At 44.7% G+C, this 58,117-nt stretch overlaps 5 protein-coding genes across 5 annotated transcripts; all 5 read right to left on the bottom strand.

Moving 5' to 3' along the window:
• Window positions 1-5,062: 5,062 nt before the first annotated feature.
• LOC118779782 (G-protein coupled receptor 22-like) lies at window positions 5,063-20,543 on the bottom strand. Its single transcript, XM_036532036.1, has 2 exons — window positions 20,181-20,543; window positions 5,063-6,667 (listed from the first exon to the last, which is right to left on the bottom strand). The coding sequence occupies exon 2, from the start codon at window positions 6,527-6,529 to the stop codon at window positions 5,066-5,068; it is 1,464 nt and encodes a 487-aa protein (XP_036387929.1). The 5' UTR covers window positions 6,530-6,667; window positions 20,181-20,543; the 3' UTR covers window positions 5,063-5,065.
• Window positions 20,544-24,363: 3,820 nt separating this feature from the next.
• On the bottom strand, window positions 24,364-29,093 carry cidec (cell death inducing DFFA like effector c). The gene is made up of 6 exons (XM_036531968.1): window positions 28,958-29,093; window positions 28,287-28,364; window positions 27,943-28,096; window positions 26,639-26,788; window positions 25,703-25,893; window positions 24,364-25,053 (listed from the first exon to the last, which is right to left on the bottom strand). The coding sequence occupies exons 2-6, from the start codon at window positions 28,337-28,339 to the stop codon at window positions 24,873-24,875; spliced, it is 729 nt and encodes a 242-aa protein (XP_036387861.1). The 5' UTR covers window positions 28,340-28,364; window positions 28,958-29,093; the 3' UTR covers window positions 24,364-24,872.
• Window positions 29,094-33,863: 4,770 nt separating this feature from the next.
• LOC118778744 (urocortin-3-like) lies at window positions 33,864-34,247 on the bottom strand. The gene has a single exon (XM_036530413.1). It carries the CDS (start codon window positions 34,245-34,247, stop codon window positions 33,864-33,866), a length of 384 nt encoding a protein of 127 aa, XP_036386306.1.
• A 3,992-nt stretch (window positions 34,248-38,239) lies between these two features.
• On the bottom strand, window positions 38,240-45,419 carry LOC118779205 (cytochrome b-c1 complex subunit 1, mitochondrial-like). Its single transcript, XM_036531180.1, has 13 exons — window positions 45,317-45,419; window positions 44,314-44,454; window positions 43,916-44,002; window positions 43,480-43,609; window positions 42,926-43,124; window positions 42,382-42,461; window positions 41,888-42,003; window positions 41,618-41,761; window positions 40,940-41,100; window positions 40,336-40,421; window positions 39,838-39,926; window positions 39,197-39,272; window positions 38,240-38,996 (listed from the first exon to the last, which is right to left on the bottom strand). The coding sequence occupies exons 1-13, from the start codon at window positions 45,377-45,379 to the stop codon at window positions 38,932-38,934; spliced, it is 1,437 nt and encodes a 478-aa protein (XP_036387073.1). The 5' UTR covers window positions 45,380-45,419; the 3' UTR covers window positions 38,240-38,931.
• A 743-nt stretch (window positions 45,420-46,162) lies between these two features.
• On the bottom strand, window positions 46,163-53,464 carry LOC118779025 (tubulin monoglycylase TTLL3-like). Its single transcript, XM_036530848.1, has 12 exons — window positions 53,368-53,464; window positions 52,830-52,933; window positions 52,554-52,734; window positions 51,893-51,939; window positions 51,279-51,407; window positions 51,002-51,116; window positions 50,313-50,393; window positions 49,360-49,552; window positions 49,054-49,202; window positions 48,475-48,718; window positions 47,505-47,940; window positions 46,163-46,819 (listed from the first exon to the last, which is right to left on the bottom strand). Exons 1-12 carry the CDS (start codon window positions 53,462-53,464, stop codon window positions 46,163-46,165), a joined length of 2,433 nt encoding a protein of 810 aa, XP_036386741.1.
• Between the last annotated feature and the right edge of the window lie 4,653 nt (window positions 53,465-58,117).

Below are 58,117 nucleotides of genomic sequence, written 5' to 3'. Positions count from 1 at the left end.
ACTCACATATATTTGTAATTGTGCTTCAGCATCTCTTGATTGGATAGGTTATGATTTGATTTGATTTTCGGGGCTGGAATAAAGCGGAGGAAAAGATGAACGGGTGTTTGTGTGTATGTAAAAGAGAGAGCGAGAGAGAATGAGATGTTTATTACTCAGTCAGCAGAAAACAGTGGCAGCGAGGCTGTAAATCTGGGGCAGGTTGCTAAATTTAGGGATTTGACTGAGATTAGACCCCCCCAAGAAGGGGCTGGGCCCTGGGGGTCTGTGCCTGGAGGCTTGGGACGTCAAACCCGTGTTCAACACAACATCCAGATATTAGAACCCAGAAGCAAGTCACATCGGCCAGGGAAATAACCCAGACCCAATCTGAGGTAATAAAGGACTTGTATATTTTAATATCTTGTCCTTTCAATAGGGATGACCACGATGGGGTTAAGTGTTTCTCTTCCCTGGTGTCTGAATAACCAGGCCCAGCCAGTACAGACAGATGAGTGTTTTATTCATAGCAATAACTCTCTGATGGTGTTCCAGCATGATGTATGCAGCAGTCCTATGGCTGCCTCAGTCAGGACTCGCTGCCCTTCCTATGGAGTATCATTAGGTTTTGATTGACAGGAACGGCACGGCAGTGCGAGATTAACTTTGCTTAACTGTCTGAGCATTAATATATGTAAATGTGTGAGTGTGAAACTGAACTGCACATCAGAGACTTTGAATGCGTGTGTGTTAAAAAAAGTCACTCTGCTCTCTTGCCCGCACTCCTGTAGCTACTGCCCACACACCTGACTTCTTCACTTTGTGCTGCTGTTACAGCCTTTTATCCTTGTGGGAGAGAGACCCATCATGCAGTCTACAGCTTTTAAGCTCAAGCTTACTGCAATAATAACCTCATAAAGCAACACAGAAGGCTAGCTTTTGCCAGTTGGAAGTCTGTGTGTGCTGCAAAGGGTAATGCCATCAGACATTTGGTGATGCTGAAGTCAGTGTGAAATATCAAGAATGAGATCACATGTTGATGTGCTTCTGCATCATTGGGTTCTTTGGGAGGAAAAGGGTTAAAAACCAGCACAAAACACTTGGCGAAACTGTCAAATTTAATAATACAGACCATGTCTCCTCTATAAATACAATAAAATTACACAATAGAAATTGTATACAATAACCACATGTCTGTATTATACACATAGACAGATGTGCAATACATATCAACACATATACATCAGATGTGCACAAGTCAATTGGTTAAGTTACTACTGCTCCGAACACCAAACTGTAGTTCTGTTCTGGACTGTTCTGCATATCACTTCCTTTCCTAAGAACCGGAATGCACAACCCCTGTAGTTTCTTTGAGTAATTCAGCTCCTGCACAAAGAGGGGTTCTCTTCCTCTTTAGTGCAATGGCAAGGGATGCTGCTTTTCTACCAAGGAGACCAGTGGAGTCATCTCAGAAGTCTTGCCCAAAAGTGAAATATAGTTGAATATCGTAAAGGGGGGTGTGGAGGGGTTCGGGGTATACGTGGGGGAGAGAGATACAATCTGTAGTGACAGAAGGCCTCAACTGAGCAGGATTTTTTTCAACACTATTCCATTAAGTATAATGTTACTTAAGAGCTATCCTTAAAATACCCTTACAATGTGAGATTATTTGATAAAATACCCTGGATACAGTTGAAAATATATCAACAACAGCCAGTTTAATATATGTGTAAAACCTGAATATAATAATAACATACACTGTAAAATTTATCCTGCAATACATGAATAATATTGCATATATTTAAGTGGCAACAATTAATATATTTGTAATATACGCAGTGCATTTGAAAAGATATCAGGAATCTATTTTTCCTAATTTGGTGGACATATCATATCAATTACTTCATCATGAGGGTAGACATATCAAAGAATTCATTATGTATATACACAGTATATAATATAACAATGATTATCTAAAAACTAAATTGATGATTATTTTCCAGGTTATTAAGTGTATAACAGGTATCCTATTTGATTCTTGATTAGTGTAGAACTACCCATCCTGAACGGTTATATTTCCCTCTATCTCTCTCTCACACAGGCACGCACACGCGCGCACACACACACACACACACACACACACACACACACACACACAGGCAGAGCAATCTGATCTTCGGCAATCACAGCAGCTTCTGTGGAAGATGGATTCGGTAAGAATTTGGGCTTAGTCTGTGCTTCAGTGCCATTCAATTGGAGCGATAGGTGCTGTGGTAATTGTATTTCAGCATGTGAGGTGCTGAATCAGAAGAGCCTGTGATTTCTTCATGTTCATGTTCTGATAGAGGAGAGAGGAGGGGGTAGGCTGACCACGACTTCACAGGTGAGATTTCACCTTTGCTGCACACCCCAGTGGGACATATCAGCAATTTGTTCACAGTAATCAAGTTTACACAACATTTTTGAAGCGAAATAGGCATGGAAAGTTTTGCACATCATCAGCTCACCTAATCATTTAATTTGAGTAATAAACAGACCAACTTTTCACTTACCACCTCTACCACCTCTATTTCTTTAATTAGTCTTTTTTTTCATTTTTAATTTCAGCTTTGTTACCCAAAAAACATGATAATTTTCAGATTTGGCTGATTTCATACCCTTACAAAACAATGGGATAAAATAATACGATTTAATGGTTTTTAAATTTGCAGATATGACCCAGTATATAACATAGCTGATTATATACAGTGATGGGCAACGATGAGTTAGGGAAAAAATGTGAAGCCTACTCTGGTGCTTTGTTACTGCACCATAATTCTGTGTGTGTGTATGTGTGTGTGTGTGAGTGTAAGTGCGTGTTTGTATGTACACCCTACACAGCACAAGGCCAGTAGTTATCATATGCTCTGTATTTCCACTGACCTGCCTTAGCTGTAGGTCAGTTGTGCCTGAGGCAACATGTAGGCGTTTCCAAAGCATACTGACCTAGGCTGACAGAATGGTAGCCAACTCCAGATACAGCAGCAGGTTGGGCCAGAGCCCAGGGGAGTCAGGAGGAAGTAAGCATGCTTATTCAATGTGTACGACACCATAGCGTGGTTTGACACTAACTTATCAGTATTATGTACCACAGTCTTCAATAATTTGTGCTAGAAAATAAGGATTTTATGCTCTGTACATGCATGTCAGAACAGCATGTAGTCGTTTTGTTGTGATCTCTCCAAACCAGCAACAAGATTTAAAACCACAAGCAGCACAACTTCTTGCTCTTTCATAAGCTAATTGGCAGCCACAGAATTATTTTACAAACAAACGCCATGTAGGTGTAGGTGTAAGTGGTACCTGAAAAGCCCAGCTCCACAGATGTTCCAGAGCCAGCAGCGCTTGAGTGCTGGGTGGCACTCGATCAGTCAGGATGCAAACTGTCTCACTGACTGGCATTATGAGGCAGGTCAGTGGAAACCAGGCTAATAAGACACTCCCATAACCACGGCTCTGGTAGGAGACCTCTTTAGGCATTGGTAAAATAAGCAGGAGAGGACCATCAATTACACAGCATGAGGGAAGAGAGGAGGCAGGGAAAGAGAAGGGAGTAAGGGGGAGGAGGGATTCAAAGTTCCAAGTCTTGATGACCTTTAACACCCCTCTAATCACCACATTTGGAGTTACACTAAACTGTCCATCAGAAACCCTGGCCAGGTCAACCACACCTGCATCACTACTTGTCGTGACTGACGCCGTTTGTGTGGTGGTGAATTACTGCTTCGGGGAAACTGACCCAATGATTCTAAGGTTTATAAAAACCACACACAGAGAACAGACAGACCCACACGTACCTGCAAAGACCCACACACCTTCCTACACACAGACACTCAACAAGTACACAGATGCTTAATTGAGTGAATGCATTGTGGTGATACAAACTTGTGGCGCTATGAACCATGCAGCTAGAGATTGGTGGTAACAGTTTAAAGTTGTACACCCTATGACAGCACTTACTCTGGTTGTGACAATGTTTTCCACAATGGAACTACATGTCAAGAACGGCACTGATGATTGAGCATCTGTGCAGGCAACTTCCTAATGCTTATGAATAGACTTTTGTAAGTCGCTCTCTGCAAAAGCATCTGCCAAATGACTGAATGTAATGTAATTCACCAACATTCTGTGACCCCTTCCACAACCCTATGAATGGGCAGATATTGTAGAATCAAACTCCGAACTACAACAGGTCTGCACAGGCATACTGCACTGCACATTTTTGTGTTTTTCTTGGAGTCTCCTTCCAAGGCTTTCAGCGGGTAGGTGCTCAGATGATTGCAATTATAATAATTAACTAACTGGATGGCCACTTTGCCATTATGTCATCAGCTGCGTGGGTGTTTTCAGTGTATTTAATGTTGGCGCTTGTGTACACCGAAAGAGTCTGTAAGATTGATTGTGTGAGTGTACCTGACCATCTGTGATGTCTCTGTATAACCATATGTGTGTGTGTGAGTGTGTGTGTATGTGTGTGTGTGTATGAGAGAGAGAGAGACAGAGAGTAAGAGGCTCATAACAAAGCGTGCAATACCAACCTGTGGGCAAGGTGTCACAATGCAATATGCCCTGGCAGTGATTGCCATGGAGACAGGGGCAGCACCTACACCTGAAGACATACATGGGCTTGCTTAATAAGACCAGGCTTGAATCAAAACACCTGCGCACCCCGATTTGTCTTTGTGAAAGCGTAAATGATGAGGTTAATTTTGCTTCACTAAGGCTCTCTCTGTATCACAAACACACACACGATATTAAATTACACATCACACACACACACACACACACACACACACACATTCGTGAAATAGGCTTGATTACACATTTCATGAGAAGTTGAACAAGATTAGGAAGGAAAAGAAAGGCAAAGAAAAAAATGAAAATAAGTTAATGACCATACACCAGAACTGTCAACACTGTCCATATTATGGACATTTCATCTCTCTGTCTCTTTCTCTCTCTATCTCACACACACACTCCCTCTCACTTCCCCTGCCCCTCTTCCTTCTTACTCCCCCCTTTTTCTCTCTCTCTCTGTCTCTGTGTCTCACTCTCGCACAGCCTCAGTGAGGCAGCGGTCCGTGCCGTCGCTCCCCTCCTGGCGGGGCTTGCGGCCCTTACGCGGCTCCACCCAGGAGTTGTGTATGACGGTGCCGCTGGGTGCGGGGTCCACCTGCAGCAGCGACACCACGCGCTTCTTCACCTTGCTGCGGAGCGCCCGCCGCAGCTTCTGCCGTGTGAAGGCGTAGAGCAGCGGGTGGAAGATGGTGGTCCCGTAGGCCATGGCCAGGAAGCAGAGCCGCAGCCGCACCAGCCAGTCGCTGGGGCCCAGGCCCAGGATCAGCACGTTCACCACGGAGATGGGCGCCCAGCAGCCCAGGAAGGTGGAGATGATGAGGAGGGACATCCTGAAGACGCGCCGCTGCCGCTCCCGCCGGTCCCGGTGCCGCCGCACTGCCCGCCGCAGCGCGATGATGGCCGACACAGACGCCTGCACCCCCACCGCCGACGGGACGGGGGTCGCCCCGCCGTCAGCGCTGATCAGGGGGGCGGAGGACAACGGCGGCGGCGAGGTGGCGGTCGGGGTGGGCGAGGGGCTGAGGGGAGGCTGTGAGAGATGCCTGGTCTGACCGGATGACTCCCCTCCCTCGCCTGCTCCCCCTCCCGGCACGCTCCTCTTGCGCCTCCTCCGGCGCCCCCTGCAGCCCTGGCCCTTGAAGCGCTGGCCCTTCTTCAGGTGCGAGCCGATGCGGATGTTGAGGGCCCGCAGGATTTTGGAGTAGGTGATCAGCATGACCACCGCGGCGGTGAAGAAGGTGGGCACCTGCAGGAGCAGGTGGTAGTATACGGCCAGCCCTGTGTGGTAGCCCTGGCCCCCCACACAGAGCAGCGTCCGGTTGCGCCACAGGGGCGCAGGGGACGGCTCGCCCAGGCCGCTCTCCGGCCCGGAGAAGAACTCCACCTCCAGGAAGGGGATGAAGAAGACGGCCAGCGACACGGCCCAGACAGCGGCAAGCAGCAGAGCGGCCCGCCGGGGGGTCAGCAGGCGGTTTGCCGGGCGCACAGAGATGTCGTAGCGGTCCACGCTGATGACCAGCACGTTGACGGCGGTGGCGATGCTGGTGAAGGTGACGCAGGCCTCGTGGAAGCAGCACAGCAGCGCCAGGTTGCGGTTCAGGGGCAGCAGGATGATGACCATGGTCAGAGGCAGGCACAGCACGCACACAATGATGTCCAGCACGTGCAGGTTGACCGTGACCATGTTGCTGACTGAGTCGACCAGGTTGGACTGGGCGCAATACAGCACCAGCACGGTCAGGTTGCTGCTGAAACCCAGCACCAGCTCCAGCATGAGGAAGCTGGTCAGTGACACCTGGAAGCTGATTGGGTAAGGCATGTACCACCCGGAATCGACGCCAGCCCCACCCGGGCCCTCCAGACCCCCTCCTGCCACAGCACCCCCTGCTCCATCGCTGGTTTCCAGGCGATGGCTGAAGCTGTCTGTCTCCATGGCCCCCTCTGCTCTTCCTCACACATAGCAACTGTTACAGCCACACCCCCCCATAGCCCGCTCACATCCTCCGAATCCTCTCCAGCCAGCAGGCTACAGGACCAGTGGGGTACGGTGACGAACAGCTGTGTGACGGTCCTGTAGATAAATAGGAAGAAAGACAGACAGTGGGAGACAGAGAGGATGGCAAAAAGAGAGAGACAGACAGAGGAAAAGAGATGGAGAAAGGAGAGAGGGAGAAGAAAGGGAAAGAGATTAAAGAGGAAGGAAGAGAGAAGAAGAGAAGGGTACAGAGAGGTAGAGATTGAGAGGGGACAGAGATAAAAGAGGGGTCCAGATGAGGAGAGAGGGAGAGAAAGAGAGAAAGAGGTTAGGTGACTGCTGACTTTCAGATGATTGTGTTTTCAAAAACATTGCCTGCATGTTACCAAGATAAGATTTGTCCTCTGCTCTTTCTGAAAAAATACATCTCAATAATGCTGTCTCCAGAATGCCCACAGAGACAGAGAACGCGATAATCATAGCTGGCCATGGGTAACACATATTTGGAGGGTATGTTTGCACGGTATAACTATATTCTAATTACAGTGATGGCAGGTGGTTGGAATTATAAGGTGTGAGGAAGAAAAGCCCGGGATCCCTGCATTAAGATCTACCTGTAAACATTGGGAAAGAAGTGGGAAAGATATGATGTTAATATATGTTTCTGCATGTGGAGCACATGTGGAGTAGGAGCTGTGAGCTGGTTACAGTGTTCACAGGTGGAGACAATTACTCCTATGGTTTCAGGGGGACAGCAGAGTAGTAGACACATAAACACAGCCTGGCTATCCTGTCATCGTCTTGCTCTCACCTGTAAGTACTGCTGCCCCTCTCCTCCACGCTAATGATGAAATCAAGGCTGACAAAACCTCAAGTCCAGCACCTCCTTCAGATTATTAGGATCTCTGCTTCCACAGTGAGATGTACCGGCTGATTTGTTCTGGATGAGAGCATCTGCTAAGCAAGCAGCTTTCAAGAGCATCAGTTGATGTGTTCTTTCTAGTTTCAGACAGCTTATTGAATCAGGGCACTTGTCTTTCTCCCTACAATATCACATCACTACTCCTTTGTACAAATATTGACTGAAACTGCAACTGTGAATGGATTCAAGTGTATTATCCTCACAAACAGGGTCAATTAATTACTGAATTGCTTCTACTTCAACAACCGTTTGCTTGGTGCTTTTTAGGGTATCAGTTATCATTGAGACCTCGCTGAGATAGTGACGACCAGCAGAGTGTGACAGTAGTATTTAAATTGTTCTCAGAGGATTGTGATAAAAACACAGGCACTCAATAGAAGGGCTTTCAGGTGTATAGATAAACGAGAGCTGGAGCTTTGCAGAACTCCTTATAGTGTTGCCCCCACCCATCGCCCAGTCCTTCTATTGAACAGTTTTCCTGCACTCTTTCTCTTCTGTTGGTTCATCTCTCCCTCTCTCAGGGTTTCTTCCTCTTCTCTCAGTCTCTTCTTTACTTCCCCTCAGAACCGTTCCCTCTTCTCACTCAAACAGAATTTTCTCATTCATCCCTTCCTCATTATCAGTAGCTCTTGATTAGGCTATTTGTAGTGAGGTTTTAATTGTAAGATGGAATTTTTCATCTTTTCCCTTTGATTCTCCATTATGAAAAGCTCATTTAGGAAATGGTGGCAGAAGCTAGGCCAGGAAGAAAACACTACAATATATTCATCTGAAGACTATATTGTATGATATGTCAATGATTGAAATATATCAATAATATCACAAAACAAAAATAAACCCTGGTCCCTCTTTTAGAAATATTTTCAGAATTTGTTGTCAGATAAAATCTGTAACATATAAAACAATCAGCAGCATTTATCTCTCTCCTTATGTATTTTAAATGACTAACACTGACATGTCGTTATCAGTATGTGTCATCCACACCATAACTATCATCACTAAAGCCACAGAAATGCTGAGGTCTGCTCTGGCTCCTTAATGCCAACGTGCTGCTTAACTTTCAGGTTGTGTCAGTCTCCATCGGTTACAATGGAAATATCAATGACATAATTATCAACAATGGAAGTGTTTGAATACGGGATGTTTAACATGTTTAGCATATCAAATTATGGATTTCTGATTGTAAACATATAAAGACTTAAAAGACAAAGTGCACTGTGGATCACTGTCTATTAGCTATTTGGTCCCTCTTTGTGTGGCCAACACATCACAATTGCAGAGCAAAAGTGCAGGTTGAGAACAGAATTGCAGTGAAAAGGGGAAAAAGAAGAACTGTGATATGCGAAGGTGCACAAATTCATCTGGAGCAACAAAACAACAAGATTAAACAAAGCTCCATAACCAGCGTTTGACTGAGACGTGGTAACAAGAGAAACACAATGACTACATCAGGCAAACAAGGTAACAACCGGCAATACTGCACAACAGACTGCTGATTAAAGCAGGTATTGCAGAATCAAAGAAGCACGCAGATACGTGCACAGAATCAGGCACTTAAATATTTAAATGATTTAAACAGGGCACTTTGCTGGTATAAAAAAAACATATCAGCCAAATCTTGCTGAACCTTAGATGCAGTGTGTATAAATCTGGAATGCCTGCCAACTACCCCTTAATCAATGTCAAAAATGGCAATCATAAATTCAAAGCTGACAGCTGCTTCTAGCTTCTACCGCAACACAGAGGTGATGAAGAGACGAGTGTGATGAGAATTCAGCTCATTGGTCCTTTGAGCGACTTTAATGTTCTCCAGATGATTAACTAAATTTAATTATCAGCAGGTCAGTTTGCTCGAGTGTGCAAACGCTGCACGAAAATGATGAGATCATTAACTCCTCACTGCGGCCTGCAGCGCTGTGTCTGGACATGGCTGACATATTTCAACCAGCGCGCAACAACAGATGCGGCCGACACACAACACACTGCACAGCCATAAAAACACAGCCGATACACGAATCACTACGCAGCCATTAAGACAAAACTGACACAGAAGTCACTGTGAGAATACAAAGACAATACAAAGCTGATGCACAAACTACCACACAAACCTGAGAATACAGCAGCTACACACACTGCTACAAAAGAAAAAAGTACCAATTAAAAAGAGATCAGTCTGCCATTCAGTGCGTCAGTCAGTTACATTGTCAGTCTCTCATGGGATTAGCCAGTCAATACTCCTTGATGTGAATTTTCAGTCCAAGTCTTCAGTCTTTCTAAATTGAACAGAAATCACTTCACTCTCTTAAAATATTTTTTCTCCCCTGATTGCCAAGTGCTCTGCCATACTACATCAAGACCCATATTTTAAAAACAGCGCAATTTCAGGCTGAGCCCTACAGAACGGGTTCAAAACTGGCTGGGTCATCTTCCAACAATGACCACGAGCCCACATCAGTGGAACAGGGGTGGTTAGGTCAGTCACGGTCACCTTGTCACTCCACTCTTTGCATTTGCCACTTTGTGCATTGTGGGATTTGTAGGATGGTCTTGTTAGGCAAGTGTGTGTATCCAAGGATTGCATGTCCCTCATCCCGTGTTCTTGAGTGGGTTCAGTGGTTGTTGTTGAGGTGGCAATGAGCTTAAATGTATAATGGGTGACGACTAAAAGTTGGGTTAAAAAGGGGGAACATTAAAAAATACAAATATCAAAAACAACAAAAAAACCATATGAGTGTAATAAATACATTTTTCACTTCTGAGGTTTTGTTTCTACCACTGAGCTGTACTTGTCACGCAAAACATTTTTTGTGAAAGATTGACCCTATTTCTCCAGTTGTTGTTGCCATAGCAACTGGTCTGCAGTTAGATGAATGTCTAGCCTCTTTGACACTATTCTGCTGTTGATAACATTTTCTCAAAAGTTCTACGCTAAAATACAGAATTAAAATAGATGAAATATGTACATTTCCAGTGCGCAATATACCAAGCATTATAGTGTTTTTTGGCTACAGATTCTAGAATATATTATAAAGTGCATTTATTGTAAATAATTGTATATGTTTTACAACATATGCTTACAATTGAAAGTGGTAATAAGTTATATTTTGTGTATGTTTTATATGTATTGCACATTCAAAATATGCATTCATTGTGTTTTATACGTTATTATAAATAAACATGCAGTAATTTTTATAAGTAAAGAGGATAAGAAAGAAAGGAGAGGGAGAGACAGAGTGAGAGGATGGAGGGAATGAGGGTAGGAAGAGACAGAGAAAGAGAGAGAGAGAGAGAGAGAGAGAGAGAGAAAGAGAGAGAGAGAGAGAGAGCAGGGGAAAACAGAGAGAGAGAGAGAGAGAGAGAGAGAGTCTTTGAGAACTGCAGTCTGATGCTCAGCTCATTACAGAGTGATTTGCATCTGGTACAGTTTGTGAGCAGAATACTTGATCAATTCACAACACTTCTCAAACAGGGAAAGACTTCTTTGAGGTCACCTTTACTTTTATTCCCAAAACTTTGTGTGATTATTCAAAGATAATAAAAAACCTAGACACTGATAAAGGAGTGTGAGACAGAGGGAGGTTGGGGGAAGCAGACAGAGGAGAACAGAGAGACTGGATAATTTTAAAAATGAGGTGCAATTGCTCAAAGCTGGTTAAAACTTGGACCTTTCTTCTCTGTATAGTGCTAACAGTGGTCTCTGTAATTGATGTGGTTTGACCGCCTGCTGCTGTCGCAATTGGGTTTGGAATCCATGGTGGAGCAAATGTGTGAGGAGGTTCTGGAGAGTTAGGGAGAGAGAGTGATTTTTGCATTTTCCCACAGGTAAACACACCCCACCCTCACGGACCCACCCACAGGGAACAGGGGATCGCAAAACAGTGTCTCTCTCTCTCTCTCTCCTGTTCATGCGCTCTGCCAGCACCCAGCCTGTGCTTCCCTGCAGACCCCTGTTTGTTTCCTGTTTTCTCTTTTACTTGTGGCCAATGTTTCCTGAGTTATCCAGAAACAGTCATCACAGAAACCCCCCACTTGTCTGAAAGGACCAACAGTGTCTTCAGCAGGGCTGTTTTCATATGGGGTGTTAAGGAGCCAGGGGCACCACAGTACATTTTCGAAAGTTCAGAGGAGATTATATTTTCAAGCTGACCTACCTGGCCTGAACACTTTCTGTGTCTGACTAAGAGCTCTGACATTTCTGAGAAAAAACGCAATTTCTTCTGGGCACAGCAAAAAAAAAAAAAAAAAAAACAGACAAAAATATATATATAACGCAAATACCAGGCTGTATGATCCTCTTTTTGTTTAATGTGCTAAAATGTATTGTGATTGTACCTTCAAATCATGCTTAAAGCCAGCCTATCTTGAAAGACCAAATTCTCCAAAATGTTGGGTGTCTCCTGCGAGTTCACTATTTGCCCCCCCCCCTCCCCCAATTGCACCTGATTTGGTCCCTTAAGCAATACAGCTTTAACAACACAGTTCTTTAGTGAGTATTGTGTAGCCACACACACACACACACACACACACACACACACATAACTGCTATGGTGACATTTGAACATTGAGCTGTTGAGTGCTGCTGACCCAACTTTGTTCAGGATGTGGGTTAAGACCTTGATATAGCTCTGTTTTCATTTGAGGCCAACAGCCCCAAGAGGAAAGACACACCACTACCTGCCTCAATGGGAAACTGAGGTGAATCCAACCTAACATTCAGCACCTAATTAACTGCCAGGTTGTTAGAGACAGGTCACTGTGGACTTCTGTGGCCTCTAGTGATGGATATGAGTCCCCTTTAATCACTTCCACCTACCACAGAGATTAATGAAGACACCCTGTTGTACCATTCATAACACCAATCATAAGCTGTAGCACAGGCACAAAAACACAGATGATCTATTTCCACTGACATGCCTTAGCTGCAAGTCACTTATAGCTAAGGTGACCTGGAGGCGTTTTTACTGACCTGTCTGAGCTGTAGGTCAGCTATACCCGAGGCAAGCACAAGCATTTCAACTGGAAACTGACCTGTACAAACAGTACTTTAGCCAGCCCAATATAACTGCAGGGTTAAGCCGGAGAGCCACATGGAAATAGGTTATCTTGTGTAGGTTATCTTATGTAACACACCATTGCCAAAATCACTGCAGCAGCAGTGTGGTGCAGTAGTACAGAGGGCGCCCATTCGATTCCTAGAAGGGGCTGGACCCCTGAGTAAGGTATCTAACTAGGATTAGGGTATGTAAGTTAATTAACTTTAATGTAATGCCACTGCTTGTCTGTGAGGGAGAGAAGTCCTCTTCAAGTATAATCAATAATTCATGCTAGAAAATAAACTATTTTACCACCAGATGCACATACAATCAGTATAATTCATACCAGTCTTTTGCTGAGGCCTCTCCAAAACAAGAACAGGAAAAGCAAGAAGCATCAGGATCTTTTCCTCGATCAATATCTTGTGAGAAACAGAACCAAGCAAAGAAAACTCAGTTATTTATAAACAAGTGTGATATATGGGCTAAATTTAGCCGTATGGCCTACCTTTATTATGGCACAGGAACAGCTACAGCATGCTGGTGGGGCCAGGTTGCAGTCAACAGTCAACACTCAATGGCACGCACAAACAACTGCCAAGGGGCATGCCTTCAGCAAGATGCATTTTTACCAGAATTTTTTCAGAGTAGACCTTTCCTCAAGGGCCCACTATGAAAATGCAGCACACTTGAAACACCTTGTAATAGGATTCCAGTTCTGTTCCAGGACCTTCGATGGCATGGCTGAGTGATCATTGTCTGAAGGCAACACAATTGGTTTTGACTGTTTGCCTAAATGGACCCATCTAAGCACTCAGAATGACCAAGTCAGTACATACTGAACCTGAACAGAACCTTTGTACACGTGGTACACAAAGAAAGAAACACCTCATGCATCAGTAAAAGAATAATTTTACAAAAAATGTCATTGTTAACCAACCATTTTGATTCAGAATATTCCTTTAAATAAGTACTGCTTCAGATATTGTATTTGTTTTACTTTTGCTATTACAAAGTTCATCTTTATCTGGGCTGTCTGTTAGTTATGCACGTTTTGGCAACCCGAAAGCATGTTGGATTTTATTGGACTAAAATTAAATAGAAACTGAACAATGAGAAAGACAGGATGAGGACAGGGAGGAAGACAGGGAAACAGCGAGATGGGGGGGGGAATCAAAGAGGAGAAAGGAAGAGAGAGGAAGTGAGAGACAGAGAGGGAAAGCAAGAGAGAAAGAGAAAGAAAGTAAGAGGAACAGAGGGACAGTGGGACAGAGGAGAGGTAGAGGCCTGTGAGGTAAGAGAGTCAATTAGGAGAGTGCAGATTCATGACTGTATCGGGTATTGGTGATGCCTGCACTGAGGCAGTCAATCAGAGCCTTAATTTCTCACTGAGTTCATTCAGAGGCATTAATAGCCTAAATGGCAGCAGCAGTAAAGGCAACCAGCCAGAGCTGGAGAGGAAAATAAAGCCACTCGCCTCCCCATCTAACCTTTTCTCTCACCCCCATTCACTTTCTATTTACGCCAAAAAACTGATTATCTTTCTACAATCCCTTATAAGTAAAACTCACTTCCAGAAAGAGCTTTTTTTATCTCTTAAAGCACAAAAAACACATCGCTGATTACAAATTACCTAAACAACTTTAATTCATCTCAAATGCTTATGAATGATGTACAGCAGCACAGAAGTATTTGTGTTTTCTCTTGTCTCACGCTAAACATACCAAGCTGCAGTCATATCACAACCTGCCTGAGCTTGGAGTCCAGCCTGTGAAATCCCTAGATGATACAGCTAGTATTTAAATATGTAGCATATGATATAACCACCTCCAGGTTTGTAGTTCATAATGATATGGAATTACTGTATAACCACTGCAGCAGTGCTTCTCTCTCACTCAGGTTCATATCTCCTCACACACCATGAGAATCACCGGCTACACAAAACACATCCCTCTCTCATGCCCTGTGTCTTTCGCCTACAGCATGTATCCCCCACTAGAAAGCTCTCCTCTGCAATTTTATTAAGAGGGAAACAACACAACTATATGTCGGGTGTCTTAAACCAATGCTTGTTATGTAATTTAAACACAGCAGTTGGACAGCACACGGACAGTATCTGTGACAGACAGTCCATTAACACCATGACTGTAAAAAAATGCATCCTCCATCAAATTAACCTTCAGTGGAGAGTCCATAGTGTCACTGCAGGTCTGATGCATTGGTTCTAAGTCTCTTATTATCACAAACCAAGCATGGTATTCTATATGTATAAAATACAGGCACACTATACAGTATGTTACAGGGTTCTAGATGCTACTACTTTTCACTCTAGGTCAGCTATTTCCCCCAACACATGCACACTTATACCTAACACTTGACCTTTTCCAGTCAAAGGAGCTAAAGATTGATCATTATCAGGGGCAATATCTAGGCTGTGTTTAAGAGACAGTACAGCCCTGGCTGCTGCTGAGATGAAGAGAGAGGAGGAGAGAGGAAAAATGGAGGAGAGAAACAGACCTATCTGCAGCAGATATTGGGCTGTCAGACACTTTCTCCTCCAGTGTGATTTAGGAAGTGGAAACATGGATGAATTTCCTGCTGTCAGGCTCAAAATGTAAGAGAAATTAAGGGAAGATATTTCCCTAAATTACAATCTGTCAGAGTTCATTTCAAATACCTATCTGACCCAGTAAAAAACACCAATCCTATCAGGAGAGAGGGAAAGGTTGATTAATCTCCCTTCCACATTTGTTAACAGTTCTCATAGTTTCAGGCATGGTGGGCAGACCTCTCATAGCAATCACAAGAACAACCTGTTATTACTGCTGTGTTCCAATCATACCATTAGCTGCAAAGGGGGAGAGAGATGCATGTAATTCAATTTGGGTAATTTATTACATTATTCTGCAAGTGCCTTCCTTATCTATTTGCTGTGGTGATGTGTTTTAACATTCAAAGTAAGCCTGTTTGAATCTGAGCTTGACACAGGAGGTGATGGAGATCAGGTTTAGTACAAAGGAATGAAATACATGGTAGCACTTACATTGCACAGAACTTCATCTCAGAGTAATTGTTACTTTGCTTTTTCTGTGTAGTGATTGGTAACTGCAACTTAACATTGAAATGTTACCACATTTTACCAGGTTATTACCCCCCACATGTTGAAGTGCATCCACGGGACTGCAGAGAGGATGAGATGGCAGTACTGTGGAAATATGGAAAATGAGGGAAAACAGGCAAGAAAGGAGAAGCAAGTCTAAACAAGAGACAGATACCGCAAGTTCAAGTTGCTGAGAGAGGAGGGAAAGCAAGAGGTAGCTATGGTAAAGATGGCAGACAGAAAGAAAGGAACAAGAAGAGGAATGGAGAATGGAGAGAGAGCCGGAAAACTGTCGGAGGAGAGATGGATGGTGGGTGTAAACAGGAGGGAGAAACATTCCCCTCCAGCGATTACAGTCTCCTGTACCCTTGTCCCTCCCACTCATCAATCACCATGCTCACTCTCTCTCTTCCACTCCCACTCTCTTTCTCCCTCTCCCACCCTCTCTCTCCATCTCTCCCTCTCTCAGTCTCCACAAATCTCTCTCCCTCTTTCTCTCTCACACTCTCCACAACTCTCTCTCTCTTTCACTCTCAAAACAACATTACAACACATTACAGTATTACATCACACTACAACACATGGCTACAACATAACACAAAATGACAATACAAACGCATCAAAAACATAACACAATATTAAAACAAAGCACAACAGTGCAAGATTCCAGCAGCAACCCATCATGCTGTAACAACCTAATATGACACATCCCAACAATTCACCACCACACTTCCACTAAGTCAACCCGATGATGCAGCAACCTCACCAGGGTAATGTGTTTGCACCACATCAATGATTCACTTGCAATGACAGTATTAGCTCCTCATCCACTCCTAAAAGAAACAAGAATGTGCCCAAGGCACACGCACACATACACATACATGCCTATTGTACGTACATACATACCTACATACATACATATAGACACACATACACATACACATACACACGTTTTCCATTATTTGCATTTCCTCTGAATTTGAATAACTTGCATCTTTCTTGAATCTCATTTCTAACTCCTCCTCCTGCGTGAGGGACCCCTGGAGGATGCAGATCCTCCTACGACTCATCCCTATTTCCAGCCTTCACTGTACTACAAATGTGGTCAAAATGTCACTTTCCTACAGCAGTTAAAACAAACAGACCACGCAGAGGCACGGGTGTGAGGCTAAGCACAGACAAGAGCTGATATTCACGGCAAGCGCAGTGGGAATAGTTTTGAAGAAGGGGGCTCACAGACATTTTCCATTGCACTGTGGATAATACAGTACCCTCCAAGTGCATGATGTAAGTTAGAGGGCTGTTATGAAATCGGAGAGCATGAGAGCAGCATACATTAAGATGTGGAAAAAGAACTCTTTACCTCCTCCAGAAAAAGGTATTATAGGAATCGCTGTCCCACATGCAGCGTCTGCAATGACACTACAACACACTACTAAACTGTAAACTTGTGCAACAATGAGGACAAAACAGCAATGTACCCCTGAGCCAGTCATTTTTTTGGTACGTCTTTGTCAGCCATTACTTGTAGGTTTAGTGTGGAGGTAGACAAATCAGTTGAGTTCTCACAAAATTGCAAACTTAATACAGGACCCGAATATCACGCAAGAGCTTTTATGAAAAATGTATATCAGCCATCCTGTTTTATGCCCCTTTATACACAAACATATAACAATGTGATAATAACATTGCCCCTGTTCCTGAAAGCTGTAGGCTCGCATGTGTGAGACCACTGACACTGTGTTATTTTAGGCTGTCAAAAGAGCCATAGAACAGAATGTGACTGCTGTGTTTGTATTGATTGCTGGAAATTCCATTCTGATCCATACAGTGCCTCTCCTAAGGGCAGGCGCACGTTTCATAGGAAACCGTGTGTGCCATTGATGATGAAGATATGCCAATCCTATGGTGGAAGAATGAGCCAAAATGCTTTTGTACTCTTGAACGTAGTTTATGGCCACACAGCAGCGTTCTGTTCGAGTAAGAAAGGGTGAGCTTTTTTTTTTTTTTTTACAAAAGGGCAGAATCACAGATTTCATTTCATACACAGAGAATTAGGCAACTGACTTTAATCAACTTGCAAGGAATTTGATGCTACTGCAGCTTCTTGATCAACTTTGAGTCATGGTTTTATTTTGATAATATCCTCTGAAGATTATCTTTCATGAAATTTGTGAAATACTTCTTGTATAAGATGAAAATGTGTAAGCTCAAAGGCTCTTGGATGTTTAATTCTTTGTTATTTCCTCGAGTAATTTAAAAAGGCATGGCTTAGAGTCTAGAACAAGAAATGGCTTTGAACTGTGATTACATCTCGTACATCGATGAATGAGGCGCATCTGTAGTTCGCGCTTTGTGTTGTCAAGTTGCAATGTAACTTCAATTATTCAGCAGAGTGTTTTTATAGAAACACCATCCATGCTGGAATAGCCAGTGGGCAAATTCACCACAGAAAAACCGGCCAGGATAAATTGGTAGCTGCTCCACTGAACGCTGAATTTACTTATCTACAGAAGGAGGCAATTAGAACACAATTAATCCCCCTCATGTCGCGCAAGCGGATACTGGCAGCAGAGAAGCGCCGGCGCGGGACGGTACAGTCGCCATTCGTTGGCGCGATGACGAATACCCGACTGTGTTAGTCAAGAGGCTACCTTCCACTTATTATCTGAGCTCTCCACATCAGACTCACTCACAGGATTCACTCTCTGTTTGAGGGCCAACTAAAAAGAGGAGAGCTTTTCATGACAGTCCCATTTTCAACGGTCTCGCTACCTCGCTCCTTGCTTTCTCCGGCACCACACTTCATCCTTCCATCTCGCCCCAAAATTGTTTGTCAGCAGCTTGTTTTTTTGTCTTAATCTAGCATCCTTCCACTCCCTCGTTCTTTTTCTCAGACTTTTTCTCCATTTCTCTGGCTCATTCGCTTTCTCATCCACGCATTCTCTCTCGGGTCTCTTTCTCTTCACAGCTGAAAGTCAACGCAGGAGGAGAGAGTGGGGGTACAAATGAGATCATCCTTTTTCGTTAAGTGGCAAGTGGAGTGGCAACAATGACAGCATTTTATACTAATTGTCCTATGAGTGTACGAAGTAGAACCACACTTCGGCTCAAGCTACCAAAAATCTGCTTTTGTCTTAAGTGAAAAGAAAATCTGTCATTGAATAGACAAGGTTTCGACCAAAATATGGGGTTTGTCGAGAAAATAAGTAACTAGCTTTTTTGCAATCTTAAAATCAGTGTGCATGTACTTCTCCTTATTTGCTCTTTGCAAAACAAAGTGAAAATATCCAGTTAGTCTGTAAATATACTTTTAAAAATATTTCCAATAAAATATTCTCACGTCTTAGCGTTACTCTCGGTGTTGCCAGTGGATTTGGACACGTCTCTTTACTATAGATTCCACTCAATGTCTTATGTGTATTTGCTAATGCAAGTGTTTGCAGTATTCAGTCTTTATAGTGTTAACATCTGTATTCCCATGTATTCCATCTGTATTTCGAAGCTACAACAGTTTCCCCACATACAGTACGTAGTGATGGGTCCTCATGTTTATTTATTCATAAAGCAAAAATAGCACTTGCGCTCCCGCTCTCTCTCTCTTTCTTCCTCTCTCTCTCTCTCTCTCACTCACACACACACACACACACACACCTGCGTCCTCACTGTTGGTCTTTGCGGAAGATGTTTTCGAAGTCTTGTTGTCTCGGGATACACAGCAGGGAGTCTCGGGGGAGAATGACAGACCAAGAGCGCAGCCTCTGAGCCGTTATCTGCAGCTCACAGCGCAAACAGTGTGTATCCGCAGACAACGCTGTACACAGCAATCTCCATAATTAGAATATCTCATCGTCGGCGCCTGTTCACCACAACATAATCATGTTATTGTGTTTCATAGGCTTCCAGAACCGGAGTATACTACCTCTAAATATTTATGTAATTGTCAATGAAAAGTGATTTCTGGAGAAACTTCAAAGAGACTAAATGACCACCACTTATAGCATGACAAAAGTTATTCAAATGTTACTCATAAATGGACAATATAGAAAATAACAGAAAAAAAAACAATTCGTGTTCTCCACCGGTGCTGTACAAACCAGAAGGGGTTCTACACGTTTTTGCAGGTTGTTCAAACAAAACAATGCGGTCAACACAACATTACTACCAATCACCATTTCACAGGATAGGCCTGAAACCGAGTAGCCGACTAGGGACTGAATCGCTCGCATTAACGGATGACCACAATTTTTGGACGACGGACGAATATTGCCTTGAATGGAATGACCAACAATTATGGTTATCCACTTTGTTCACTCTCCCGCGCTAAACGATGGTGTTCATTCTGATATTGTACTTAGAGACTGACCATTTGAAGGCATTGAGCAACAAAACAAATACACAAAGACAGCACAAAGCGACTATTCAACAGAAAAACACAACGTTTTTTCCAAATAAACAATGATAATCACCAGCATGTATGTATATTTCATGCATTTTTTTAAAACGGTGTTTTATAATGCAAAGCTAATTTTGTGACGGATGTGTGGAACTTACCTCCTCGCGCTGCTTGTGGAAGGGAATCCCCGCTACATTCTACTGCAGGTGTCCGCTTGTCCTTCCTCCCGTGCCGGATTTGCGCTATAGTAAATTTCAGGACAGCCGTCTGATAGCGAGAGCCGTGACCAGAATAAACTCGCGCGCTCTCATCAGTTCGTTGGATCGTAAGGAGCGAAGAACTAAACACCTGTGTTCTGAAATTTACTTCATGCACAGGTTACATTTCCTTTGCAATTGTGCAGCGGTCCCGCTGTACCACTTGTCAAACACAGTACGGAGCAGAGTGAGGCAAGCCACACTCATCATTCATATAAGATGATAACACATGCACTGCAGCGGGTACGCTACCCGGCGAAGGGAAAAAAGGCGCTCCTTTCCTCGTCCAATACGGGAACCGTCTGCAGGCAGCGAAGGAGGGGGTGTCGCACGAGGGGGAATTGAGTGCTTGAGTGGGAGGGAGATGAAAGGAAGTGGGGAGCGATGCAAGGACGAGCGAGACACCTCAAGGGTGAACGTGTATCAGCGGGTTTCCCGTAAACTCTTCCTCTTCATTCACTCTGTGCAAGGTCTTTTAGTGAATCGATATCACAGATCTGAGACGAAAACAATGCATGATATAATTGGGGCTTTTTAGAAAAAGAGACATCATTAAAAAGTGACACCCTGTCATCATCTCAAATGATGTAGCCAGAACTATCTAAGTTTCTAGTACCTCTGGATCAGCCTTTGACAGTCCTGGTGTGCGGCGATGCATTCACCTTCATAAATGCATGCCTAAGCGCGCGACCCACAGGGGATGGAGATAGCAGCTCGAGTCGTAACTCACATTTATCACACACGTTCTAACCTCCCCCCAAACCATACGCACACAATTCGCGAGAGACACAGAGGAACAGTCTTCATCTCAGTAAGACACGGGAAACCTTCTATGCATTATTTTAGTGTAATAAACGCAATGTTTCAGCGCGCCATTCTCCTCTTTTCAGACTCCTCCCATCTCCTCATTTCCATTGCTGCAGCAACTGAACATGTTGAATAGGCTCTCTGGGGTGTCACGGGGGTGCAAAGAATGTATGATAATATTCCTGAAAAACCCATTACAGCTGCAAAAGTATGTTTAATTGAGAAATTGAACAGTAACAGAAAGAGAGATGAGATTAAGGAAAGTAAATGTTCAGCTCTCAAAAAAGAATGAGAGACAGGGCTTGTTATCTGAAAACCTGCCAGAATGACCTTGGCACATACACAAGCCTCCATACACACAACCATGCATAGAAATGCATACAAACACACACCATGCATACACAAGCACAAACACACACATACACAAACATACACCATGCACACACAAGAACAGATAGACAGGATCACCAGCTCATATACACACACAGCCCTGAAACTGCATCTTGCCACAGGTGAGGCAAGAGGGACAGCCGGCAGTATGCAGCTATTCCCTGCAGGTTCCCAAGAGCTGGTCCACCCACCAGCACACACGTCAAATTGCTCCACCTGCAACACCTGTGCACCTGGCTGAACATCAAGGCAGTGCGTCTAACGCTGGCGTCACGGTGTGAGAGCTTCCCGCAGCCTTTTGGAGCTTGTTTGCCGCCAGATGGAAAGCTGCCTCGGATGCAGCCACACTTGGGAAGAAAAAAGGCGCAGAGCCCTGGTGGCAGTCACAGCAGAGACCACCCCAGGGCCATGCGAAACACTACACAGCTGTCCTTTGATTGTAATTGCTGAAGGCAGCGGAGTTTCACCAGTTTTGGGGGACCCATACCAAAGCACCATGGGAAGGCAGGGAGCAGCACAAGCTCCTGCAGACATGAGGGAGGACATGACCACGATGTGTGATGGCGTACCAGGAGGCATCATCTGCAGATAGGACAGCACACCTATCACTAAAAGCAGATGACATCACTCAGCAATGGCTTAGCTAACCTTCCTTACCAGGCTTACGTCAAGTCTGACTGCAATATAGATATGTAGTGCCGGCAACAGTGCGCCAGTGAACTGAACTTGTGACTAGGACTTATGCTTGTTTGAACTCCAAGTTGAATGCTGCTATTGCACTCATGAGCAAGGCATGGTACAGAGCTGTAGCTGACACCATTGAGGGGAATAGTCTTATTCAAGCAAGCTACTGGGAAACCTCTAAGATAAATTTCTCTAAATAAAAGTGTCCACACCTGAAGCAAAGACTTGCCTCCTTACAAATTAAAAAGGCTCTGAGAGTATTGTGGGTTGTACATGTGAACCTTTGATGATCTTTTGAGAGAAACAGCCAATAAATCAATGAACAATTTGTTTTTTAAAAAAGCCTATACGGGGGGTGTTTTATGCTACGCTGATACTTATGTCCTTCAGTGCATGCCACTATGTTTGTGTGAGAGAAGGCAGTAGCCTGTGAGGTGGAGGAAGTTAATCCTGGGAGTGCTGTGCACCCTTCAGTGGCTTTCCACATTAAAGCACAGACTCTGTTATCCACCCCTAGTCATCTGTGAAGAATCCTCATCACCTGCCTGCTACCTGCCTTCTCCCCCTCTGGCACACTCAGGTCTGATTATGCTGAGGTAAGGGGGAGGAAGCGTGTACACAATCAGCTTTATATGTAATAGGAACTAACATCTTGTAACCACAGGGTATACTGACTCCAGGAAGTGTTGAGCTTGCTGTGTCAACCACACAACACACACACACACACACACACACACACACACACACACACACACACAAACTTTCAATGGTATGTGTGTGTGTATGTATTTCACTCCCCTATCTGAGCCAGGAGTTCTGAAACTGTGATTTATTGTCAGACATGCACTTGAGTAATCTCAGTGGGGATAAGGCCACGACCGTAACAAGGACAGGCCGGGGTCCAATGCATCCAGGGTTCAATATCTACAGACAGTCATGGACCAGCCCAAACAGAAGCTTGCTGTTAAGATGATGTGCCTGTAATTAAACGTGGCCGTTTTTAAACATTTTATACATTTAAACATTTAAATGCTAAAAACAGGCCTTGTATTCTGCAGTCTAAAGATAGTATTACTTTGGTAGGTTTAAAAAAGGTGGGGGAATAACACCAGAGCACTAGTTACAAACTCCCACTCTACCCTGCTAGATGGGTCTCTTCGCACCCTCTTCACATCATAACCCTGCAGCTGTGTGGGGAGAGGAGTACAGGAAGAAATATTACATCTGAGCCAGTGCTAAACCAGAGGCATTTCCAGCACCAGTGACCCTGTGCCATCACCCCCAGCCAGAAGTGACCCACAAGTGAATCGTTCGAAACACCCACAGCCATTACAGTCTGTGGCTTGTGGGTCTTGACTGAGCCCAAATTCAAAGAAATAACATTCCCTCACTTGGACACAGTTCCCCCTGTGTGCTTTTCTTTCAAAGTAAGCAAATGAAGGTGACATCTGTTTTCTGAAAAGAAAACCTATTTTGACTGAGGGGGAATTTTGACAGAGGGGAGAGTGAAACACTGGGTTATGACTCAACTGTACTCACTTCTATTAGTAAAACTTCTGGCTATGAAGGACAGGGCAATTTTTGTGTGAAGAAATTGCACTTGTTGCATAATGATTGCGTAATCCCGAGGTAAAATTGAGCATGAGGTAAAAGCATGAAGTCAAAATGACAACGGATGCGTTTTGTCCTGGCTCCTGACTGGCTCTCACTTGTATAGTCCCCACCATAACTGACCCAATTTCCCCATCTCTCCTCTCCATGTGAAAGAACAAAGAAGGTGTGGTTGTGGGGAGCTGCCTTGTACCATTATGACATCTCTGCTATAATAACAACTGCACAATGATGTTAAGAAATATGAGGAATATGTATATTCAGCTGCATCTCATTATGTCTATCCCTGCACAACCAAGGAACTAAACTCAATGGTTATTTTTAAGAAAGCACAGGACTTAGACTATATGAGTGAGAGCCAAAAGTGAAGTAGATTAAAGTCACACCTCAATGTTCCTGATGTTGAACAAAAAAAAAAAAAAAAAAAATCATTTTCCCTTGTTGGTACTGGCAGCACCCACAGGAGGGAAACTATCCAATGGCAGCTTTTTAATCCATTTAGACATCCTTACAACTCTTATTATACAACCTCCAATGACAAAATAAAATGATATAAAGCATGCATATTACATCTCATCATTTATTAGTGCTGAAAAACATTGAATGGGACAGCCAGTTGACACACAGAAACAAACAGCAATCTTTTGTGCCTAACAAACTCTGAACCAGTAAAAATGCAGCTAGTGTTGTGAGGTGAGGATGGCATTCAAAGGACAGAGGCAAGAGGAATGTGACATTCATTTAGATTGCAGTCTCTCCATCACCTCTCTGGCAGTGACACTTACATGTATATATACATATGCACACACACAGACATGTAACAGTACAGGGCAAAGTGACAGCAGCATTACCAGCGGAAAGAGAGGGCTGGGCAGACATGGAGTCTTCACTTGCCCCCAAAGAAATCCTACAGGAAAAGGACTGCATCCTACAATGGGCAGATGATACCATGACACCTGCCATGGCACAGAACTATGACATCATAATAGTGACATCATCCTCCTCCTCCCTTTGTCATGGCATTGCCCCTGGTTACACAGCCTTCATCCACCACTTCCAGGCAGCCAATCCCTTCCCATTGTTTCAGTTCTGAACCTGAGGTCACATCCCCGTCTTCCTCCATTGGATGGCCTGCATCTGCTTGGGCATGTCTTCAGGCACCTTGGCCATCATTTCCTCAGCCTTCTCCTCCTCGTCCAATAGCTGCTGTACATAACAAGAGGTGCCCAACAGGACATGGCCAGTGGCTTGCATGGTAAACAAAGTCCAACGCAGTGCCTCCCTGGGAGTACCAAAAGGGACAGAGAGAAATACAGTCATTCAGAGAGAGTGGGGAAAAAAGACTACTGAGAGATATTTCACCCCTGAACTCTTAGCTTCAATCTATCTCTCAAAATCTCTCCATGCCTACATTATACAGCTTGTTATTACCTCTACTGCCTGTGGGTGGGGCAGTTTCTGTGATTACCCATGTATGTTTGGCTGCCTGTCTGCAGACAGAGCAAATGAAAAATCATGAAGGGATTTGGTTGACAAGAGCCTGAATTACTGGCTTTGGGAAAAGGAAAAAACTATTACATTTTAGACCTGCTATAATGTAAAGTACATGAGCCATTTACCCATAGGCAATCTCATCTGACGTGAAAAAGATGGACCCTTTCATGTGAAACAAGCATTTAATCAAGTCATCTAGCAGAATCATTTGCCTTACCAGGGTGGCAGATTATGGGTGGTAGAGTATACTCAGACTGTTATCTACACAAAGCACTACTCTAGCTACAGTTCTGTTACTTCTGCATAGCTTTTAACTGTACAACCAGCAACTTTGAGCATACAAGGGGTCCACAGCAGGCATAGTTATTTAATTCAAAAAAAGCTGATTTTGACCAGTGATCTCTCCACAGCTTCTTAACCCTGCATAGTGCACTTACTTCAGTATCCTCTTGGCTCCATAGCAACGCAGGTTGTAAGAGACAGAGTATACGCCATACAGTGTAGCCTTCACATTCAGACAGCCAATAAATTCCTGGGGGTTGTTCTTGTACAGGTCAAAGGTCAGCCGTGCAACATCCTTCCTCCGCTTGGGCCATTGGTCATTAAGCTGTGCATGGCGAGGGCCGTCCTGAGAGAGGTAGAGAAATAAGGGATTGATAGAAGCAGGTTGAGCAGGTGCTGAGGAAAAAAACCCAACAATTTTTGAGGTGGAGATGACATTGGTAGACTTTAAATTACTTTGTTGGAGCGTAAGAGCAACATGCTCGACTTACAACTTTCTCAGCAACTGGTAAGAAATTTACTTGGCATGTTACATCTCCATGGCAAAAAAAGGATGAAAGGAAAGAGAAAAAGAAACAGAAATGAAAAATGGGGAGATGTAGTGGAGGAGGGATGCAAAACAACAGGAAACAAAAGGTGCATGGGTTACTTTTTAGCCTTGCACTTACAAAACATGACAGATGAAAGCTAGATTAGGGTTGCTCTTCTGAATGAACTCTAGTTATCCAGACTTCATTTAGCATACATCTGAGTGCAAGATAATGCATTTTAAATCATCAGGGATGACGGATGACAGAAAGGAGAAAATGGCATATGTTAATGTGTTGTCCCCAGCATGAGAGAATTTGAATAAACATGCTGTTTAATGGAATTAAGGTGCCGGAAAGTCATTACTGACATAATTGAGTGCATATGCAAATCACTGTCTGCAGACAGACAATATTAAAAGCGCGTGCAAATGTTGTGTCTGTTAAAGGAGTGCAGATATTCATCTTTATAACACAATACAAATTATGGGTAGATTCCATACAATGGATGGCTCTATATATTATACACCCACATACAGTATATGCACATATTATAGTATATACCTGCGAAGGTGTCCACTTCTGCCCCTTCTCTAGGACCATGAAGACAGTGTTGTCCTGCAGCGTTTGGAAGAATTCCTCTGTGTCCACCCCTGTCCCGTCCTCATCCAGAACCAGAGCACTCACGCAAGACACGTGCATTGCGTCCATCACCTGGAGGGACCACATCAATCTCAAATGTATTAACAGTCCATTCTTAGAACTGCCACAGACTGCACAGAAAAGCAATGCACAGCTTCATACAACCTGAACAATATATTTTAGAAAAAAACATTCAGTATCAATCAAAAGTTCGGACACACCTACTCACTTACCAGTAAGGTTTTTCTTTATTTTTAGCATTTTCCACATTTTAGAATAATAATAAACACATAAAATATGAAATAATACAAATGGAATTATGCAGTCATGGTAGACAAATCAAAACTCTCTTCTGTTTTAGATTCTTCAAAGCACCCAAAAATATTTAAAAAAAAAAAAACACACATTTTTTGGGGGGAAAGAATTTCATACACAGGCATCAGCTTCACTATGTACATTAATCTAAGGAGCAAATTCCAAGCATTTAAGCATAAGTCTTGTCTTTGAATGCATGTTTCCCATTATCTTAATTGGGTGTGTCTAAACTTTTGACTGGTACTGTACATAGAGTCAATGGCAAAGACAAATTTAAAAACAAAGATATAAAGCCACAGATGGCACTGTGCTAAATAAGGCACAAAGTAAACAAAGATGGATTATAGTGTTACAGCATATTATTTGTCAGTTGCTCTTGTTGGAAGAGCAGAAAACACACATTGATCTCCAATTCTAAGGTTACAGGATAACACTGTCAGCTAGTGTTATGTAACATGATGAAACTTTAGTGTAGACCGAAAGCACTGATGACAAGAGACAAATCTTAGCTGTTACTTCTCTCTACTCTGTTGAGCAGAAAAGGGGCCATCTCTAGTGGTGGATACCTTTCTGTCAGTGGGTCCAGTTCAACTGGTGCCTCTGTCTGTCAAACTATTAATAAAGCATTGCATTTTGGAGTCTGTTTATATCTGGAGACAATGACCTGTCTTCTTGGAATGGCTGAATGTCACTTCGTTTTATTTGTGTATCATGTTTGCATACATGTGTGAGCTGCACCAGTGTACTCTGTATGACAGTGTCAGTGGGTCAATGTGCAAGTGCAAATAAGTGCAGGACAGAACAGCCTGTGAACCAACTGATTGCTGATCAGTGCTCTGCAACTGAATCTCTCTGGTGATGGTATGTGCAACGTCACTGAGCGCTGATCAGAGATCAGTGCTCTTCCTTACCTTGTTCAGCAGATCCCGCAGCCCATCTGCCATGACGCCCTTCCTGACGCTGCGGTCTGCGTTGACGACCCGGAAGGGCTTGAGGCGTGGGGTCAGGCCTGTGAGAAGCTGCTGGGTCATGGAGGCGCTGGCTGTCACACTGGCCGTCACACACCTAAGGGGGGACAGACACACACCCACAACAGTCCCTCAGTGTGGCAAGAGTTGAAGGTTCATATAAGTATTTATATAAACACTTGTAAATAAGCACTAATGTGAAAGAATCCCAGCACAGGATCAAACTGGATGAATAACAATGAATAATAATCATCATGATCATCTTTGCCATGGAAACAGGCTCTTACTTGGAGAGGGACGTGGGAGACAGCAGACTGAGTGACCTCTTGGCGTATTCCATCTTCTCCGTGTGCAGCCAGCTAGAACTGAAGGGTTTTTAAACAGAGACCAAAGCCGTTTTTAACGGTGCAATTTCCATAATACGCGAGTACAGTATCAGGAAACAACAGCAGGGGGAGCCAATGTCACATTGCTCACAAAACACGTTCGGTTTCCTGTGCATTGTACCACTTTGTTGATCGCTAAGATAACGCTAAAATACGCAAAATTGTAAATAAGAGTTTGAGCGTTCAAGCTTCAAATAATTACCGAACACTCATAATATACCTTAAATCGTTCTAAAAAAACACAAAAACTAGAACGTTGCACCACTACTGTAACCTGATTGCTTCATTGTTGACACACTATAAAAACCTCGCATTGTAACACCGTTTAACGCGCATGTTAAACATAATACCATTTATAGTTTCACACGGGTTTTACATTTTGACATTTGACATTTTGATATTGTTCACTTGCACTTAAATACCATTTAATAGAAAACATTATTATGTATCATGTAAATAAGGTATCTCACACATTTCCCTGACAGAACATTTTGCCAAACAGAAAGCGCGTTCCTCCTCAAACAAACTTATGCAAAGAACTTTACAATATAAGTTAGAGGTCCTTTAATTACCTTGTCTTGGTTTCTCACTCCTGCCTTGTGTGGATATACAATCCCTGTTTCTGGCTGATCTTATTACAAACTTTCCTGAGTTGCCCCTCTCTTTAGTCACTCTCTCATTCACCTTTGTTCTACTCTGTTCTCCATGTGGAGTCAGCTTTATTAAGCAACTCTTTCTCTCTGCCCTCCCTCCGCTCTCTCCACCCTTGTCTTCGCTCTGTCTCGTGCACAAGCCTGTCGTAATCCCCCCCCCGCCATTTTTACAGCACCATTACTGTAACACTCTTGCCCCTTTTTCCAACTTCTAAGAAAAAGACAATTGAGCACTTCAAGAGAATGTACTGTGTTAATCTAGAATGCAATGCTAGATCTGAAAGGTTCATATAGGTCTGATGTTATAGGTGCCTTCAATAAAGTTCTCAGTTATTCCCTGTAAAAGTTTCTTGATTGAACAAAACATCAAAACATACAACATGCAGGACAGCTGATGAATAAATGTGTGGTACAGGGAATCATTCAGGGGATCAAATCAGGAATTTATTTTTTCAGCCCCAAATCCTGAAACACACAACTAATTCAGACCTGTAATTACACGCAACATTTGATGATTTGATGGTAGTAATTGGGAAGGGAAGACACGCCATCTGTAAAAGTTCCAGGCTGGCAAAGCTTACCCCATTCCTATACAACAGAGTTTTGCCCTTTTGGGGGTAATTAATTACAGCATGTGCCATGTCACAGTCACGCCAGAGTGATGTCAGAAATGACAGCACTGTCGGCATCATCACACTGTGTAATCACCAAGGGGCGTGCCTCGCCCTTTGACCGTCCAGCATTAGTCATTCCTACTTAACAGGTCCACGTGCACATACCACAGATGGATACAGGCATACAATTAAGATGCACAATATTACACACACATCACAAAAGGATCTGGAATTACCATACTCAGAGGATTAATCAAAACTGGTCCTTACAATCAGCCAGATGGAAGACAAGGATGAAATCCCATGTATAGTGACTCACAAGGACATCCATATAAAATGATCAACCCATTTAGATTGAGTCAAGCTTTTCTAATAGGACTGGCAACACTTACCAGAGGAAATAGTAGGGAGCCATTATTATTACATGCATTTCCCCTCCGTTATAACTTTTCTTTATGAACAGCGCTCATTGGTAATCGAGTACATATCGTATATAACGTGAGCTGTTTTTGCTGTTGCTCAGATCTGCTGCTTCTTCACTGAGGCTATCATTCACCCCATTCTTTACCCCATTCCCCTGTTCTTTCTTTCTTGCCCCATTTCAGTTCTGGTTATTGTGCCAGCCTGTAACTCACGGGACTCACTACTGCCCTTTGCACAAGAGGACTGTCTCTAGCACTGGGTCAGTTCTGAGTGCACACGCACATACGCGCGCGCACACACACACACACACACACACACGCACACACACGCACACACACGCACACACACGCACACACACACACACATGGCCCCAGGCCAAGTGCCAATCACAGCATAGAGCCTCCTGCAGTCTTCCTGTCTGGTGAAAGTGGCTGTCTATTTCTCAAGATATTGTGACATGCCAAAGAATTCCACATGCTGTCTGTGACCCTGCAGCATATCCACCCACAAGCAACCGATTGATAACTTTCAAACCCCCGAATGCAAATGGTGGTGCATTTGCGACCCTCCATTGATGCACAGACACAGGCAAACAAATAATCCACATTCTCCAAACAGGCAAACACAAAATCATGTGTGTCCACACATACATACATACACACACATACAGAGAGAGAGAGAGAGAGAGAGAGAGAGAGAGAGAGAGAGAGAGAGCTCTGATCCTTTTTGTGGTGACTGACATAGTAATAGTCACAGTAAATAAAGAGATTGCCTACTGAGCTGGGTGCAAATGAGTGTGATAAACTATTAAGTGTATCAACAGCTTCCTACTGCACTATGAATGCTGTCAGTCTGACACATAGACACATACGTACGTACGTACGTACACACACACACACACCATAACACAGCAACCAATACCAATAATGAACATGACAATCACCACAACCAGAAGCTGTCATTTCTAATTTCATTATCAAGTTTTCACATAGCAATTTCAGTGAATGAAAGTATCAAAGTATGAACCAATTTCTATCCAAAAACTATTTATGTGTTTTTTTCTGGTTCTCAGTTGTCTAGTTACCTGTACCAGTAAAGGTCACCACAACATGTTCTTCAAAACAAGTTTTTTCTTGCACTTAAGAGTGACTCAGGCAAAACAAAAACAAATTTTAATTCCGGTTTTTGAGATACTTTTTCGTTCATTCTCTTGATGTGACCCCTTTTCCAACTAAAAACTCACAGGAACCGCCTCTTACAAATGTCAACATACCAACTTGAGTAGGCCTGAACAACCCACAAAGCATAAAGTCATCAATTAAAAAGTCAAACATAATTAGCCACAGACTGATTGCAACATTTCACAAACAGGTTATTTTGCAGCAACTGTAGAATTAACACACATTTTACCTTCATCCAAATACAGACAGACCAAACATTTGCTACATGAATCACTTTTAGCGGGCTATACAATGAATCAGAGGCCAGACGTTGACTTGTCAGCTGAACAACTTCCTGTACGAGAAATGTTTGGCAGCATAGTTTGCGTCATCTTTCATATTGATTAACAAGCGTCCTCTAAACCCTAAACTACCTTTCCGTAAATTACTATTAAAACGCGACTTACTCTCACAACTTAACGATGACCCACTGCAATGTTGCCGTTTCACAACACTACGCTGCCACCATCCGCCATGAATTACAGCCGCCTCACTGGGAGCTTTATCCAAGTCATATGACCTGTGCCTGGATTTAAATCTGCATGTTGCGGTTGACAACAATACGAAATCTAGAGGATCCTGCACTTACAATCCAATCAGGAATGATAGAAGGTGACCAAAACTCCAGTCACGACAAACCCTTTTTTTTCCCCATATTATGTTCACAGAGCACAAAATGCTGCTTGCACTGATGGCAAATCTATTGATCAAAAAGTAAATACATATATATATATGCAAATAAATATAATTATATATTAATTATATATATAATATAATATAATAAATATAATATACTTTAATATGAATTTGTCAAATGTCAAATCTACCGCTGTATAGAAAGTTTTGCAGTAGCCCATACCGACCCCGTGTGGCGCATTTAGGAAACTAAAATTTCTCGTATCGTTGAGCGGACTAAAGAAAAAAAAATGGACCATTTATTGACAACGTTCGACATAAAGTTTTGTCGCTATTGTTGTCTTTATTATCACAAAGGCAGTAAGGCAGAGACTTTTTATAGCTTACATTAAAGGGAGACGACGCAGTCGGGTGCAGTCTACACTTTGGGGCAAAAGGAAGCAGCGTATTACAGTCGCAAGCGCCGCGAGGCTATTGAACTATTGAACTCCATACGCCCGCAAACTTGAGGGCTGAGGGATCAGCAGGAGGCAGAGCGTCGTTCATGGGATACGAAGTAATATGCCTCCTAGTCCCACTAACAAGCTGTCAGTAGCGGTCTGTATGGCCTCACTGAACCTAAAACTGAACCCAAACCGCGATGAGTCATTTTGGTCCTGTTTAACGTATCCGTATCCGAGGTTAATTAGACTCAAAACATATACGTGGGCCTTTATAATGCATGACTCACCGTGCCTTACGTGTCCGCATCTCGAGTAACACACAAACAATAATGCACGTTTGCTGGAGAGATGCGCACGGCTCATCTAGGTTCTGTATTAATAACTTTAACCCAAATAAAACGGAGTACTCGAAAGCAGTGTGGAACGCAATGTGGAGTTTAATTGCTCATGCAATAGATCTACACACATTAAATGCCACCAAATTACTCACACACATACACAAGTTTGCTGAAAATACAGGCATAGTTTCAATGTCACAAATCACATTACACGATTTATTTGCTTTGCAAACGGCCTTTTTGCCGGCAATTTACATTACTTACAACTTAACTGTGCAATCCATTTACACTGCTTGAGCAGAAACATAAGGTATGTACACAGAATATTATCTGCATTTCACAAACAGAGGATGATGTTAATGGAACACTGACCACCACAGTGATATGGTCTATCATTTTCATCTGATAATAACACAAGAAAGTCATTGGGCTAATTGTTCCTATATTATTTATTAAAAAATCAGGGACCTTTCTGTGGAAACTCGATGCTTTTTAACTAGCTGGAGTGCTTTATGAATGGGGGTCATGGTGCCCCTCTGTCAGGGCAATATCCGTTCTGATTTCCGTCATCTTATCAGAGCACATTCACATCTCTGTGAATAACAGGTGGTCCATTTCACTGACTCATTACTGCTTTACCGCTTGATGGTGGCTGTAATTAAGAAGTCCCTTTTACATCACTGCTGTGAAAAGCCTCACAGGCACAAATAGAACTAGCGGAAATCTTTTGATTGTATCATGCCCCCTCTCCTAGGTTAGATGGTGTTTATTGTAAAAGGCATCCATTACATTATAGATCAACCTGCCCCTTATCTCTTATCCAAGGTCTCTCTCTATCTGTCTGCTTGTCTTTCTGTTCCAGTTGTGCTGGAAATTTTCTAACAGATTGGTCTGTCAGCATTGTGTGGCTACAATGTATCTGTAATTTTTAATCGAATTATTATTCAGATTTCTTCAGTGTTAACAGAAGATAACAGCTGTGATACAAAATACAAGGGGCACAGTAAGTAAAGGAAGCTTGTCTTGGATGTACGTTGTTTCAGTCTGCACTACCTACTGGGGATGATCCTTACCCAGTCTTAATCAGACACTTTCCTTACAACCCAAACCACCCCCCCCCCCCACTCCCTTGCCCCTCCCTGCTCTGGTCCTCATTTCCTCTTCCCAATACGAGCCATCAGCTCAGCATTGGCGGCAGCCTTGGTGCGCATTTCGTGGTTCTTGGCCAGGTCTATCAGGGCGCTGAGGATGCTGGTGGGAACATCCAGTGAGAGAGCAAAACGCGACCCCTGGGGGCTTCTTTTTGGGGCCAGGGGAGCAGGGCGCTGGGATCTGCTCCCACGCACAACAGGTTGATATTCGGGGGCCAGCAAGGACCCCAGGATGCCACTCTTGTTCAGAACGTCAATGGGCATCAGGTCCCCATCACCTTCCTCCTCTGGCTGTTCCCGTGGATAGCCCAACCCCCTCCTCTGGCACAGTGCGCTCATCACCAGCAACAAAGCCAAGTACACACACAGCCCCATGCCACGCATCATCACAAAGAGAGTAGCCTGTCCCAGGGGGGCAATGGACAGTATAGATATCACATGGGGGAGGGGGGGGGGGGGGTGAGAGACAGAGAGAGAGGGAGAGAGAGAAAGATCACAAATTCAGGAGATGATAAAGAAAAAAAAACTGACTTTCATTTTTTTGTTTAGCTCAGGCAGTAATATACAACTTCATGCTGCATTATATGGTCATAGATTGTGTGGCTACTAGGAATGCTGCTTGAGAGTTTAGTATAACCAGAGACTCAGAGACAAATACCACCAAGACATCCCCACCACACTGTAGGAATAATTTAGTACATCAGAATTACACACAGAAAGGAACCCCTCCATATCCCACCCCCTGTATTAAACATCGTAATGCAAACTATATCATGGGCAGAATTTCATGAAAGGGAACTCCAAAACAGAAACAAAAGGTTTTCACAGTTCTAATGTGTTACACATGTCTTGGTATCACAATTTAAATGGGGACAAAGAGCATCCAGGATAGGCGTCTCTGCTCAGGTAATAAAAGGAAGAAGGGACTGGGGAGGGATGAATGAGCTTACCTGCTGCCACTGTTCAGTACAGTAAAATAGTCTGAAATCGCACGTCCTCTCTGTGAAGCAGGGTGACGGTGATGATGAGAGTGATGATGCCAAATCTGTCTTGTCTTGTCTATCCCTTTCTGTCTTGCTGTCCTTGTCTGGGGGTGTGTGTCAGCCAATGCAGCCAGCAACAGAGCGCCCACTCAAGTTCACAGGCAGATTGTAGACTGGATTCTTCCTCTTCACTTTGCACTCTTTGTGCCTTTGTGCCCTGTCACTCCTTCCTCTCTCCACTCCCCCTCTCTCCCTGTCCCCCAATTACCTTTCCCATCTCTCCATCCTCATTACTTTCTTCTCCTCCCTTTTGCATCCCTCACTTCCTTTCCTCCCTCCACCCCCCACTAACTCCTTTTCTCCCTCCACGCACACTCTTTCTATCCCTCCTTTACTCTATCAATCTCTCCCCTCCCTCAGCCTTACAATTTTCCCTGACTCCAATACATTATTACATTACATTATTGTCATTTAGCAGACACTCTTATCCAAGGCAACTTACACGTTACAATTTTTACATGATATCCAGTTATACGGCTGGATATTTACTGAGGCAATTGTAGATTTAGTACCTTGCCCAAGGGTACAGCAGCAGTGCCCCAGCAAGGAATCAAACCCACAACCTTTTGGTTAAAAACTCTGCTCCTTTCCACTATGCTACACTGCTGCCCTCAGATGTATAGATTACTCCTAACTCATGGGCTGTGGACCCTGCTTTTCAAGAGTCACCTTGTTTTTCCAACTATAAGTAATTTTCCTTTATTGATTTAGAAAATTTTCAACAGTAAATATTTCAATTTGAGAGCATCATAAGGTACACAGGTGACTGGAATCTGCTAAGGATATCAATTAATGCAGTAATTTAATTTAGTCTTCAAGTCCTGTGACACATCTTCACAGGTAAAGAATATTCCTACCTGCTTATGACAACTGCCATAAATTATGTTGCAGCTAAGAAGGCAGTGTCTGTAACTTATGGAGATAGTTTTTCAGATGACAAAGGGAGAGAAAGAAAGAAATGTGACATGCTGAAGATCTGGAGCCAGGGCGGAGGAGAAAGCTATCCCATGTCCACAAGGACAGGAAAACAGAACAAGCTTCTCTCTGCGTCACCACACGTCCTGGACATCAAGGCATTATCCTCATCTGCGTAATGATAACCACACAGGGCCCAAACCGCTGCACCACACCCTGGGGCCTGCAACAGGCCCCACTGCTGTGACCCCGGGAGTCTGAAAACACAGGAAGCAGGTCACCCCCACGTCACCCATATTGCCAAATCAGTGCACTGTGCAGCAAGTGGGAGATGCATGGGTATGAGCCATTTACCTCACTGTGGTTGGCTGTGCAGGATGCGTGTGTGTGGGATTTAGTATCACGCACTGAGTGACCAGCCCTGAGGACACAGCAGCCAGGTTGAGAGTCAGTAAGCATCTGCCCTTTGCAAAAAATATCCTATTGGACAGAACATTTCAGAGTGGGGTAGAAGAGTGGCACAGAAGAGGAAATTCAGTAATTCCAGAGGGAAAACTAGCAACACAAGCAACACCACAGAACACCACATTACATCATAATGATCTGACGTGACATCACGGACCCTGTGGGTTGCTGTGTTAAATTCCTCACCCTGTGACCAGTCATGAGGATGCAGAGGAGGCGCGCAGGCTAAGGCAGTGATCCCCGCTATGTGTGTGCGTGTGTGCATGCCCACGTTCATCCGTGTGTCTGTTAATCCAGTGCTACTTCTTGTCCCTGCCAGAGGCCATGGTGTAAAAACAGATACTGCGAATCCAAAGTCATTGGTACTGTGTTCCTTTCTGGGGGACAGCAAACTCCAACTTTCTCTCATTCCAACTAGAGGGGTCAGCACACTGCTTCCATCCTCCTTTATTTCGCTAAAAACCATTTCAAAAGGCTCTCATTTGTTTAATCCCTGTACTAATACCCCCTGGCATTAATTTTCATGTCCCAGTCATATCGGTAATATAATAATAATTACCACAATATATTTCAACTAATATCATTCATCATTACAAAATATAGCTTTTCTCTGTGTTATGCTAATAAAGTATTCCTCTTTTCTACACATACAATTAGATTACATGCTGTTTAACTTGTGCAACTACATGTTTCGCAATTAATAATGTTGGAAGCCACTTTCTCCCTCACACTGATTCTGGCTCATATAATCAAACCCATATTGAATACCACCCCAACCCCCACCCTAGCCTTTGACAAAACACTCCCTCTCTGATAAAACCACCAGGATATGAGCAGCCGAATTTAATGACATATTTATTAATCAAACACACAGTAGATGTTCCTTTAGCCCTAAATCACAAGGACAAGTTTATCCACACTCCGCTCTGAACTGCAGTGATTAAAAACCTGAATTGAATTAAAAAGCTGGGGGTTCTCTAGGGTCAGTAGCTGGGGACAGAACCTGTCTGGACCACAACACCATTCATTTATAAGGCAGTGTGTATACATAAGGCTTTTGGGAACTACTGTCTGCAATGCCTCCTCCATAACGACAAAGCAGAGGAAATACAGACGTTTTGAAGAATGTTTTGAAGATGATGGTCACAGAGCTCCTGACACCTGTCTCATCATCTCTCCCTCTCAGCACATCATCAGATGACACTCCCCTCCCCCATTATCAGCTCGGAGCCCTTCGCGTGCATGTTGCTGTTCAGTGAGACAGGAAGCTCGACGGTTCAGGGCAGTGTCCTGTCCTCCATATGTCATCAGTTAACAGCCAACCCTGTCAACTGTCAGAATTTCAAAATCAATTCATTCGAGACGTCTGATGGCTCATGAACCTCTGTAACCCTCAGCGAATCTGCTGAACACCCACTTAAGCTAAGCTGTGTGTCAAGCTCTTATGCACATCAGAAATGATCGTCACTATCAATATTTTAACTTTGCAATTTAGCCACCAGACCCGGACACATTTAGGCTACCACTGTCACGTTTATTTTATTTGGCAAGTTATCCGCAACGGCACCATCCAACAAGCACTTTGAGTATGTATGCAGACAACTTATGATTTTGCTCTGGGGTAACCAAAAATCCCTTCCATTGGGGACCTCTACAAAAGTGGCTTTCTGCTGTGAAAGAGTTAGCAACATTGCATCACTAGTTTTACATTGCATATGAGGTTTTCCTCTGACACTTGAATGAGTTTCAGATAGTTTCATAGTCCTCTTATGTTCCCTCTAGAGGACAATGTACATACAACTGTAAATACAATTTACAGTTGTATCCCACCACCAAGAAATATCTGGGCTTGCCATGCCTCCCCAGATAATCAGACAGACCGTGAGTTACTCATTTAAAGACAAGTATTTACTTTAATCTCATATACTGGGTGAAGCAAACACAGGTGAGTACTTTCATATATTTTATTTGAATTGGTTGGAATGAGACCTTGCTGTTATGTACAGTGGACAAGAGAAAAGAAACAACTTACATGAAATCATAAATACATCCCTCTTCTCTTTGACATAAAAATCTACTGTTAAATACAGAAGCTTGTTCCTCCTGGTGATTATACCAGTAAATACATGTCCCCTCCCCTCCTACAGTACTGTATGAAGACAGTGAGTGCTGTCTGAAGGCAATGATGTACAGAGCATAATGTAAATGTCTGTGTGAACCTGCTTAGGGGTATCCTCTCCTCCATTTTAAAAGCCTGTGGTTTGAATTCAAGTGCCAGGCTGCGAGAGAATAACAGAAAGTAACCAACTGTAAAACAAATCAAAGTAAAACACACTGTTACTGTTCCCACTCACACACTTGACTACGTGTTCAGAGAAATGAGGGTTGAGAAAACAGGGTATGAATGAGGTAAACGGATGAAGGAGAAAGTGGAAAAGAAGAAAATGCCAGTGCTCTGTGCAGTCAGAGAACTCTCTACTGCCTCATGTGATAAAAGTCCTATGGGTGGAGAGGGTGGAGGGCAGAGGGTTTATGGGTGTAGGGGGTAGGGCAGAGAGGGCCTACAGGTGGAGGGGTGGAGGGGAGAGGGACGGAGGACTGCGGGATGAGGGCTTTGGGAAAAGGTGACCTCTGGCATCATACAGTTAAAATCGGAGCCAGTACATGGCGCTGCGCATCCTGTTGTAGTCAGGCAGCTGCTCGACTGGACCTGAGAGGAGGAGGAGGAGAACGGTCAGAACATGGACATTCTCTCTCTCTATCTCTCTCTCACACACACACACACACACACACACGACTCATCTCCATCACACGTGCCGATGGATACATACATGCACCTTTAGACTCTAGATCATGATTACCCTTAATGCTGTGATGATGACTATGTTTGCATGAACGGTCATGACTCACCCACAGCAGACACAGCGGGACACTTGTCATAGATGTATTTGGAGCAGATGTCCCGCACCATCTTTGGGGTGACAGCCTGCAGGGTTAGAAACAGTGACGGGAAGAGAGGAGTGCTGAGGCAAGCCAACATTGCACTAATGCCTGCAGCCCTGCTTTTTTCAGATCATACACAATTAAATTGCTACTGGAATGCAATGTGACCCATTTTCAAACTAATTTTTTGCATCAAACTGATTTACGACAGACAGATTAAGTGGGTGTGGCTAGAACAAGTAGGAGTCGTCAGAATCAGTAAGTGTACTTAGAATAAGAAAAAGTGGTCCGAGTAGTGGTGGACAGAACAACTAGGTGTGGTTAGAATCGGTGGCTCTGGATTTAACCCAAACACTAGACTGGAAAAATTCTAGCTTTGAGAAAACAGTGACTTAACGTTACAAAGTATTGCAAATGTGGCGGTGAAAACTATGAGAAGTTTAATAACGCTAATGAAAACACAATGAACCGTGTAACGTAACATATGCGCTACCTAACATAAAATGTCACGTATGGAAGGGTTACTGAGTGTTGGCTAGTCTGAGTGAGTGTGGTTAGAATGCCACAGGGTGGGGATGTCACAATGGGGAATTCTCTGATGCACTCACGTTGATCCTGGCGTCCCACTCAGCCAGAGGGATACGGCGGCCATAGTCCAGAATCTGCCTACCAATGTCCTCACAAATCGGCGTTGTGCCTGAGAGAGGTGGAGTAAGGCACAGTCAATACCGTATAGATCAAATACTCAACACAACAGCAATGACACAATAAAGCAGAGTCAATCTAGCCAAGTCCATTCAGAGTCAATAGAACACAGAATCCTTACTGTATAGAGTAAGTAACATACACTCAAAGAGTCACAAAGCGAAGTTGGAGCTAGAGCCAATTCAGGTCAATACAGAAGTGACAAAGCAGAGTCAGTACAGATCACAATCATTAAAGAACTGCATAATAGCTAAAGCAGGAGACAGGTGTGCAACAGCACCCAGTAAAGTGTTGAAAAAAAGCTTGAAAAGAAAGTGTCAAAAACAAAATTTAAAGCCAGTGACAAGCCTGTCAGTGCCACTGCAGTGTAACAAAGGCACTGGGAGGACCACTTCTCTCACCATTTAGCTGGCCCACCAGGCTGGCCTTCAGGACGTTCTTGGCTCGGGCCACATCGCTCTCCGTCACGGTGGTGCACAGGTTCATCCTGCGTGTAAGCAAACACAGCTCCACATTGGAGAGCAATCCAAGACCAGCAGTCTGCATGGAAGGATATATGTATACGTATGTGTGAAAATGTATCTGTGTGTCTGTGTGAGAATGCGCAACAGTGAGAAACAATAACTGTATTAATGAAAAAGTATCACCAAGTATAACCTCAAATCTATGTTTAGGGAGGAACTCCAAAGTACATTCCAGACTCTCCTCTCGACAACTACCCTCTCCAAAACCCCACCAGCCAGCTATGCAGGTATTAGCAGGACTTCTCTATTTGAATGAAACTGTTTCATACAACTGGTCACATAGCCTTATTTTGATGTCAAGAGAGATTTAACATTTCAGATTATTTCTAAACATCAATGTTTGTAAGCCAGTATTAGTGTGTGAATGTGTATTGCAACTGCAGGAAGTGTGTGGATGTGTACTGGTGTGTGCTAGTGAGATGAAGTGTGTGCTGTGAGAGATAGTAGTGAGGTATAGCAATATCTGTGGCTGAGCACTGACCACTGGTTCTGGGCGAGGTGCATCATGTCGTCGATGTGGTGCTTGTCGGTGACAAAGTGGATCCCCAGCAGGCCGGTGTCGCTGTAGGAGGTATGGAACGCCTGAAAGCTTTGGCACAGCTTTTCCTCAACTGCCAAGCGTGCCAGACGACTGCTCAGATTCTGCCCAACAGACGCACACAACATTACTGACAACAACCACAAAAGATAACTGACACAACTGCACACAGGATTACTGGAAATGGCACAAAGGGTCACTTACAACAAACACAACCACACAGAAAACCACCCCAACCAATTACTTACAACACTTACAACTGCTGCACAGGGGGGACACTGACAACATTCAGGGGCTAGTGACAACAACCCAAACTGCACATGAGATCACAGACAACCACCACACAGTCAGTAACTGCCATGGGATTACAAACTATTATATCACAAAGACTTACAAGTGACAACCACAAGAAGAAGCAGAATTTCCGTGGGAATATACTGCTTTGTGTGACAGCCAATGCACTTTCACGAAAGCTTAGACGAATAGTTAACTTCTTTACAGCCATCAGCCAGGCAACCGTCAGGTTAGACATAGAATGGATTTATTTAGATCTACTGTGCCAAATTCAAATGTAAGAGCATGAGACACAACCAGCCCCCAAAGTGTCCTTGAAGAGCTCACCTTTCCCCCTCCGAAGGTGACATCATAGCTGCCGGTGATAGCGTTGGCCACCATGAGGGTGACAATGTCGGGACTCGTCACACTGGCTCCTTCCACTGCGATGGCAATATGTGCAAGGGGCATGGCGTCATCGCGCATGCGGATCTGCAGAAACACAGACAAGGAAAGGAGGAGGGTATGGAGACTGGGGCTCAATAACACCCGTCACTGACCGAGGCGCAATACAGGTGAACACACAGAGGTCAGCAGACACGGAGGGGTCCCCCTCACCTCGCTGCCTGTGAAACGGCAAGGGGACAGCACGGGCACTGCGTCCTCCTCATACTCGAATGACACCGTGCTGAAGTGCTGCTTGGCCAGGTCAACCAGCTCACTGTGATTCACACCTGTAAATGAATGTAATGTAACGTAATGTAATGTAAAGGCTGGGAGAGGGAGAGTCAGTACAGACTAAGCAGACAGTGATACACTACAGAATAATACAGAGCAATATACCAGAGAGTAATCACCACAAAAGAGTGAATGCAGAGTAATCACCACAGAAGAGTCAATACACATAACTGTCATAAGGAGTCAGTGTAGAGTAAGCAGAGACATAGTGATATACTTCAGAGTAACCACCACAGGGTGGTTCCTGCCCCTTCACACAACAGTCAGCAACATACAACACAGATAAGACAGAACAATGCACATGTCAAAACAAACAGCGGGGATGAGTCAATAGAGCAAGACAATATAAGCAGCACAAAAAAAATATACCGCACCTCCTGCAGCCGCCAGCACCATGCGAGGGGCCTTGTAGTGAGTGTTGACGAACTCCACCAGGTCCTCACGGTTCAAAGTCCTACAAAGAGCCAGCCCCACAACCTCATGACACCAGCAGCACGGGTCCAACAGGAAGTAGGTGGCTGTGTGTATGAGTGGGTAGGTAGGTGGGACTATATGAGTGTCTGTGTAGGTATGTGTTTGCATGCGAGTAACTGGAACAGTGCTTGTCTGTGTGTAAGTGAATGCAGGTGTGCGGGAGAGACAGCATGCTGGGTGTATATGTGAGCATGTGTCAGAGTGTATCTGTATGAGTGAGTATCTGCAGAAATGTGGGGAAAAGGTGCATGTATGAGTAATTATGTGTGCTTGTCTGTATATGCGTATAGGTATCTGCATATGTATGTGAATGAGCGAGAGTGTGCATCTGTATGTATGTGTGTGCAAGCATGCATGCAGGTGTGTGCGTTTATGTTAGTGTGTGTGTGCATCGGTTCCTGTGTCTGTATGCATGAGTGTAAGCATGGGCGTGTGTGTGTGTACCTGGCATTTTGGGAGGGCCCCAGCACACTGTGCCCCAGTGGGGTGCCCTGGTAGGCAGTGGCGTGTAGCAGGTCCAGGCAGACGTCCTGCAAACTGCCCTCCACCTCCTCCAGCTCCCTCAGCACCACCCCCCGCTGGCGTTCCAGATCCGACTCACTCAGAGAGCTGCTCTGCACCACCTCCGACAGCAGCTCCACAGCTACAGAGACACAGGGATACTGTTAACAACCAGTCTCACACACCCACACTTGCACACACGCACCACCTCCAACAGCAGCTGCACAGCTACACAGTGACACAGAGACACTGTTTACAACCAATCTCACACACACTCACACCACCTCCAACACAATGACCTCAAAGAGAAGATCCTCCATTGAACAAAGACAGAGTGATCCTATTAATAACCAATCACACAAGCTTCTTTAACCAATGCATACACTTCTCTGCAGCAGTGATGCACCCAGGGTTGTTTCAGTGTGTTACAGCCAGCACTGTGCTCAGACTGCAGGTGGCACAGAGGCCCTGCGATGACGGTGACAGGTGGGGCTCACCTTTGGGCAGGTCCTTGGACAGGGTCTTCATGTAGAAGGCGGTGTGCTCGCGTGAGGTATAGGCGCTCAGGTGCGCTCCCATGGACTCCACCTCCTTCTCCAGAGCTGACTGAGGGTGCTTCTTGGTCCCCTGAGGTGAACCAAGGAAACCATAATGACTTTCATCTGTATTTTATGATGACGGATTTTATTTTTTCAGCAGCTTGGGTTTATATTGCCCAGTTTTACTCCTAAAGAGGGCAGGGAAGAGGATAAATGGGTATGGGAAGGGGAGTGGGAAGGATACAGGAGCGGGAGCAGTACATGCAGAGCACAGAGCAGTGCTAACAGGAGAGAGCGATGAAAGGTACAGGTGACATTTTGTGTACAGCGACTTAAAGTACTCCCGATGACATTACTCTATGTTAAGTGACCATGAAAACATTCTGACGCATACCTTGAAGGCCATGTGCTCCAGGAAGAAGCCTGCTCCATTGTTCCTCTCTGTCTCATAGCGACTGCCACAACCGATCCACACACCAACCTATGACCAAAAAAACAAGGGGGCAGGTAGTAGGGAGAAGGATTAGGGGAGGGAGAAAGGGAGTTCTGATCAGTTCAGTTATCTTACAGTCATGAAATCTTTAGATAAAAAGACTGATAATATGTGCCTTACAATAGGTCAGTAAAATTGTGAGTGCGTGGAGTGTCAGCTGAATTGTTTTGTGGCCTGTAGCAGGTTAGAATGGCATCTCTAGTGTGAGGTCACCTCAACTCGGTCATGTGATCAGTGCCAAGCCCTGTGACATTAATGACAAAAAGCAACAATCCTCCTACATGACTGGAAGCACTCACGGTGCAGGTGGAGTGTCCGGATTCCTCGGAAGCGATCCGCAGCCCGTTCTCCAGGGTAGTGAGGCGAGTCTCAGGGAGCACCAGGAGACTCTGCGCGTATGACAGGCTGGCCTGGCCCCGCCGCAGAGACAGCAAGACGGGCTAGAGAAGGAAATCTGATCAACATAGCTACACACACATAGACTGGCTTCCCCACTTGGTCTGAAATTCATTGTACACCTCGTGGGTAACGTTACCCATTTAACTTCACTTCTGTTTACTAAAATAATTCATTTGTCAATATAAATAAGATGTCTAGCTTGTTACTAATTTATCACGATTTGTGACGGCCAGCATAAGATAATTACGCAAGCAATTAATACCCAAAACTACAGTACATATGTCAGCCTCAGATTATGCACAGCGTTATTACACAGAGCGACCAATTTTTAGACCCTGAAGTTTACACAGAAACGCTACGACCAAGTACCGAGAGCTAACGAAGTTAGCGTCGGAAATCCAGCTACCAACAATCCAGGTCGTATTTGATGAGCTAGCACTTGGTAGCTAACAAGCTGGAAAGCTGTTTCTGACCGACTGTCTTCCTCTTGCATCTCTAGCAATACCTGCGACCTTGTTTCAATCTCACTAACATCCTATCAAACCCACTGTAGTTCTTGTGGAAATTTAAACACAGCTGATCACGCCAGCTTCTTGTTCCTTTTGACACTGGCAATACCATAGGCAACACTAGCCTGCTACACCAACGGCTACCGCTGTACAGTTAATATCCACACTTGTTAGCAAAAAGACTGTGGTGTGACCTTACTAGCTGGTTAGCAAGATAGATTGCCTCATAATCTCAATGGGGGGCCTGGAGCAAGATCATACAGCTAGCTAGCTGGCTGGCTGGCTAATCCTGTTTATCTTGGTGACATTCAGACACTTGTACAAAAGAACAAACAATTTTGACCACAAGACGTCGGCAGAGGAATATTTTCCATTCTTCTCTCCGGATACTTACGCTGCGCGCCTGAAGAAGAGCTTGACCCACAATGTTACCGGCTCGACACACGGACGCCGCCATCTTTTCCTCGCAAATTCAGAACGAGGATCCGTCCGCGCGCCCGTAACACCTAAGCAGTTACGCAACGTGCGCAAAACAAACCGTGAACGCGCGCTGAGCACGCCACCGCTTGCTTTCGTCGATGTAGTTACATAAGTAGTATGATGGCTCTGGCATTAACATTAATGAAAAAAATTAAGATCCGTCATGAACAAAAGGTTACCCCCGTGTTAAGATGGATTCGTGGTATTCAATTTTAAAACAGCACATATTAATATGTTTGATACTTTGATGCGTGGTGTTAAATGTATTTTACTACTGTTCATATTCTCATATTTTGAGAACATTGTTATAGGTGATTTCTCTGTCTGTAGCTACACTGAAATTCAGCTGTCATTCAGGTATTCAGCTGGCATACAGCTGAGGTGAGATGATAGGGAGTTGGGCCCAGAGGGACAGTGTGTTGGGGCAACCGCTCCATGCCAGCATTTCAAAGTATTTCATAAGCTAACAGTCATTCTATCATTGCGTAAAGCTGTACATTGCATAAAGACGAAGGAAGGTAAAATACCTGTTAGGAGCAGGACTAATGGACATGAACAGGAAGCGCAGAAACATGAGAACACTGCCTTGCTCATGTCCACCTCCGCACACTCACAGTCAGACACACCAGAGTAGGACAGTCAATACTGGCTTTATTTTGAGGCTCAAGGTTGTCTTGCATACATAGTTTTTCAATGCACAGAGACCGCTCTATTGTACATTTGCATGTTATTGTCCTTCCCTGTCCCGTGCAGACCTCTGTCAGGAGGGCTTGAGCCCTGTGAGGCCTACTCGTGTATCCCTGATCTGTTTGCGTAGGTGGGCGAGGTGGTGCAGCCGGTGGCCAGCGTGCGATATATGCGGGGAAGAGTCCAGGGGGTGGCTGGCTGCCAGCGGGCCACGCCTCAGGCTGATGACCTCCAGAGGAAGGACAGGGCCACTGTTGACGCAGCTCGGGGGATCCAGGACAGGCTGTAGGCGAGGGTTTCGGGACCGCGCAGTCTGGCTTGAGGGAAAAGACCTGCCCCAGGACGAATCCAGCGAATGGGGCAGGCTGTCTGAAACGGCAAACCCCAGGCCCATGCGCTGCAGCTTCCTGGACTCTGCGGTCAGGGCAGGGCGCTCAGGAATGTCCGCAGGAGGTGACTTAAGGCTGGAGAAGGTAAACTGTCTCACCATGGCCTTCCGCCACCTCTTGGGGGACTGCGGGGAGCTTCTTTTCTCCCCCTGCGCTCGGTTCTCCCTCCCTGGGGGGCGATGTTTGAGAAGGAGAGGACCCGCTTGATCAGTGCGAGGTAAGGAAGCAGGGGTGTGCTCGGCGGGGGCGGGGTTTCTCTGAGGAGGAGGGCGGGGTCGCCGGAGAGGGGCCCCTTCCACAAGCAGGTTGATCCCCACGTACTGTGGAACCTCCACAGCTGCCTGTGAAGAAAGACAACTCTGCTCATCAGACCTGTCAGCAGACATCCTACCAGGGCAGACACTTCTGACAGCCCCACAATGCTTTCTAGCCCTGCCCGGCACAGGGGAGTAGCACTGTGGTTACAAAACTGGGCTTGTAAACAGAAGGTAAGACACTGCTGTGTTTTTGTTGTTAAATCGTTGGACACTCCAGACGAGGCTCCTGCCAAATACTGGACGCAAACCTGCAACCTCCTGCACACAACTTCAATTGCCCAACCACCACACCGCACTGCCACAAGGCCTGCAGTGGTGCCCTTGAGAGAGACACTTCTATTGTGGGACCTGACATTTGGCTCTTGATTTTCTTTCCTTCCTCCACACTTCTCTATCAATGAGAATCTGGTGCTGACTGCTTTTTTATGCTAGCAAGGGATTTTTTTTATTGTGGACCATGCCCCTTCAAGAATGTTCATCTCCAGACAGCAATTCATAAAACTGATGCAATGGTAAAGACAGAACTCTGTTTTGTGAAGCACAGGGAGTTGATTATCTGTTTAACATCTACAATATCTGTGTGTACTCTACAATGTCCAGCTGTGCAAATATGGGAAACAGGTAAAAGGAATGGTGCCATGCAACTTGCCCTGGACAGCACATATTGAGTGAATATAATGTAACGTATGTATGTGTGCAGGCGGCTCACCTGCTTGTATATGAGCTTGAACCCGCCGGTGTGCGCAGTGCGGTCCTGCCGCCGGTCCAGCACCACGCGCAGGGTGTCCTCCTGCACGGCGGCGCATAGGCGTGCAGTTATGCCTGTGGAGGGCGCCATGGTGGGGCTGGCGTTGATCTCGATCAGCCAGGGCCGCAGGTCGCGGCCCAGCATGAAATCGGCGCCGTACAGCTCGAAGCTGCCGCGCCGCCACTCCACCAGGTCCTGGGCGGTCTGCAGGGCGTGCACCACCGCCTGCTGCATGCCCGGCACCACCACATCCGCCCACTCGGCCTCCCGGCCCTGCCCGCGCAAGAACGCCCGGAACTGCTCACACGACCACATGTTGTCCTCCGGCAGCTCGGGGTGGCGCAGCTGGGAAGGCTGGAAGTGCTTCTGTATGGAGTTGTTGCATAGGTGAACTGAGCTGAGGAAGTGGCCCAGAGAGAGAGAAAGAGAGAGAGAGAGAGAGACGGTGAGAGAGAGAGAGAGAGAGAGAGACGGAGGGAAAGGGAAGAGAGTAATAAAGAAGGATCAATAGATCTCATAGCAGAACACCGCCCATGGTTTTATCCTCATCCATCAAATCTGCTACAATCACACTGAACAGTAACATGCCCTCAAGTCTGTAAGCTGATGAATCCAGGTGGATAGAATTTATCCAGCCACTTGTCTCCTGTCTGCTACATTCTTGTCTCAACCTCATCCTCACTGCTCTTTGGACTGTCTTTCCCTCCCACCATCATTCTCCCTATCCCTCTATTCCTTTTCTTCCTTATTTTCTCTGTCCTGTGTCTCTCAGTCTGTCTTTCTCTCACTCCATTCCTGTACTCTGCCTCCGCTTCTCTACCCTCATTCTCTTTGCTGTACTTCCCTCTATCCCTGCCCTCTCCCTGTACCACCCCTTCCCTACCTCTCTTCCTCCCCTGATCCTCCCCTGTTCCTCTCCACCCCTGCTCACCTGTCCAGTGATTCCACTGTGTAGGGCTGGGTAGAGAAGCGCAGGTAGCACTTATCATAGAACCAAACTGTCAGTGGGTTCCAGTCTGTCACCAGGAACCACTGACGCACGTCAAACTTGGTGCCGTGGATCAGGAGGGGGCGCTCCAGGTACTTCTGCACCACCCACTTGGTGTCCTTGATCAGAAGTGGGTCACTGTCCACCAGCCTCAGGATCTCGTACAGGTGTTTCATACATATGATGCCTGGAATGACAGAATTCAGTGATTAAATGACATGTGTCATATAGTGACTTTTCTGAGTTGGCAGTATATTGACTACACATTGTCTGCAGGACTGTGACCACAACACTGGTATTATGGATACGTCAGTGGTATGGATATGTCAGCATCATCTGTCTGTAGTACTGTGACTGCTGGTGCATCACTACACTGGATCTGTAGCACTACGACTGACTGTGTCTGTAACACTAACTGCATTGCGTTTATTCTGTGACTACATTGTATTACTGTAATGCACTGTGCATCTGTTGTTCTGTGACTGTACTATGTCTGTACTGCTGCAATGCGCAATGTCTCACCCCTGCCACGAGACTTGGCCCCGGGTTTAACAATCCAGATGTTGTGGATCCCGTCGGTGTCCAGCTGTGGACTGACGTCCCGCATCCTCTTCAGCATGGCCTGGCAGCTGTCCACATAGTGAGCACTGCCCTCAATCTCCACCCCATCACTGCACATAGACCAAACACACACACAATAGCACCCTTTCTAAAAAATCACACTTCAATCAAGGAAAGAGCTTGACAACGTGCTTATCATGGTGCCTTTGAAACATGACTACACAGCATGTAACTGCAGGGGTATTTTATCAAATGTAATATACCCACTGGACAACACGGTAATAGCTATGAATAAACTCCGCCCACTCCTGCTCTGTGAGGGCTTGGGACATTTCCATGGCGATGTCAATGTCGTTGTGTTCCAAGCTATCCAGGAATTCCTGGCACACCCGCAAGGCGATATGAATCACACTGGATGCCACCAGCGTTGTGGCCCTTCGCTTACACGGCTTCTTCTGACCTGGAGAAAGAGGAGAGGAGACACCCCACCCCATCTTCAGATTTGAGAGGGTGGTCATGAACTACCTCTCACCTGAAGCAAATTATTACTATATAATATACATATATGATATAAATATAAACAAAATATTGCTCAGCAATATTGCTCAATTGAGTCTAGTATTTTTTTTTAATATTGAAGAATAGTACAAAAGAATAATGCAATGCAGGCATTTCCAGTATGTGGCATGCTGTCTGTGATGTCAAAACAGAAATATTAGTGGAGTTATCCAAACCCTGTCAGCAAGACCTCTACATTGTGCTGTACAGACAATTCAGACTTATATAAAAATAAACTTGAATACACATGTTCACTTGGGGATGGATGGTTCATGGCCAGTGAGCTTTTCATACCTAACTAATTGTAGGCATGATGGGTCACGATGGGTCATGAAATACATATGAAAATTTACTTCATCCACTACAGTTAGTTTCTTGCAGAAAATGATGGTTTTTTCCCCTCTCTGGAATATCCCCATCTGGGAGTGATGATGTATAAGAAACGAAACCCCTCCCCTTGTCCTTCAGTCACTGCCTCTATTGGTGAATTTGGGATGAAAGTGTGTTTGAGGGTTCAGACTGTCTTGGATGTATGCTGGTGCTGGTGACCTGTTAGTTGATGGTGTCAGGCATTAACAGCACAAGTATATAATTATATAATTATGTGTCAGAGTGTGTCATACTCTGTGGCGGTTGGTTAGTTGACCCCTCTGTCTCTTCACTTTCTGTCTCCACTTTGTCCCCACAACTCCTCTCCACCACACACTGCAGGAGGCTGGTGCATGCTGTTCTCCGAAAGTCCTCTACAGAGGGAGAAAAAAAAAACATGATGAGAGAGACAGAGAGGTGGGAGGAGGTGAGGAAGAAAATGAAATAGAGGGGCGACAAAGGAGAGAGAGACAAAGGGAGAGAGTGGAAAGACAGGGAAGGGCAGAGAGAGAGTTGCTGGGTATTTGTCAGAGCTAGCATTAATTAATTCTTTGAGATATTTATATACTATCGTCTTACCTCTGTGGGTGAGCTGGGGCTATTGTAATTGTATTAGGTTACAGATTAAGCATTTTGATTTGAGCCCGGCCAATGAGTGGAAGAGAAGCATGACGGAGATAGGGTAGTTGGAAAAAGCCAACGAGGATAGGAAAAAAGAGATGAGAGATTGAGAGAAAGAGAGAGAGAGAGAGAATGAGAGAGAGAGAGAGAGAGAGAGAGAGAGAGAGAGAGAGAGAGAGAGAGTGAGTAAGAGAGAGAGACAGAGAGAGCGTGAGGGTGGGGGTCATAAGGGGAGAGTTTGAAATGATGGCAGAGGGGATGGAGGGACAGAAATGAGAGTGCTGAAAAGAGGATCCAGAAACAAGATATACAGAAACAGGAGAGACCAGACTGAGCAGGGAAGGAGAAAGCAGGGGCTGACCAATGAAGGCGTGTTTCTCATCCTCTGCGCCAAGCCTGTAGCAGCGAGGGAAGAACGTGTCTGGATCAGCTGCAGCATACCACTGCAGGTTCCTCAGATTGACACATAATCCCACCTGAGGGGGTGACGCAGAGAAAGAGAGAGAGAGAGGGATTATACCCAATCCAAATATGTGGAGATAAACTGAACCCTTATAATTACCCTGGCTTTGTGACTGGAGGTTTATCAAAGCTAGCACCCTCATATATATTTCCATCAATCATGTCCTGCCTCTTACCTTGGTGGTGAAGGTGCCTGCCTTTGCATAGTGATTGGTCATCTGATCCTTCCTCAGTAAGCGATTGTCAATGGAATCTCTGCGTGTTGTCCAGTAAAAATACGTCATCTCGTTCCGGACCATACGAGACTGGAATGAGGCCATGTCAGTAGGGAAGGATACAGGGGGGTTATGTAGGTGATTATACAGATTAGTAATCACCTTTACTATCCTCTGTTAGACTAAGTTGGTCATTCATGTTTTATTTTCATTTGTGACTGTTTATGTCATACCAGTAAAGAATCATTAAATTTTAAAAGGTAGAGGTTTATTTTAACTGTAAATAAAGACAGAGAGCAGAATTATTGCAAATTCATCAACAGCAGAAGCTGACCAAACCACCACCCTACCAAAAAAAAAAAACATTGAAAAAAGAAAGCTCCTCTCCATGGCAACTACTGTATATCGACATTCTTCAGGATGCAAACATCAGAAACAACATGTAAATCACCAAAATAATTTAGTGTTGCAGACACACACACACACACACACACACACACACATTTATTCATGCATCCACACACATACACAACCACACACTCTCTCTCTCTCACACACTCAGTAGATTTACTCACCATGAGGTCATACGTGTCATCAGGGTCATCCTCTTTCTCCACCTCCTCTTGACAGTCTAAGAAAAAGAGGTGGGAAATGATTCTGTCAGAATCAATAGTGGATCACATATCTGCTGGTGCATACTACAGTTGGTGTGCTCGGTCCTCTGTATCTCGTTCATCCCACTGTGAACTGTTCACATCCAAACATTATTTCCGCTAAATATAAATATAAAGACATACATTTTTATTCATATAAGATATAAATATATCTTACTCTGATGCTAGCACTGACTCTTGCTAGCATTTCCCCAATTATGTTTCTGATTTACATAAATGCCAGTCGTACGAGATACCCATTGATCCACAATGAAGTATGGTGCTGACACACTGGTTTGAAGCTTACAGAAAATAATTTACTAACAACCTAATGTGGATTTAAGTGCTTGAAACATTTTTTTGTCCATTCACTCACAAATCGTTCCTGGAACTTCATAGCAGTGTGCAGGTACAGGACAATCATTAATGCATTATATTATACTAGCAGTGCACCTAGGTTAAATGATGTGCATTTTGCCATGGTTTATAATCCAGCCCAAATCTAAGTAGGGTCTGTCCCATGAAAGACTGCGATGAAAGACTCTGATGAGACCTCTGTCCTCCTCCACAGCCATCAACTCACCGTCGTCATCGTCATCGTCGTCATCGCTGTCATCCGCGTCATTCCCATCGCCTTCCTCATCACCACGCCGACGCCTCCGTGGCGGGGCTGGGCGGGGCAGACGACGCTCCACCCAGCCTCTTGCCCGAAGGGCGGCGCGGACCACAGGGTAGGGACCCTGGACTGAAAACACCCTGTGCATCTGAGAGGAAGAGACCGGGGACAGAGGGGTGACCCGCGAGACCCATCTCTACTGCACACAGGAGAGGTACGGTCTGGGAGTCCGCTGGTTCTCACCTTAACCGCCTTGTCCACAAGAGCCTTGGCTGTCCGCAGTCTGTCCAGGTTGATGACAGGTAAGGTGAGCACACTGCGTCGCACCCTCCCCTCCACAGGTGGCACTGACACACACACACACACACACACACACACACACACACAGTGAACACCTTAATTAAGGCACTGTTAATGCCATACACTCATTTTTATTCTGTCAACAAAAACATAGAACAAGAAATATGTGTCGTCTGAACCCTGTCTGTGAGCATGTGCACTGAGTGCATGAGTGTATGGCATTCATGAATATGTCATGAACTGCTCCGTGAACTGACTCTGTAACCCAACCCGTTAACCTTGACCCGTGGCCCACCCGACCAGTGACCAGCAGAGAGAACCCCATGAAATATTCACAGGTTCCTGCCCCCGCTGCCTTCACCCATGCGCTCATTAGCAAAGTCCTGCCTGTTATCAGTGATGTAACATGTGTGTTCCGTGATGGACAAGTGAGCAGGGTGGGATACACAAACAGATGAGACAGGCGGTAGGTCGGCCTCACCACTGTTAGTACTGGGCGGCAGACAGCCCCCGCCACCCACTTCCTCCTCTTGACCCTGCGCCTCCCGCGCCGACTCTCTGAGCTTTGGGGCCTCCATGTGGTCTCTGGGGCCCAAGTCCTGAGGAGTCTCTCAGGCTCCCAGCCCCACTCCTGCCTCAGCCTTGGCCCCTCCGCTGCTGGCCCTGGCCCCCTTATCTCTGTATATTAGTGTGTGTAGGGGCCTCACTCTCTAGTCAGTCCCTCCATTTGGTCCATAGCACCTGTCATATGAAAAGAAAGGATTAAATATGGAAACTGATCCTGAAACACACACCTACTTGTGCACGGCCTCACGCACACGGATACACACCTCTCATATGCACGCACTCACACAGACAGGTTATAGATACAGACTGCCTCACAGGAAGGATTTTGTGTTTTGGTGATGGAGTGCTAACTGGGTCAGATTGCTAATCCAGAGACAGCTTGGATACACCTGTCACCTCTGTCACTCCTGGGGCAGGGCAGAGTTACACTGCAGCAGGTCAGTTTTCCTATAAATATCCCTCTCATTCAGGGTACAACAATGCTCTTGACAGCAACATGAAACAAACCAAATTACCCAGAGCAACAGTAGACACAACACTGAGGTAAACATTAACAATAGACATGTGCATCAGATTTATGCACAATGCACTTACAAACACTAGACAGAGGCTGTTATATAATTATATCGTCAGTTTCTGAATAAATTTCTCTGCATACTATGCCCAGGCAGTGCAAATAGGAAAAATACACTCATGTGTCACGAGTACAAGGACCCTGCTACCACAATTCCTTCGCAATTGGATAGGTTTGAAAGTACCAAGCCTATAGCAAACAAACCTACGACTTGTATCTACGAGTAAAGAGGCTCGGCTTGCTTCCAAGAAGCTGGACCTTTCCCGCAAGACTTTTCTGTTGAGATGATCACCACAACACGAGCTGTCACTTGTGGCCGTGCGTCTTTCACCGCTCCTTATCTCACGCTGGTTAGACTCACCCGTCTCCGCGCTTCCATTCTCTCTCCATTCGATTGCGCCGCTCCCGTACGAGCACATTCCGGCAGACTGTGTACAGTTTCCATAGCAACTGGGTATGGGCGACAACGTGACGGCGCCGACGTGCATCAGCTGGAGTAGTGTGAGAAGTTGAACCTCTTGAGCACAAGGATTCTGTAACAGGTACACAAATGACAATCTGTATATCCAACAAATAGCAATGCAGCAATTATGGGCTGTCCTCAATGAGCAGCAGCCAATCAGCAAATATGAACTCTGGAAGCTAACAGCATTTCGCACACAAGATGAGAAGTTAATTCAGATGAAGGTGTAAGCGTGACCTATATATTGCACTTTGTTGTCGGTTGGTCGGAGTGGGCTTTGAATTCATAGTTAGCTTGTTTCATCGTCCTCAGCAATCTAGGTCGGTGAAGTGAGTCCCACTTTCAGTGATGACCTGCCTTAAAGATCTGATGTTTAGTGAGACGACACGCGCCAGAAATACGATCTGTCCAAATGGTTTTTCCAGTCACTGGCAGCAAAAATAAATAAATAAATAAATAAATAAATGCTATAATGAATGGTGCGTAAAGCCTGTAGACAGAAACAGCAATGATATACGATTTCATTGAAACTCGGTTAAACTGTTCATTAACCGTTTATAAATTCTCAACATGTAGAGGCCAACATAAAGTAAAATAAACTTCCTATGATTGACACATGTGGTAATCATGAAGAATTAGCAAATGGAGTATGAAACAACTGGCTTATTTTATATTTTAAAAGCTGCGAATTAAGGGTTTCGCTTGAAAAAAGACTTTCGCAAGCAGCAGGAGTCTATACAACCTATCCATCGGTGAATAAAACGACAATCCATGCTCTGCCAGTTTGGTCCTTACGCGTCATTTACTCGGCTAAGCAGTTAAGTAGCTATCGTCAAATGCGTCTTGGATAATATCATTAGGGATACATTTTCAGCTACAACGTTTGTGCTCTCCACAGGGGGGCGCCCAGCGACTAACAAATCACGGCTGCCACGCTAAATTGTTCATTTTACTGTCATGCTTCTTTATTTATGAAGTGCTTAATCAATTTTAAACATCGTTAAATACATTCTGCAGCATTCCATGTGACATATACGACACTGTTGACAGTGTTATGAACAAAAACAGACCACTTAACATTTTTATTTGTATTTCTCCAGTGCCATTTGCGTGGCCAAATATTGTGGTATGCAAATGATAATCGATTCACACAGATGTTGCACAGATCTGTGGAACATTAATAATAAAAAAGTAAAAAACAAAAAGCCCATGTTGCTTGTAATACATAACCTCAACCAAATACGTTATAAGAGGCAAATTATCACTCTAGTTTTTAAGTCATTCATCACCAAAGCCTAATCACATCCCTATAAACATGAAATACTAGACAAACAAGAAACAAGAGACAAGAAAAATATTAAAAACTTAATTCATTTCCACAAGCTCTTGTGTTGTCACACACAATCAACTGAACAACTTCCGTAATGAGATATCCTGTGTAAACACTCCCCACAGATGTGATCATAAACATAACTCCTTTCTCCCCCTTGTGGTCCAGAATATGCTATTGCACATTGCCTGAAAGTGCTTTCTGCCTTTTTGTCCTCCGACGGGCTTTGGCAAACTGCCCACACTTAACCAGGTCCAGTGACAGCTTCGGCCCGCTGTGACCCCTCTCTCCTGGGTGGCCCTTCCCTGTTCCAGGTACTTGGTCCCTCCCCCATGGTGCCCCAGTGAAGGCAGTAATTATCGCGCTGCATCACAAAGAGATCTGAGCAGCTGGAGACCCGACCTGCATCTGCAACAGCACAGCTCTCTGTAGCACAGACACACCCAGCAGGGGAAGACCCACGGGGAGACGGTGGAACAGGGGACAGCGAGAGGAGGAAAACGGGAAAGAGGATGGAGGAGTGGAGGGGGGAGTCAGAGGTTAGAGCAACAGGCACGACGAAGGGGAGACAGGTGGAACGAGAGAAAGACAGTCACAAGAGTGAGGGGGATAGGAGGATGGGGTAAAAAAAGAATAATAATAATAATAATAATAATAAAACTGAATATGTGCAGGTGGGGTGTGGACTTTAAAATAAATAATTAAGCTAGTAGCAGATATGTAACACAAAGAAATGAGAGACATCCTAATGGAACACCTTACAATTGCATATAGTAGGTTATTGATATGACTGGTTCCTGAGAGGACCAAGAGAAAAAAGGCAAATATTAATGCGAAGAAAACTGGTCCCCTAAGTCCCTGAGTGCCAACCAAAGGTGAAATGTAAAAATAAATCCACTTCATCTATTTTCATGGCTAATCATTTTGTGCCCACTTGAGAAGAAACCAACCTGCAACAGATGCACACAATTCACCAGATCATCAGTATTGTCAGTTGTTATCAGCTGGCGGAGTGCAGCTTGTCCTGCCCCTCCTGTATCTCAGGAACATACCCCTGCTCCTGCACTGTTCTGTGGTCAGTATGTGTCCACTCAGCTGCCTTCCACATACAGACGCTGCCAGACGTCAAACAGCCTTCAGCCAGCCACAAGTGTTAGGATTACAGATGAGGTGTTTCCATTGCACACAACACGCACGCAAACGCCACGGAGAGCACAGGATTAATTAGACTCACACACGCGTCATCGTTTGCTCACGTGGTACAGAGGTGTACAGAAGAGGCCTGGGGACCACAAAGAAAATTGAGCGTGTGTTGAATTGTGTTTTTGTTGATGAACAGCAAATAAAAAAAAAATTGAACCTGCTTTTCAGGACAAGGGGCTTTAAAGCGTGTGGAGGAATAGCATTCATTTGCCTCCAAAACCAAGTGAATGAGTTATTTAAGAGATGATGTTGACCGTAAATGTTTGTGCACCTTATTAAATACAAACCAACACACATGTAAGGTAAATACCTTTTGTCTAGATTCAGAGCTCATCAATGCACATTTGTGCCCCATTTGTACTCCTTTTACGCTACAGATGCGTTCAGGTACTTTAATCTCAGTGAAGGTACTGCTAGATCAAATGTGTTTTTTAAACTTTGTTTTCACTTCCTTCCTCTAACATCCTTCTCTCAACCTTGCACAGAGCCGTTAACCATCTCCTCAGATTGTAAAGCTTAATGAGTGTTTGAAGGGGGCGGCGCTGCTCTTAGAACGGACTTAACGCTGGCACGGCACACGTCAGACCTGCTCCTTTAATACAGGCTTTACAGATGGGCAGGGCAGTGGAGCTGGGGATGGGGTGGGGGGGAGGGGAGGATGAATGCAGTGTGTGTGTGCCAGAGAGGTCAGTACAGTGGTGACTGTGGGCCGGTATGGAGCAACCATCAGCGCCTGGCCTTTGTTTTCCAGCTAGGAGAGCCATCCCTTAACCGCGTGGTCTCCTCCTCCGCCTCCCACCCCGCGTTCCACTGTGCAAGCCGGGCTGCCAGCAGAGACAGGGAGTGGGATGAGCCGTGAGCGCAGCGGCTAAAAGCGGCCATTCAGGGGCTGCGCTCGCCCATTGTTAGCGCAACTGTGAGGGCCCTCTGTGCAGGTCACATCCAGGCCTTCCTCCAAACTGGGGCCCATTGTTTCTGCGGCGAATGTTCCACTCCATTGTGATGTCATAGTTTGTGATTCCAAGAATTGCTCTCTGGCTGAGACAATTTGAGATTCTTAGATTCTCGGGGAGAAATGCAAAAACAGAGTAGTG

This window comes from Megalops cyprinoides, chromosome 6, assembly GCF_013368585.1.
Source record: "Megalops cyprinoides isolate fMegCyp1 chromosome 6, fMegCyp1.pri, whole genome shotgun sequence".
Lineage (NCBI taxonomy): Eukaryota > Metazoa > Chordata > Actinopteri > Elopiformes > Megalopidae > Megalops > Megalops cyprinoides.
The sequence above is the reverse complement of the archived record's forward strand: the minus strand, read 5'-3'. Positions and strand labels throughout refer to the sequence as shown.

What these genes read in the sequence shown, in the direction of transcription:
- LOC118779782 (XM_036532036.1), bottom strand. Translation starts at nt 6,529, where the DNA reads ATGGAGACAGACAGCTTCAGCCATCGCCTGGAAACCAGCGATGGAGCA.
- cidec (XM_036531968.1), bottom strand. Translation starts at nt 28,339, where the DNA reads ATGGAATACGCCAAGAGGTCACTCAGTCTGCTGTCTCCCACGTCCCTC. An exon ending in TGCGGGATCTGCTGAACAAG is followed by an intron (nt 26,789 to 27,942) that starts GTAAGGAAGAGC and finishes TGGTCCCTCCAG; the next exon opens with GTGATGGACGCAATGCACGT. An exon ending in GGAGCCAAGAGGATACTGAA is followed by an intron (nt 25,054 to 25,702) that starts GTAAGTGCACTA and finishes TGGTACTCCCAG; the next exon opens with GGAGGCACTGCGTTGGACTT.
- LOC118778744 (XM_036530413.1), bottom strand. Translation starts at nt 34,247, where the DNA reads ATGCGTGGCATGGGGCTGTGTGTGTACTTGGCTTTGTTGCTGGTGATG.
- LOC118779205 (XM_036531180.1), bottom strand. Translation starts at nt 45,379, where the DNA reads ATGGCGGCGTCCGTGTGTCGAGCCGGTAACATTGTGGGTCAAGCTCTT. An exon ending in TCACCTTCGGAGGGGGAAAG is followed by an intron (nt 41,101 to 41,617) that starts GTGAGCTCTTCA and finishes TCTGTTGGGCAG; the next exon opens with AATCTGAGCAGTCGTCTGGC. An exon ending in CCTGGTGGGCCAGCTAAATG is followed by an intron (nt 39,927 to 40,335) that starts GTGAGAGAAGTG and finishes CACCTCTCTCAG; the next exon opens with GCACAACGCCGATTTGTGAG.
- LOC118779025 (XM_036530848.1), bottom strand. Translation starts at nt 53,464, where the DNA reads ATGGAGGCCCCAAAGCTCAGAGAGTCGGCGCGGGAGGCGCAGGGTCAA. An exon ending in TTGTGGACAAGGCGGTTAAG is followed by an intron (nt 52,735 to 52,829) that starts GTGAGAACCAGC and finishes TCTTCCTCTCAG; the next exon opens with ATGCACAGGGTGTTTTCAGT. An exon ending in GGCCAAGTCTCGTGGCAGGG is followed by an intron (nt 48,719 to 49,053) that starts GTGAGACATTGC and finishes CTGTCATTCCAG; the next exon opens with GCATCATATGTATGAAACAC.